This window comes from Neopsephotus bourkii, unplaced genomic scaffold, assembly GCF_033783945.1.
Source record: "Neopsephotus bourkii isolate Nb327-2 ecotype Australia unplaced genomic scaffold, CSIRO-AGI_Nbou_v1 NB_1279, whole genome shotgun sequence".
In the NCBI taxonomy this organism is placed as follows: Eukaryota; Metazoa; Chordata; class Aves; order Psittaciformes; family Psittacidae; genus Neopsephotus; species Neopsephotus bourkii.
The window spans coordinates 4611360-4672203 of NW_026901764.1; the positions used below are offsets into that span (position 1 = coordinate 4611360).

Here is a 60844-nt window from a genome sequence, read left to right on the forward strand (position 1 = left end):
AAATGACTACTTATGGAGGATTCAGCCAACTCACAAGAGAGAGAAATACTAACTGCATAAAGGTAATAAAGATAGTGAATAACCATGCTAATGGGAAGGAATGAGAAGCAGCAGAATGAAGACAAATTGCAAGCTGTTAAACATGCCCTGTGCAAGATTAATGAAAATGTATGATGAATATTACAGTATATCTTAGATAATGGAAAACAAAATTATGTAACTAAAGATTCAGTGTCAGGATTAAATGTGGAGCTTCACCTTTCTCTTTCATACTTTTGACTGGTTTTGTGTGTACGTGAATACTAAAGTTTCTTTTTTGAACAGGAAATATATATACCTTTAATATATTTTAAATTATTTAAACCAAAAAATAATTGACATGCAAACATGTGACACTCATCTTTGCAATATTACTGACAGAACAGGCTTAGATTGAGTAGATGCAAGTTAATGTCAAGCTTGCATCAACACCCACTAATCTTCAGAAAATGTATGTATTTTCCTTTTGAACTGGATTCCTACTTATTACTACTTTTACACTACTAACTTTCCACTAACATCACAAGTTCAGAGTACTACACTCAAAAGCAGGGGACGTCATCTCCAGTAATTGCTCAAGCTCTCAGGCTCTGGAAGAAGCAAGGACTCTATATCTGGATCCTCTCTCCAGTGCTGACTCACCACTCTGTGGCCCATCACACCTAGGAGAAATGCACTTTATCTGCCCTCAGCCTTCTTCCCACACAACACTGCCATTACAGTGCCAAGAACAAAGCATCACAGCAAGCAAAGAAGCCTAAGGGGCTCTTTGCAATTGTGAAATCCTTGAGAAACTGCAATGAAAACCACGGTAGCTGGTTTGTGAAGCCAGCCACATTTCCCCAGTGAGCAAGGTGGTGAAGACCCACTTGCAGCAACAGTGGCTGAATACAGCCCCTCTCAAGGGACTGTTTAAAGGCAGGGGAACCCAAATTCTTGTTGGGTCACTTGGAGAGGGACTAGGGGTTGGGTGGGGATTTTCTTTTCAGAAAGTCCTATTATATCATATGCACACACAATACGCAGAGCTCTTTGAAAACTGGACCAAACTTTAGTGGCTACAAAGATGCTGAGCTTTCTTGAAAGCATGACTCGAGCTATTTTAGGGACAAATGCAGGTGCTGTAATACAACTAAAGTTAGCAGCAAAACACCCAAGTTTGCTGTAGCATCGCTGTAGTGGAGCTATGGCTCTCTAACTTGCAGTTGAAATGGATCAGTGAAAACCATCTGATCTTGATGTAAAAAGTCCACGATGAATAATAATTTACATATACTTGGCTGACTGCTTCCAGTACCTGACTAGCTCAACTATAACATAAAATCATAGTTTAAAGGCACTTCCAATGGATAACTCCTAAATGCATTATAAATAGTAATGGGGTTTGCTTCACAGTGTTTCCAGTAGACATGCCACATGTAACTGTCTTTTGAAGACATAAAAAAAATAAAACAAAATTGTTAAAAAGGTAGTTTATTTTAGGTGTTGGAAGTGTTGGCAGTCTAACTTCAGCTTCCTCATGCATCCAGCACTTCAGTTGTCAATGGCTTCACTGGAGGTGTGGACACAAGCAACTTCTGCAGATCCCAGCACATAACTGTGCATGCCAAGGGAGGAAGAGAAAACCAGAGAAATTAAATGCTTAAAACACTAATCTAATTGCCAGGGTCACAAGTTCGCGTGAAGTCGTGACCAGCTCCTCTCTCAGACTCGGCTCTCCCGGAGGCCGTGTCCCAGGCCCGTTCAGACCTCTCTGGGAGACCCTTCGGTACTGCCCTGCCCCGGTGATACCCACCAGCGGAGCGGTGCCGCGTCCCCAGGGATAGCTCCAATAGGCTCACAGAGTAATTTTTCTCCCAGTAGTGCCAATGGAATAGGCAGCTTGCATCAGGCGCTCTATCTCTATTCCGTAAATGGTGACAGGATGCTACAGGAGCAGCCCCAAGGCAGAGGACGTTCTTCCCCCCACTACACAAGATAATAAATGTGGGAACGTTACGCGCTCCCCACTACTCAAGTCAAGCTCGTGTACGCAGAACGCTGCTCAGAAGGGGGTTTGGGGAGCAGCGCCTGTCGCCTAGAGGCTGTAGCGGGGGCCCGGGCTGGGCCGCGGCGGCCTCCCCGGCTCGCGGGGGCTGCGGCGGCGGCGGGGCCGGGCGGCGGGGCGGTGTTGGGAGGCCGGCGCGGCTGCAGGCGCCGCCCGCCGCAGCACAAAGGATGACCGGTAGTTACCCCGCGGCGGTGGCGCTCCCAGCACAGCGCGGCGCGCAGGGGCTGCCGCCGCTTTCCGCTGCCCCCGGGCAGACCTGCGGTCCCGCTGCACCGCACCGCACCGCGCCGGGCCAGCTCAGCCCGGGCCAGCCCAGCTCAGTCCAGCCCAGCCCAGCTCAGCCCAACCCGCCTCTGCCGCAGGCGGCGCGGCTGCTGCGGCTTCTCCCGCCCGCACCCGTGCCGATGCCGATGCCGGTGCCGTGCGGCGGGTCCCGGCTCCTCCCCAGGTACTCACCGAGCCGGACCCCGCCAGCACCGCAGCCCCGGCCCCCCACGGCTCTGAGCCCCCGCCGTCAGGCAAACCCGCGGCGCTGCTCTGCGCCCCGAGACCTGCTGCAGGCTCCGATGTCCACCTGCGCCCGGCTCCGCGCAGCCGGCCGCACCAACTCAGCCTCGCCCCTGCCCGCTGCCCCCGGCTTATTCTCTGCAGAAGTGTGGCACCGGCCGCGGGCCTCTTATCCCCCGGGCAGCTCGTCTGCTGCACCGCCTTGTCTCCATTCCCTGCAATTTCAAATCTCCACGCTCTTTCATTCCTGCGATACCGGCTAATTCTGGTTTGGCGGAGGAGATTGGCAATCATCTCACAGGCACACTCTTGTGGCTGAATGAAGTTTATTGCTGCACAGGTTATCACTGGAAATCTACATCTGAGAGAGAGGATATAGTCCAATACAATCAGCCAGTATCAAGATTTTAATGCCCTTTGGATTGTATTTACTTCAGAGAGGCTGGTTGAATTTATGTAGTCAAACCACCCTAAGAATGAAGCTTGAAAGCTTTATGGTATAGTACCTTATTTGTGCAATAAATAAGCTTCAAAAATATTCACCCCTTAGGAGCAGAGTTGCAGAAATATGCTCCTACTTTTTCCAAAGCAGCATTCGGACCGCAGTTGTATCTTTCTGAACAATCTGACATTAATGAGGTACACATTTTGCAATACATTCTTTCGACTATTTGCAGATAATTTACCAAGCCGAAGTGGTTGGATGTCACTGTACAAAACTTTCACCACCAGAGAATCTGTGTCCTACAGCAGTGCACTGAGTAGCATAAATAAAGGCTGTTGAAGGAGATATAAGAGGTAGTTTGAGAGAAGATAAAATGAGGAGAGACCAACTGGAATGTTATCATGGTATTATACATGCTGTCTATGTGCATAACTTGGTGCTTCACAATCTGTTAAATGAGAATTGTTTGGGGGGTTTTAAAAGGACTTGTTTGGGGGTCTTTATGTTTTTCTCTAGATTTCTGTTTGACCATACTCTTTGGCCCATCTGCCATTTACACAAGCAAATCTCATTTATGTTTTTCATAAATGTTTAATGTTCCATCGTATATGTTCTGTCATATATCTAGTCTATCACATTTATTGAAATACTTTTATCTGGGTTTGGTTCAAGTGTGTGGAAGACCATGGGCTATTGCTATGGCTTCAGTTTTTACTTAATCTTATACTATTTTGCATTGTAGTCTTAAAAAGATATTCATTTTCCAGAATAAATAACTAGTCTAGTGTCAGAGACCTGTGAGTGGGTCCGTTTACTTCTCTGTAAACAAAACCAGATTTCCCATTTGAAAAGATTATGGTGTTCTGAAGTATACATGTTCCTCAGCTACTTTGTGTTTTACAACACTTTGCCTAAGTGTATGAGCATTTTTATCCCAGATTTCAACTTTGGCATTAGCTTTTTGGCTGGGGTCATGTTTCTTAGAAGTTTTAATGCTAAGGACTTGTAATTTGCTGTTCACTAGCTAGCGGTATTGCCCAGGTTTGAAACACATGCATTTTGATTTGTGAATCATCTCACATGCTAACATACTTTCTTAAACCTACCACAGAAACAGATTTACTGTTGTGGATTGTGAGATGACTGGTCACAAAATTATTTGTTTAACTGGCTGTTAACCCCAGTTTCCTCTAGTACATGAGATGCCACCTGCATGCTTAAATCCCTGTGGTAACAGAGGTTCTGTTTCTACAGTTTGGTTTGATGGAGAATTCACTTAGCTGTGTCATACTGCGTCAGCAGTTCTGGTTCCTATGTCATTGTGGTTATGGGGTAAAATCTTGGCTTTATGTTGTCTCTTGGGAAGATGAGTATGTATGGACCTACTTGAATTTTAACCATTAAATTGTGCAGATACAGCAGCGAGGGTACAAATTATGTTCGATAAGTGTAAAAGTCTGTTTTGTAAGAATGGGAAGCACAATTCTGCGATACCAGAAACAGTCTGGAGTTTTTAGCAAGGATGCATAAAGTGCCTGATCCAATAAAATAAGATATAAACCAAGTCTGACAAGCCTCCCTTTATAAGACAGCCTTTCTGGGCAGTATGTTTCTGTGCAGCACCACCCATGCACAATCACATGTATCCAGTCACCACTTCAGTGGCTCAATTTGTGGCCTTTGCTCCTTGTTTTCCTATTTGCTATGAAGAAAAATTCAGGTCAATGATCTTTGCCTTCGGGTAGTTTTAGATTGTTATCAGATCTGCCCTTATATTCTTCACTGCCAGGCTTTACCAAGCCCAACTTCTTCAATATCTCTTTACAAGTAATATGCTTTATGCTGCTTATCGTCTCAACAGCCCTCTGCATGCCCCTGTCCTGTTTCTTAACATCCTTCTTGAACTGATTCTTGAACTGAACCCTGAACAGGATCATTATTTCAGGTGTGGACTCACTAGCACTGACTAAGGAGGGATAATAATTTCTATTCATCTGCTGTCCATGTTCCCTTCTTAATCTAGCTCACTCTATGGCTCACTTGATTCACAATGAAAATACCCTGTTGGCTCATATTCAACTTAGTGTCCACTGTGACAGCCACATGCTTTTCAGCTGGGCTGCTGCTCAAGCAGCCTGCACTGGTGCCTGGCACTATTCAACCCCATGTGCACAATTTTGTACTCTTTGTTAAACTTCATCAGGTTTCTGTTGAACCAATTTTTAAGTTTCTCAAAGTCCTCTCAACTGGAGAGTCCACTGTTTGGTTTGAGAACCACCCCTTCTAAGTCAGTATTGTCTGAAAATCTGCTGCAGGTTCATCTTGTGTCACCATCCAAGTTCCAGTGAAGTTAATGAACATTAACCGATTGATTACAACCATTAAACCCAGTAGTCCATCCAGTTTCAACCTATCTAGCAGTTCATTCATCCAAACCATACTTCTCAGCTTTTTCTCCACCTTGGGATTTAGTCACTTGCTTAATCTCCATTGCTCAAACTGACAGCTGTGCTGGAGATTTTACAGACTGTTCAGCCCTTTGAAAATGTGTATTGATGAAAATATAAAGTGCTGATTTAGCTTCCCAGCACCTTCTCCTCTACTAAAGCTGCAGTGCTGACTACTGTCCTCCCTAAAGTTCTCACTAAGTATCCAGCCTACTTCCCATTAAATGGTAATACTGCAGTGATTTGTAGGGAAATAAAAAATTGAAATAGCAGCTTGGTTCCTGCAGCATCAAGATACAGAACAGAAAAAGCATCTTGCCCCCAGTTTTGTTTGATCCCTGAGCTGTTAACCAGTGCAAAGTATAACCGAGTAATCTGGTTAGTTCTTGCTACACAGTTACTGTTGAAAAGAAACATAATTTATGGTACTTATAGATTTTATCTCCTCTTTCAGTAAACTCTTTGTGTTGCTGAAGGATTCTCTCTATTTAGAAGGGAATGTTACATTGGGCCTGGGTTAAAGGGGTATAAAGAAATAAAAAAAAGAAAACAAGCCAACTTAATGTTTTTAATTTGGCATAGAGATTGCACAGTAGTATAGCTTTCATATGACACCCTAAAAGCTTGTGATTCCTCTTCATTTTTGCAACTTCAGACTGCCGAACAGAAATAATGCTTATTTTCTTGGTTTTCCCACTGCTTTTCTGAAGAGAATCCTTGGTATCTTTGGTGGATTTACCCCAAAACAACATCCTCAAAGAATACCCTGAGCAAGTATGAACATTTTCAGCAATTCTCCTGTCTCCTCCAATGATAGCTGCAGAGTCTTACCCAAGTAAGAAACAGCTAACTTAATATCTTCAAATTCACCCAAGACTGAGGATAGACCATGGCAATGGAATTCAAAAGTGGAAGAAAAAGCAACATTTTTATCATTGCTGGCATGGAGATTTCCATTTGGACAATAAATACTTGTCTTTTCTCCTTCTTCCCTCTCAAAGACCTGATGCATTATAGCAGCCATAGACACAGGAGGGATTGAGAGGTCCTGTCCAATTTTCCCAGATCCAAATTCAATACCAGCAATGCCATGTCCAAAATAGTATTTTGTGTATCCTGTGAGAGATGTGAAAGTCTCCCGGAGTGCATTAGAAGGACGAAAGGATGATTCTCAGCATAAGGGGATGCTGAAGAGGTTAATAGTCTTGCCTCAGAGTGGAGTGGCTATTTCATCAGTGCCTTGTCAAGGTTCACGCTGGAGATTCCCCTAGAAAACCTGAATATTGCTACTCCACACACAAGGGGTTGGGGCCACTTTCTTACTGCCACAAGTGCAGCAAGAATGAAGGGGGAGAGTGAGTGGGAAAAGGACACTGAGTTGCAGAAGAGGCCTAGAGTGCTGGTAAGGGTACATTGGATAGGCAGGAGTATGCATAGTGGCTTCTGCTTCTGAACTGAACTGAATGGCTGCCACCCACTTTTAAGCTGTTTAGGAGCAGCAGTAGCAGCAGCAGACTTGGGCTTCCAGGTTGTAAATGAAGAGGCCAATGGTAAAAGGGTTTTACGGCTCCTTCTAGTTATTTCCCTGCCTTAGAAAGTCACAGGAGAAATGGCACTTCCTCACAAAACAAAGGAAGATGTGACAAAACAGGTAATTTCAGCCTTGTGCATTAGCAATCCAGGCTGCATATTGAGAAGGTAAAATAAACTACCTTATCAAAAAATCCTATTAGGCGTGAAGTGCTATTGTAACACTAACATGTTTTGCACATGGAGATATCTCGCTTTTCTGGTTTAAAACCTGTGAGCATAAGGGTGTGGTTGCAGCTGGTTAAACATCAGAAGTACAGTGCTGAGAGAAAGAACTCAGGGGCCCTCTGGTATGACTCACAGTTGCCCTGCAGCTTCCACTGGGTCAAACCTGTGCATGTAAGGGATCCCAGGGCAGTAGAGAGGGCTGCATGACTTGGTCATGGGTTGTACCTATTGCAAATATACCAAATTAATTGCAAATTCCAGTAACGTCAAATTAGCACCATCTAGTTAATACAATTTATTGATTATGATTTATTTCAGTGGCACCAGAGTTAAATCCTTCAGTCCATGGCATTTAAATCACAGTATTAATCTGTGTGCAGCAGCTTCCTAAATTTTCACTCTCGAAATATTTTACTCCAATAGGTACAAAGTAAAGGTATTGCATATGTCTTGTCTAAACCATTAAGTTTGTTTCTACTGCAGATAAAGCATAGTGTTTTAAATAAATTGCTAGCTTTGTTCTGTAATTTCCTTTATGTTCCTATGTTTCCTTATGTTCCTGTAATTTCCTTTATGCTTATCTTGACAGGCACTTAGGTCAAAAGAATCTCCTGATCTGTAAACATTTTGAAAGTATTAAAGTATTACATAAAACACATGCTTGTAAAGTACATATGCTTGTAAACTTTAAGTTCATCTGATATAGATTTGAAATGTGTGATTTTCTTTTCTGCTTCTCTTTTTATTCTCTGTAGTACCATTGCCAAAGTATTGCAATTTTTTTAAATTAAAAAAATGAAATATCATAGAAGAAACTTCTTCTCAGTGAGGGTGACAGAACACTGGAACAGGCTGCCCAGGGAGGTTGTGGAGTCTCCTTCTCTGGAGGCATTCAAAACCCTCCTGGACACGTTCCTGTGTAACCTTATCTAGGTGTTCCTGCTCCGGCAGGGGGATTGGACTAGATGATCTTTTGAGGTCCCTTCCAATCTCTAACATACTGTGATACTGTGATAGCTTTTGTGAAATACTAACATCAAAATTTTACCAACTTTATATATATGTAATTCCAAAGCAGTATCTTTTCAGAAAAGATTGGGTTTTTTTAACACAAGAACTGCAATAATATTATGATTCATTAGAACAGAGCAAGTAGACAATGATTAAAGACAGAAGGAGAGATATACACTGTCCCTGACTGGAGCAAGAGCTGTAAATATTTTAACCAAGTTACAGTAGATAACTGTGTTCACAGCTAAATTGCACTGTGTGATTAGTGGGTCAAATCTCATAAGGTTGTCTGGAACAGTACTCAAACCAGGTATTTTCTTGTTGCAGGAAGCTGCTGGGGTGTTCTCTCCCACTGTTCCTGGACTTTGCTGCTGTTACACTCTCCAAAGCTACACAGGCCAATTTGGAGCGTCAGAGTGTGACCGATCTGCGTTAGGCCATCAAAACCCTGAGATGCTGCAACAGAGATCTCTGTGTGAGTTCAGCCAGACCTATTTGTACAAAAGCTGACATGACGTGTCCAAGATACAGTCATTCCTTCCTTCTCAGTAACTGTTCCCATGTCTCTTGCTTGTTGTGTTGGGGGTTTTCCAATCTCTATGTAGCACTTATTTTAAACGGCCAGTTTTCCCTAAACAGATAGGGAAAAGGAATGTAATCCTTAGACCATAATTTTCCAATCTTTTATTGCCTTAAGTTCTTCAGGAAATTTAAATACATATAAACAGGAGTGCAGAATAGAAATATATTTTATGGTTCTTTTATTTGTGACCATTTTGTAAACTTCAAAAATAAATTAGAACATTTATATTAAGGCCTGGGTTATGTTTCCTCATTAAGATTTCATTCTTGAGCAGTAAACAAGAGAGCTTCCTTTGAAATCAATAAAAGCCCAAACTAACCAATTGTTGCCTTCTCCCTAGTTTGTCTGTGTCTCAGTATGTAACAAAATATTTGCAACCCTTCAAGCTGCATTAAACTTTCAGTGCTACACATGGACACCTCCCACAACACTTCTTTACCCTTTCTGCAGTACAGGTCTCCATGGAGTTCCAAGTCAACATTTCAACCATCCATGGCAGTCCTGTAGGTACTGGGCATCCTGTACCTGCTTTCCAAAAGACATTACATGCACCAGAAACTTGGTCTTGTTCAGTAGTCTCTAAAGCTAGACCACACGTCTCATGCTTTTGTGTGCTGGAGCAGTTCCCATGTGCTGCACGGGGCACACAGAACACTATTGCTTGTTTCCTTACTATATGACAAGCCACAAACCAACAGAGTCCATAGTACTAAAAGGGATAGATCATTTGTGTGGATATCATAGTCTGGATCTTGAGGAAATTTATATGAAAAGGAAGAATCCACAAGTTCTGAGCAGTTACTGTCAAATTGTCTTTGGGGAAGTAAGACCGAGCTTGTGAGACTGGTGTGTGGAAGAAATCATGCCGATTTCTAAACAAGCAGTGAAAACCATGCAGTACCTGTAAGAACGTTTTCCAGTCAATACAGAGTGGAAATTACAATATAGATCACAATACAGTTTCATTATCAAATTAGTAACTGTTTTTTTCAATGTTGCAATTTCTTCTATTTTTGCTGTTTCAGATTTTATATATATACATATGTAAATATGCTAACACCTGTGTCTAAAAAAAATCAACATGGTGTAGTAAATGGAAGTAAAAATATATAAGTAATAAATTCATTGATGTGTGGTCCACTGTTCACGTTAAATTCAATTATCTGTTCATCATGCACTCCTAATTACTGCCAAAAGTAACCTACCAGCAGTGAAATTTTATATTTCAGGGATTTAGCATTTTAGAAATTACTTCGTATTTCGTAATATAGTGGGCCAAATTGTTCTCCTTCTCTCCCTTCCCCCCTCCCAATTTGACGCTATTGCTTTTAATGATGTAGAATGAAACTGTTTTCAGAATCTGCCTAGCAACAAAAGATGCTCTTTCTCCCTCTAGTGGAGGAAACTAAAACAGTTTTCTTTCCTGGTTTGCATGAGTAAACCATCAAATGATGCTGAGAGGTTGGAAGCTTTTCTAAACAAGAATATATAATAATTTGTGCTTAATGTGCAACATAATTGTTATATGAATACCAGTGTAATAAGAGCTATTTTTATATTAATATTCTTCTGCAAGTGCACCTTTTTAAAGCGGTCCTTAATTATGTGAATTTTAAAACACTTACGTGTAAATATTTACAGATATCTAGACACATTTCAAAACAACAGTAAAGGCCCAGCAGTTAAGATTAAAAATAACACCTAATCTCAGAAATAAAACACAGCGTGCTTAGTGCTGAACACAGGAGCAGTTTGCATGTTGTTATTTGCCAGATCGATCCTCAGCATGTTCCTAAATGTTGAAGTTCATGTTTTAATCCAAATGTTTACAGCATCTGTGGGTTCCAGCTTGAGGAGACTGTCGCAACACTTGGATGCAATGTGTATCTTTCTCTTTTTCAAAATTAGACGTTACAACCTACTCCTTTACTTCAGTCTCCTAATAAAAAAGAAAATTTGAAGAACAGCATAATATCTTCCAAGCAGTTTTCATTGTTAAGTGCAAAATGCTTATGTAAGTAATGATTTACAGGACTAAGTCCATAACAAGGTTAACTAGAAAATATGTTCTATGTATTGCTGATTAAACAAGATGTTCCTATAATTACTCCACTTCTAATTTCCAAACTGTGTCTTGGTTAGATTCCTGTTACTGTTTTCAGTGGAAAGTTTGTTTTCTTATTCTGCTGCTGAGCTTCTTTTGAGCGTATTTTTCTATTTTATGTTTTTATTATCTCACTTTCTCTATTAGTATTTTTTCTTTCCCTTCCTTGTTGCCATGCAGAACTTCACACAGGTAGGTGGAGAAAGCTGCAAGGCCAAGAGAATCTAAAAGCCAATGTGTACAGGGGTAACTTCACAGTCTTCAGCTTTCAGAAGGGTATTTTTGCACATGCAAGTGGAGGAAGTTCTTTGCACTATGTGTGTCACTGTGAGCATTTTAGTAAAAATTGATTTGAGTTTGTGTATTTGTTGTTCTTTCCGAGTCACTAAAGTGTAACAAAGCTACTCAACAAGAAGCGCTGGGTGAGTTCTGGGTTGCTACTGTCTCGCTCAAGTACCAGTGGAAAGTGGATCTCTTAGCAAGGAGGAAAAGCTTTTCTCTTCCTGTATGGGGGAGTGACTCCACCGACTGCGGTGCAATGAGTCACTCGAGTTGTTAATTGCTATAAGTAGCATAGAAAAAGAGTGGGGTGAAGCAATGGGCTATGACATAACAGAGAGAAGATGGTGGAAAGCTCTTTAGAAATGCCAGTATGGCCTCCTGATTAATCTGTACTTCAAAATGTCCTCCAGCGTGGAGAGGTAATGATAGGCCAGAAGGATGTGAGATACTGCTTTTGTGGCTATCAGGGCAGGAGACAGGCTGGAGTAAATGCATCCCAGGCTCTGGAATTTTACAAACTATTTACAGCTCGTCTCGTTTAAGCGGTGTTAAGGGTGGGTGTCAGAGAACAAAAAGCAGAGGAGCAAAGTGTGAAAGGGACATTTGTCCACTCACTGTTCCTATAAATGAGGAGAGGGAAGTAGTAGATTGCTGGCCAGGATAACATAGTAACGCCGTGGCACACAGCCTGTATTTGTTGGTTGTTTTCCCAAATGCAGGCCTCTTTTCCCTTTAGTATATATAAGAATGTAATAAAGGTTATTATTTGAGAGAAAGAAGGAGAGTGCCGGCCCCCGGGGAATTCATGGTTAGTTGTGAACCTTTCCCTGGTTTCAAAATGAAGTCTGGAGCTGTGGTAGTTTCCAAGGATCTGGCCGATGTTTGGAGATGTTCTCTGATGCACGGAATCAGACTCTACAACTCAAGGAAAGTTGTAAAGCAGGTATGTAGACAAGAAGTTTTCGAAGCTAGCAGATGTTCGGGAGGCACTGTCTCCAAACTAACCGATAAGTAGAAAGAAGGGGAGAAATAATTCACTCATGTTAGTAGGGGCACTAAATTCTGTTATCTCACCATAGACTTACAACACAAACATTGTTCTCAGTTGGGTTAAAACTATTTTAACCCTACATTTTCCAGGCACTTGCTTTCCTTGTATCACCTCCACCGCTGAGACAGCTACAGCTGAAGTGGCACCAAACACACAAAATGGGAAAGGAAAAACCCCTATTAAATATACTGTAATATAAATCAGTTGATCATCTGTGGAGCTGCATTAATGGGGGATGCAAATATGATTTTAATACGACTTTTTTTGTGTGTTAAGGAAGGTAGTGATTGTTAACCTTTATAAGCTTCAATTCGGAAACACTTTGTGTTCATGTTCTGAAATGTTTTTTTCCCCACTACTATTTCACTACTGTTCCTAACTTCGAGATGATGATTATTTCAGCCTCTTAGTAGCAGCATTTTCAGGTGCACTGTCTTTGTTTCCAATATTAAATATTGCAAAATCTCAAGATTTTCTGCAAAATCGCACTTGCTTTATTCAGCTCATTTCATTACCTCCTGACAGCTCCCCCAGTTTGTATTTTTCTAATTTATTTCTTAACAGAAATGTAATGAGACTGTAATGAGAAGCTATAATTAGTATTAATGAGGCTTCCTGGAACGACCAGTCACCAAAACACTTTTCTGTCACTACAACATTTTACCGTCCCTAAAAATAACAAGGTTTCTGCTCCTCCGGCTGCCTCCTTCCCCCGATACCCATGCGGAAGGCTAGCTGCTGAAGGCAGCCGCTCCCCTTCACAGCGGCTGTGCCGAGCCAGGGCTTCCCTGGTGCTTCCAGCACCCTCCGGCCCCACAGGAGTTCCATGGGGAGAACGACGCGAGGCTTCGATGGCGGCCGCCCGCCCGCCACGCCAGGGGGCGCTGTTGGCGCAGGCGGCCCGGCCCGGCCCGGCTGGGCGCTGGCTCCTGAGCGGGGAGGCTGGTGCTGCGGAGCCCCGTGGTTAGAGGCTCTGGCCTCCGCAGCGCCTTGCTTTGGGTGTACAAACTAGGATTTGGCACATCTTAAACCTTGCTCCGTCACGAATAGGAGCAGCAGCTCGTCGTGTGCAGATGTGGCACACCAGGCTCTTCGTTCGGGGGTGAATCGGGAATAATGCCAGTTAAATCAGTGGAGTGACAGCGGGTCACGCTGGGATCAGACACGGTATGGTTTAATGTTGAATTATTTGGCAAGGACACACTTTTTTAGTACTTACTTTAACCAAAATCCATCTGAAAATGCTGCTACTTCGGATGTAGCAAATTAGATTAAAAATATTTTTTAATTCCTACATTATCTTACGCTATTGCCAATATATTGAAGTTTTGATAGGTGATTTAAGTAAGGCCATTATAGGAAAAGGGGGTGTATTGTTCAACAAATAATTAGTCTATATCTTTGGAATTTTATAAAAGCACTGAATAACAGTTGTTAATGCTTGTTGAGTATCTTTAGTATGCACAATTCATAGAGCTTTGCAAATCATTATAAGCATTATATTGTTTCACAAACAATGCCATTTACGTCACAGAGAATTCAAGAGACACATAGAGAAGACTGCTGAGAAGACTGGAAATAATGAGCTCATCCTCCAGCCCCATTTTGATGCATCTTTGACCCACAAAGCGGGTAGTGCTTGATAGGCAGGTAGGGCTGGTAATCCTGGCCTTCTGAGGAGGTTACAAATTGCATGCAGTAAACCTTAGAATCTGTGGTGTTCACATCAGGCTCAGAAAACTACCCCTGGTTTCAGTATTTATGGGAATACACCTGACATCTGCTGGAAAGGAGGGCTCCTTGCTGTCAGCTCAGTATTCTGAGGGTATAGAATATAGTAAGGAAAGTGTATGTCTGACCTCCATGTCAAAGTTAAATTACCCTGATGTTTCTCCCTGCAGTTCTTCTGGGGAGGTTGGGAAGCCTCTGGGTGTCAACACTGACCTTATCCTTACTCTCTGAGAACAGAATGTTGTGGACTAACTAGTAACACTACTGAATGATGAGGTCTTCATTTTCCATAGTTACCTGAGTTTTAGGGAACCAAATCTAACCTTACTCTGTCAATAGCCAACTGCAAACCTTCATTACCTTTTGTAGAGTTAGCATCAAGTCCCTTGGCCTGGTTCTTCCAGAGACCTCCAGGCAGTTTTAGATAACTGTTCTCATAATATCATTTGTCAGACCAAAGTTTTTACTTACACAAGACCAGAAGAGCAGTCATCATCCCATTGCCAAGTCATGCTTTCAATGGGAGCACAGGGAAAGAAAACTGTTACTAGACCTTTCAACCATTAAATTATTTGAACTAATTTCACCCCCGGTTTAATTCACCAATTATTAAAGTTCCTTTATAAACAGAAGAAGAAATAGTCCTATCCACTGATAAAAAAATGGTTTATGAAATACTTTATTTATAGTAAGTAGTGAAATAAATTGGAAAGAAGCCTTGATTCTGTAAATGTGCACTGTGACTACAAAAATTGCCAGTAAGTCTTTTATATATGGAGTCTCATGAAAGACATAGGGTTTCATTTCCTATTACAGAGGACCAAGTCCATAACAAGCTAAGACATAATGACACTCATCCTGCAGTGTGCACAACTGGGGCCTCAACAATACAGAATATTCTTCAGCATTTTTGTTTAACTTATGTTTAGAGAACTAGGTTTGCATTTCAAGTTGCTGCCTATTTTAATTCTCCTGTTTTGGGGAGTTACTAGTTGGGGGGGGGGGGGAGTTACATTTTAGAAGTCATCTGCTTTGTTCCTTCTGAACTGTGCTCTTCAAGATGTTTCAAGTTTGACACCAAAAAATTGAGATGCTTGTGACTTCTGATGCTTTGATAGCTGTACAGAGTGGATTACTGTTAAATGTATCTTGATTGAAGTCAGTGCAGTTCATAACTTCTTTGCCTAGAGTTAGCTGGAGTGGCCTGCAGCTGCTCCACTGGAATCTGTGGGTGTTTTTTTAGCTTCGACACTGAAATCTGTGGGTGTTTTTTAGCTTTGACACCCCACGAGCCTGGCTGTGCTCTCACCTCGAGGCTATGCAGCTGGTTTTGGTGGTACTTAGCTGGCTATGATAACATCATATTAGTCAGAACAATGAGGAGGCAAAAGCAGAGCTAAAATTGAAGCTTTAAGGATCTGACTCATTCGGTTTCTGGCACAAGGAGGTGCAAATTGCACTTCCTGGGTTTGCAGCACACCTAGCAAACCTCAATTATGGCACACCACAAATGCCCTATGCTGTGAGAAGGCCTGCTCCCTGGCCCAGCGGATATCTAACTCGCATGTTGTTGCTTCTCATTGCTAATTTGATGTTGGCAGGAGCTTCTTCTAGGGTGTTAGCTGAATGAAGGCTTTGTGTTGCTGCAAATCTCCTTACCCGTTTTGGAGTCTCTGCTCCCTGTCATCTAGAGAGGACAGCTTGTAGTAACAGTATCCTTATAAGCTTCAGTTGGACAGTATCATGACAGACGTAAGTCCCCCATCTTCTGTGCCTTTACCTTTTGATATTGATAGGTGGAGTACTAGTAATTGCGGTATCACTTATGGCGGTAATAACAAGCACATTGCCTAGTGTTTACTTTCTCAGAAATGGCAATAAACCTCCTTCCCATGTGTTCTATCTGCTCCATCAATCAGAATAATTTTGTTACCCCATTTCCATATAATTCTATCCAAAAAAAAGCTCAAAGCTGGCAAGTATTATGCCATCTTGCTGAAAGTATATTGCAGCCCCTTTCAAGTCACAAGCCCTGTCTGAGAAATATCAACAAAATGTACTGCACTGTAGTAATGCAAGTCAGACTCAGCATATACTGTGCATTGAAATAGCTATAAGGCATGCTGAGCATGAGGAACCAGCAAAAGAAAATTTGGTCTGCCAATCTGTGATGGCTATTACAAAGGAGGAGCTTTGGAGGGCAAATCGGACAAGATGGTAAACACATTTTACCCAAAGCCCTTGACATTACACAAAATACTCTGGTGCAGATACCCCTGCTTGCTCCTGTTTCCTACACAGGAGATACCAGCTTGAAAGTTAATAGATGTAGCAATCATGAGAGTATAAGATGAGTTACAGCAGTAATCTGATTTTCATTTCCTTTAAATCTTTCAGAATTTATTTATCAGTATAATACCAGTGTAATGTCAATTACTAGTGTCTGGAATAATACAACTGACATATATCATGGGTTTATTATTTTGCGTAAGTCCCCAAAATGGATGAGTTTTACTACTATAGATAGTCTAACTAAAAACTCCAAATGAAATCTTTGATGCTGTTGAAATGAAGCTTTAGTTTCACACATAAACATTGGTAATGCATAAATGTGTTTCATTTCCTATCAATCAAGTTCAGTACCAACATTTTTTAAAACTTTTGTAATATTGGAAAATCCACAAGGTAAGGACTTCTATACCAGGAAATTCCTTCAACTATGGCAGAGGGCTACGGAAAATTTCCTAGAAAACAGAAATATTCCTAGAAGAAAATTCCTAGAATATCCTAGAACGGTATCAGTGTGGCACTGAGTGACACACGATCTAGACTTTACAAGATGTCCTGGAATGTGATGAAGCCCATGAAATGTTTAACTGTTAAATTAAGGTATTCTGTCTCTCAGTGTCTGCTAAGATGATCCTAGCTCTGCTCTTGGTTACTTTGATAGTTGAACAATCTACCCAATTCAGACAGTTCAAAGGTGGCATAAAACTTTGGCATCTCAGAAATCCTGTTTCTTCAGCCAGATAAGTAAAACCTGTGGGGCTTTGTTTCAGTATTTCTTTCCCACATGTAATTACTATTAAGCTGATGTAGTCACAGTAGTGTAAAACCAGTCCAATATAAATAAGAGCAAAAGACTGATTTCCTTTGTGGCAGATAAAAACAAAATCTTGTTTCCATGCAAGCGCCTCAGTTCTCAAGTTTCCAGTGAAAATACTGAGGAAGCTCTGATATGCTGAGTCACAGAAGGCCAGTCTGCCATCCCAGACCATGCAATTAATCTTGTATTAAAAAAAATAAAATTAAGTCACTTTTTCAAAGAGTGACATGTATCATAGGTGAAAATACTCTCTGAATATCTAACCAGACAGGTAGTGTAAGGTTACATGGCAGGTGAGTTTTGTTGTAATATGATAATGCTGAGTGTCTGTATTCAATCAGTTTGTGTCATTCATAAAAGATTCACTGTGGTAAGACATACAGATATTCATCATCTCCTGTTTAAGATACTTCTGATTTTGAAGACTATCTCTTACTAGCCACCTTTACATCTAAGTGCAGAGCTGAGGTTCCTGTAAAATTACAACTAGCATGGAGCTGCTCCCCACGCTGGGTGTGAAGCCATGTTTGAGTCTGCGGTGGGTAAAGACTTGCATGAACAGGCCCATGACTTTGTTACAGGAGCTGTGAAAATTCATACACTGAAATCTTACGATATGCCTGCATACTGATCTAAATCAGCATGCAGATCTAAACTGCAGAGAAGACTTTAAGCTACTGTGTCCTTTTCCCCACACATAGGAAATGACCATCTGATAGATGATGACTAAGCAAAGCATTAGTTATGTATGCACATATAAAGCTGACTTTCTAGGGCCCCTGACAACCACAGGAGACAGTGGTTTAATTTTACTATGTCTATTCTGCATATTCTAGGAAAACCAATGGCAGTTTTCTGCTTATTTAATGTATGCTTTCAGTGCGGTCATACTTTTATACAATAAACAGAAGGTAGAGTGCCTACTGTATATATATACATATATATATATGGATGAAGTAGCTAAATGCTCCACTTGCTAAACAGGTTATCCTAGGAGACCAGAAGGCTGATTTGTGACAATGCAGTGCATTTTTAAAAACAGCTCCAAACACCAGTATTGACAGAGTTGAACCGAAGCTGTATGACTGCACAGAGCCCCAGTAATAGAAGCTGGCCTGTGTGAAGCAGTTTGAAGCTTTGGAGCCAGAACTCTGATGTGATGTGGTAGTGTGAGCAGGTTGACAGGAAGAGGCGACTCTATGTCCTGTCAGGGAAGCTGTAGTTGCTGGCCACTGCTTTCCCTTTTGCTTAAATAAAAGAAAAAATGTTAATGTTTCTTTTTATGTGAAAATCCAAGTACACTTTTTGCAGCACATGTAAATCATTTTAAGGCATGCTCATCTCTTCTCCGTGTGCTCAGAGGCCTCATGTATCTGTGGAGACTACACATCACTTTTTTGAATCACGCAGACTCGGTCAGGAGATGCTGGCGGTGCCCCATCCATATACTGTCTGCATTCAGAAGTATTCTTGAAGATTAACTATGGGTGAATTATGTAAACTCCAACTATGCACTTTGTTAAGTCAGAAACTGGATGTAGTACCTGTGTCTATGGCTTACTGTTAGATAAATCTAACACCCAACCACAGGCTGATCTTTGATGTAGTAAAATTTTGGCCACTGTGTTCTCAGAAGCAGCCATATTAGGCTGGAAATCTGCTCAGCTGTAGTAAGCCTATTGGTAAGAGTTGAGTGACAGCTAGCCATGAGCAAAATGAAAGCTTGCATCAGAGTTATTACACGACTTCTGAAAACAGAACTTACGCTCTGAAATTAGCTGCTTCGGAAATGGTTAAACTGGGGTGTTTGTGTGCATATGTACTTGCTTAACTGATGGTCACACGGTAAAATCTGAGACTCCTCGGGTCATTTACAGTATGCTCCTTGCCTCTGAAATGTCTCTTCAGAGTGCTTGTGTCTATACTCAAAAGTTAAAGTCAGTCTTCTCAGTAACGCATAACTTCAGTTAAACATGGGGAGCATCTATTAAAGATACCTGAAAATTTAACACAAAAGAAATTGCAACTTATCTCAAAGAAACCCAGCATTTAACTGCATTCTAAATATTCTGCATTTAAATAAAATTAAGAAAATATTAGAGGTTGGGGAGCATTGAGATACCAAAAATACAAGACCCTGAGATAGCTGAACTTCAGTGGAGGAGCAGTGCTTACAACTGAATAGTTTCAAGGATGTTGTGCACATAACATTTTTAGTTACATGTATTCTTACATGTGGGTTTGGTTGGGGTTTTTTTTAAGTTGGTAAGTAAAGCCAATTGCTAGTGACAGCTGGCAAAGCCAGTTTCTCTTTAAATGAAAAATCTTATCTTGCTGACTAAAATTTCATCTCAAATACTGCTCAGAACCCTCATCTATTTGGATATTAGAAAGCAAACATTCAGAGCAGATTATATTATACTAAGTGCCAGATAGATACTATAATAAATGTAACCTTATTTTTCTAGTAAATGTAGTACTTGTGAAAGATTCTAGAGGCATGGTTTTGGAGGCTGAAATATTTTAGCCATCAGGGTTATTGTACTGCAAGTTTATTTCCCTGTACTACCCATTTGTCAACTGAGGAACCATCAAGAAAGCTCAGAAAGCAGCTTAATCTCTTTGTTTATTCATTGCTTTGTCCTATAAAATAGCATCAAATGAGCCAATTTATCAAAAATGGTGTTTTTTATGATGAGGATACTTTTTATTTCCATTGTTTCTATATTAATCTTTCTGCTAAATGGCCATCAAAAGGTGACAGTTAAGGATATGCTTTGCAGGTTCTGGTATGATATTCTTTCAACCATGAAAACCAATATATCACATGTAGGGGTTACAGTAAAATCAGCTAAAAATGTATGAAGGCAAAGCGCTCTTATTGTGGATAGCTGCTAACCGTGCTTGCAGTTGTGGGGAAAAGTAGCACCAAGCTCATTGCACAAATCATGATACCTTTGGGGTTGTTTCTGGTTTTGTTTCATTTTTTACAGGACCTGGGAGTTGGCTTTAAAGATCACGAACATGTTCAGTAATTTATCAGATGGAAAATGCTCAGTGTCCCAGCATACAGAAAATGTACTAAAACCCATGTCTTTATACAGTTGATTTGTTTTTATTACTTCAGTCAGCTTGCTAATACCAAAAATAGTTTGAGAATGCATTCAAATGAAGAAAGAAGTTCAGTATTTTCTCCTGTGCCATCACCTCCTCTGTTGTTCTCTCTTCTGTAACCTCAGTGCCATCTGCTACACAGCACAAGTACTTGTTGTGAGAACTCCACAGTCTGTACTTTGGATAATCTTCGGAGTACAAGGAGCAAGTGGCAGAAGAATTTTTACTTTGATGGCATGTAACCAGTGTCTTGCTGTATATGCTGTCCTTTGAAATATTTACCACTGGTGCACTCAGTGAAATTCCAAGTCATCATTTATGTCTGGATTATAACAAAGCTTAAGGCTATCTGCCTATTACTAATAGAAGGCATAAAAGAAAGACCGGAAGATACATTAAAAACAGAACCTCCTTGGAGAACTGTGTTTGGAGCTACTTTGGAAGAACAGCTTTTTAATTGTATTCTTATAGTCATCATTGTAATTAGCTACTGCCTTTTCTTGCAGAGATGGAAAACATGCTGGCCATTTAAATAGCTCAAGTAAAAAGGCCACAAAAACTATAATTATTCATGGACTGCAAATGGGTTTGCATCTTCTGCTACTTCTGATAACAGCTGTTGGAAGACACCCTGATAACACTATTTTACATTTAGCAGCCTTTCTTCTTTATTTTTTTGCTCTGTACCTTAGCCCTGTGGTTTATGGTCAGCAAAACAAAGAGCTGCAAACCAAGATACTCAACAGGCAAAGCCTCGATGCACTTACTCACCACAGAGCCCACAGTAATGGCATTGCAGCTATTTAGTTTACTGTTAGGTGACTGATTGTAGATGTAAAACTCTAGCTCTGCCACCTTCTAAGAAAGTGCAGCCATCAGCGCTGTAAAATAGAACCACAGAATCATAGAATGTAGAAAAAGCCTCAGATACCCCTGCACAAAGTGTTTTTATGACACTGGCTGGAACTTAAAGGAATTTGAACTGTTTGACTTTAACAATTTTCATATCCATGTTATTACAACCATACTACTACTAAGCGTGTTATGAAACAAGGTCAAGGAGAAGACAAGTATGAAAATGCTATAGGTTAGCCAAGCGAGATCTACACCAGGATTATTTTTTAAAGAAATGAAAGCCTACTTTCACTGAGCTGTAGTAAAAATGATTATAAAGAATACAGTGGAATCCAGCTGTAGGTAACTATTGTCAGATACAAAAGTAAAACTAGTAAATTAATCTGGGATCATAGCCTTTCTAAATGCAAAATCAACTTGCAGAATCAAGTATCAGAATTGGGTTTAATACTTGGAAAGATGTATGCTGTTTACTCATTACCTTTAGAACAATTAAGATGTTCCTGAACTACCATTTTTTGGTGGATTTGTCCCTTTTACTTTTTAATTCTGAAGTACGTCAAAGTTAGGAAGACAAATCTTATTTATTTATTTAAAGCACTGAGTTCTTGGCCTAACAAGGCTGATACACTGTTGTTGTGGGAACTCTAAAAGTGTTGTGCTTGAGGGAAAGACAAGCATATCTTTTACCTCTTACTTCCCCACATTGACTGTATTCCCTGTATTCCCTGGAAAGCTTAGAGGCTGCCTTTTGCAGTAAGGTAAAGCTAATAAAATCTTTGGGTTTTTATTTGTAGAGAGGCTACCTAGACATAGACATTTGAAATAAATAGACTAATTTTTCTGGGAAATTTTTCTGATATTGTCAACCCCACGAGCCCTCTTCATGAGTATGTACCCCAGAAAATGAACTGTAGCTTTTAAATGATTATAAAACTGAGTCTGGTGTTCACTTGCCTTTTAGTATTTAGGCTTTTAGGGTATGCTTGATTTAGTTTTGATATACACCTGTGAAACGAAAAATTATTTTAAAATAAACAAACACAATTAAAAGCTAATATTCTTCCTAATAATAGGATGCCAGAATCCTATCCCATGATGATCTGAGGAGGAAAAATGTTACACTGTCCTTCAGCATAAAATTTCAATAACCACTGTGTTACTGTATGATTCACTACATACTTACATGCTCAACTTGTGACATTTAAATTTGAAAGCAGTGGCCTTGTGTATGTGACCTTACTTCTGCAGCTCTGACAAGCAGATGAAAAAAGAGAAGAAGAAAACTGCTTATTTAGCAGTGAGTTTACATGAACCAATGAGATTCTCCGCTGAAACCTAAAGTACGAAAAAAAAAAGAGGAAGCATGAGGCAAATCACTTGCCAAATTCTTCTGTGACTGGGCAGCAGATAAGCTGTTTTCAGCTTGGCATTTATTTTAGCTTAATATTATCGTAAGTGCAGCACAATTTGCACAGGATCTGAAAATTAAAGCCAGCTGACAATAAGCCCCACTTTGGAATGAGCCCCTAACTTTAGATATGATAATAGAATCATAGAATAGTTTGGGTTGGAAAGGACTTTAAAGCTCATCTAGTTCCAAACTCCCTGCCATGGGCAGGGACACCTTCCACTAGATCAGGTTGCTCAAAGCCGCATCCAGCCTGGCCTTGAACACTTCTCTGGGGCATCCACAAATTCTCTGGGCAACCTTTTGCCACTGCTTCACCACCCTCACTTTAAAGAATTTCCTTCTAATGTCTAATCTAGATCTACCCTCTTTCAATTTAAAATTGTTCTCCCACATGACATGGAGCTGTTGGAACAAGTCCAGAGGAAGGCCATGAGGATGACTGGGGGCTTGAGCACCTTCCATATGAAAACAGGCCTAGAAAATTGGGGTTGTTCAGCCTGGAGAAGAGAAGCCTGCATGGAGACATCACAGCAGCTTTCCAGTATCTGAAGGGGGCCTATAAGGATGTCAGAGATAGGCTCTTCAGCAGAAGCTGTGGCGATAGGACAAGGGGTAATGGGTTCAAACTTATCAGGGAAGATTTAGGTTAGATATGAGGAGGAAGTTCTTTACTGTAAGGGTGGTGAGGCTCTGGAAGAGGTTGCCCAAAGAAGTGGTTAAATGCTCCATCCCTGGCACTGTTCAAGGCGAAGTAGGACAGACCCTTGGGCAACATGGTCTAGTGTGAGGCGTCCCTTCCCATGGCAGGGGGGCTGGAACTAGATTATGTTAAGGTCCTTTCCAACCCTAACCATTCTATGATTTTGTGATGGGGAAAAAATGTTTCCTGCCTTGCAGTATAACGTAAACACAGAGAATGATATCCAAGTAATGACTTAGGACAAATATGGCCTCAGGTTTGGGTGAAGGCTGGGCCCCGGTTGGAGGCTAGCGCTGCCTGGTGCAAGGCAGGAAGCTGCCTGGAGCTGCCAGCTCTGTGCTGCTCACTGCTGCCCTTGTACAGCCACCACAGAGGGCTGTGGGCTGGGCTCCTCTGTGAGGCCTTTCAGGCTACTCTGGGACTGTGCTTTGCTGAGTGCTTGTTTAAGCCTAGAATTCAGTGAAGAAAATACCACAGCATGTCAGGAACAACACAAAAACTGTAAGGTGTATATTAACACCTACTGATACGTCTTCCAGAGATGTACGCATTTCATCATCATTGAAATGCTGTGTAAAAATATGAAAACAAACTATATAATGGTATCATAGGTCCATATTCACAATGGAAGTTAAAAATTATGTCAGACATACTAGAAAATAAAAGAACAAAGATGTGGGGTTTAATTATTAATATTTTTTTTTACCATAAGAAGATTGTCATTCTGCTGCTTTTCTTATTTCGTCCTGTTATGCAGTGTTGAATCATGGGAGGGGAAAGAAGACGAGGAGTCCTGCTACAGGGAGGTGGGGAAAGTCCGAGCTGATAGATGGAAAATAGTGCTGTCTGTTTGAAGAGTAACGCAGTATGAAGCTGTCCATTCTGAGTATCACTTAACAGCATTGCAAATACAGTACCAGATTTAGAATAACCGCAAATTGAAACCTCAATAGTGGTGGAAACTGTCATCTCTACAGAATTTTGGTAACATGAGTAGGATGAAAGAGAGGGGGTCTCTTCTGAGTGTCTTGTTCACAAGCACTTCTTGCCATGGCAAAGTCTTTTATGTCCTAGATATCAGGAAGCAGTTTTCAATTTTCCTTTTCTATGGCTTCTTTGGGGTTACAGCCTTAGGATCATATGGTCATAAGTTCAGTCACTACTGCAGGTTTATGGTGGCTGTTGTAACTGTAGTAATTTTGGTGTCTTTTAAAGGCAGAGTTTACAGTTACATTAAATTCCAGTTGAGAAACTTTTAGGTAATACCAGATTTTTGCTTGGTTTAATCATTACCAAGGTGATTACAGACCACAAGGTAGGTTAGCCACAGACTTTTTCAAACTTTTTCAAGTTATGCTGCGCAAGATGCTCAACATTCCAGAAGCATCAAATCCTTTTTTTTTCCAATAAAGCTCCTCCTACTGAAAGCAAGGGGTAACGCCAGTGGATTTTTTGTCAAGTAGGCAAAAGCTAATGAGAGGTGTAACTCATTTCTGACTGTTTTCCCTTACCCATATGAGAGTTTTATAACTGCTGCTCTTGCTTTGTTGTGTTTTTATGCTTCAGTTATTCTGCCCTTGCTCTTCCTCTGCATTTGTCCAGACATTGGTGCATTTTATAGCAGCAGAGAAGCTCAAACAGCAGAAGCAGACAACCTGCTTTCCCACAGCAAGGTAATCACAGGATTGAAACGAATGACAACTACATGCAGTGTAGAAAAAAGCAACATAGGGACAGGTTGTCTGCATTCTAATCCTTTTCCTTTTGGTGGATTATGATTGTTATTGCTGCTTATGATAGTCATATATTTTCCACTGTTAATGGAGAGGATACCCTGTGATGATTTATACAGAAGATTTCAGAGTGATGAGGGCTGTTGATGGGTTATCATTTCAAATAATACAAGTTCAAACACCTTGAAGTGTATCTTCAAGCTTGCCTTCACTACGGATGTTCCACTGTCCTCCAACAACACTAGTTCCAGGAAGCTCTCTCAGGCAGTGTGGTTTTGCCCACACATAAAGATAGGGTGGGAGATTTTACACATGCTGATAGGGTCTAAATAGGGTGGAAGCTAGACAGAATAGACCAGCAAGTATATTCTCTTCCACAGATTTTTGGGGGAATTAGTTTTGCTCATTTTATATATTTCAGGAAAAATACTGCTTTTATAGATACTTGTGCCTTTTAGTATTTCTACTCTGAAGTAAAACTGGCATGATGTATATCGTGACTGTACTCTCTAGTGTCTTCAAGTCAGAAGGTTATAGGTTTTGGTGATACGCCTTGTTTTCTATATTCACAAGCACAGCAAGTAGTGTGGTCTCTGACAGAGAAGCACTGTGCATTTTAGTATACTTCTCACTGACAAAGATCCTGGAAATCAGGTTAAGCCCTTACGGGTGTATGTTCAGCCTCGTTCCCTAGGCCTAGAGCTTCAGTAGCACTTACAGTAGGACTGTAGTGACCTCACTGAATGTGCAGTGAAGTAATAGACTGAAATTCAGCTTGAAAAAGAAGCAAATAGATTCTCAGCTGCGTAAAGAGAAGTTGAATTTACATGATTACTTTCCAAAACAGATTCACTCATAGCATTAGATGTTTCCAACAAAACTGGGTAGTGTATTGCTGGCAAAAGATTTTGTGAGCATGCTTTGCTTGGATTGTTCTGCTTTGTCAGTGTGGTTTGGAACACAAAGGCTATTGTTTAAAAAAACATGAATGCTAATTTGCATTCCATTGCTGGATTATTGCACAGGGTGTGGAAAGAAAAAGCAAGCTCTGATATTTAAAAATAAATACATTGTTTTCTTTTCCCTTTCTTCTTCCTCATGCCTGGTTCTCCTTTATTGTAGTATTTCTTCTGCAGACTAAGCTCTTTGAGCCACTTGGGTGTCCTCTAGTACTTTTAAGCAAATGTAAGTACATCCGCAGCTGTGTCTGTAGAATAGAACATAATAGAACATTTCAACTGGAAAGAGCCTACAGAAATAATCTAGTCCAGCTGCCTGTAGTTCATCTAGCAGAACTATATAAATTAAAAAGTGAACGTAACTTACAGAATAAATTCACTGTCTATGAGCAGCGACACCTGCTATATACCTACTCTGAAATTAAAAGGTAATTACAGTATGAAAATCCATATCCAAGCTATTCCAGAAAACTCTGGATGCAATCTATAACACATTACCACCATCTATTGATTGTCAGCCCCAAACCACATGTTCCAGCTGCTTCCATAGCCCTGGGTCTAGCTTTCAAACAGCAAGCAATGTGGTAAAATGGGTGAACTGACTAATATAACCAGAAAGAACCTTACCAAAAGAGGGTTTTCAGTTGAAATGGTGAGCTGGTCTGACTCAACATGCAACCTCATGTGCACTAAGACTACCACAAGGAGGGTGGAAGGAACAGGACACAAGAAAAGAGTGAGACTCTTAGGGACCTGAAGACATGAATAAGCCTCTATTGGACTCACCTGGGTCCTCCCCACCTCTGCCCATGAGCCCAGGGGCTCTATTTAAATTCAGGTGTACCTATTTCTATTGCAGTCATGTTTGTGTGTAAGTCCTGTTGGTCTGGGTCACTGTAGGTTGTACTGATCGCAGATCCGTTGACTGACTTTCCAGCCTGACTGGCTCGCTCTTGTTATTGTAGACCTGCCTGGTGATCATAAGGCTGGGTCTCATCCTGACTGGTAGATTGGCTTCTTGGTTTGATCTCAGCCCTGCACTCCTACTACAGACCTGCCTGGAAATCACAGGGCTGTGTCTGACTTTGTCCTGCAGCCATCAAGGTATCAATGTTGGGAGAAAGACTAAGGATTATTTTTGTCTTGAATAGAGTTCCTGATGTTTGGTAAAGATGAAACTGTTGTGTGTCTTGTTGGGGCCTATATTAAATCAGATGAAGATTAACGAGTGCTGGATTAAGTGTTTTCCAGGATGTTCAGTAATGAAAATACGCCAACACAGCTATTAAATGGTTTTGGGATTTTTGTTGTTGTTTTGAAAAAAAGCTGGAAGTGTTGAAGGACATTGAAATGGTACTTTGACAGGCAAAGTTTTTCCCTTCTACATCCAGCTTGATGTTTTGAAGAAAAGTAGGATACAGTCAAGCTGTCCTCTTATTTGAAGACATAATTATTGAGAGTAATACAGATGACTGGCTGAGGCCTAATGGTCATTACTTAAAATATTGTTTGCTTTTAGACCTGCACCTGAGTGAACTAACATAACCTAGTTATAGCAGATATATATCTACATAAGTATCAGTTCTTGGTGCTTATGAATGATTCTGTGAAGGTCAGTGAGAATTACAAAATAAAAGAACAAGTGAAAGAAACTTACTTGCTCTTAGTCCCCACCAACACTATTTTCTTGACTGGTGAGCACTTTCTCAGAGTAATTAGGAAAGACTTCCAAGACCATGATATGGTGGTTGTATCTGACATTCCACTTCCATTTTTCTGACAACTCCTCTTGTTTGGGATAACCCACTTGTGCATGTGGTTCTGGGTTCTGTTCCTGAGCAGATCACTTAACCTCTCCATCTTTTTCTCTTTCCATCAATGAAATTAGCATAATAATGCAAATTTATCACAGGCAATAGTTAGGCTCAATTAATGCTTGTAATGATCTCTGAGACTGTTGGATAGAACATGCTGTAAAAGTGTACTATTATTGTTAATAGAGCCTTTTGTACAATCGCACTCTAACAAAGCGCTACTACTGCTCACTTGCTTTATTCCAAAAATTTCATTTTAATTCATAAGGACTTAATGGGATACAACTTTGTGTTGGTGCATCCATTTCTCTTCCTGACTCATTCATACCGTCAGAAGAACAGTTTCAGTTCTGAAACATGGAAGAGCTGTGGAGTTTATATGAAGAGAAATGATGTAATTTTATAAGTGACTTAGAACTGAAAACTTTTTAAACAGGTCCTCATTTACACTGACCTCAGTCCTGGCTGAACTAGGTCAGACTTCAGGGACTGATTTGTAGAACAGGTCACTTAAAATGAGGTGCCTGGCTAGTTGGGAATATAAGTGGTCCTTAACCATGGAAACGATGGCAGTGTAAGAGTGGTAGTAGATGAATCTCATTGTATGCCATTGGAGGAAAAAGACTGGTAGGCTAGGATTCATAGCTGATGCTCTTGGGTTTTGGTTACATATGCCAGGTTAATGCTTGGAAGATGAAGGCTTTAGAACTCCCCTCCTATTTGTCAGGAGCAGATGAAAAATGAGGGAACAAGCTTCACAAGTGGACATCCTGGGAGAAATGGCTTGAGCAGGTCTACTGGCCTCAAAGAGCAGCCCACTTAGCATAATGGGTAGTGGAGCTTGAGCAAGTAAACTTGAAATGGTTTTTTTTTGTTGCATTGGTTGTGTATTTGTTAGACTGTTTGGAGCTATGAGACAGTAACCTATACATACGGGGTTTAGGAAGTGAGATTTCTCTGTTCTATTATGTGACATCTGATTTTATCAAATGCTGAGCAGTTTTCTTGAAATTTCCAGAATATTTTCTCTTCTCTTGACATACTTCAGCTTCATAACCCTGCTTGTTCTGGTACTCATATTATTCAAAACTGATTTCTTGGTATTTTTAATGAGAAATGTGCGTTGTTCTTATCTTGTCTGTTCTTCAAAATAGCTGAATCAAACTTTATGGTGTGGGGGGAAATCAATAATTGAGAGAGACCACATCCACAAAACTGATCCTGCTTCAAGTCATATGTTTGAAAAGTAGTTTTCATCAGGAATTGATAAAAGCAAATTTTCTGGTGATATGAGGATATGATGAAATTCCTTGTGCAAATAATATTTTTTTTGTTGTTGTCTGCTCTGAAAAATTTTTCTTCCTTTCTCCCCCGCCCCCAATTTTTATTGCCCTATTTGTCTACTGTCTAGTATTAATAATAACAATTCAGCAAAAATGTCTGAACCTCTCTCCAGGATTTCATGTGACAAAGTGAAGCTTCTTTCCATATGAAGTCTTTCAGTTTGTTGGTCTCTAAATGAAAAGTCTGGCCCTCAAAACTAGAGGAGGAGAAATAATAGGTGATGTGAACATGAAAGTGCTGATCAACACAAGGGAAGCACAGAGAAAGTGTAGGTATGAGTGTCAGGCAAGTTGTGCCATTTAGTACTAAGAAAAATAGAATTGATAAGAACAGAGTAAAAATAGAACACCTAAATTCACCTGTCGGGTAAATCAGCTAGGAGTGATAGGAGACAGAAATCTGAAACCTTTGGCATAGTGTCTGGCAGCAGCTTAGAAAGTAAATAGGGCCTTAGGAGGTATAATTAGAGGGAGCGACCAAGCTCATCAGTAACTGAAGCATTAATCAGGGAAAAAACAAGACAAAGCCACTTGTTATTGCTAACTATCTTGGCTTTCATGGTACACAAAAAATACAGAAATAGAACCTGTAAAGGTGAGTGCAAGTATCTATAAAGGCAACACTTTCTTCAGTTCCTATGGATGAATTTACAGTTTTTAAAGAAATTCTCTTTGCCAGTTTTTACAGTCAATCCCAGGTGTTCTAATTCTTAAAGATTTTATAGTTTATTATAGACTACTAGACTCTAAGCAGCTGCTAAAAGTGTTTCATGAAAAAGCACCTCAATGTATCTTAATACATGACTTCTCTGTGATCCTTCAGTTTAGGCAAGCCCGTGCTTTTTCATAATCTATATATCTATATATATATGATTGCAGATTTATAACACATTGGTACAATGCAGTATATCAGTATACATTTCATAACACGCAAGTATTTGCTACTATTGTAGAATCTCAGGACTTGCCTTTTATAAGAGGAACAATTAAGAATGAAGATCTGTAAATCACATACAGGAATAACTCGGAACAACTGTTTTCTGTCCCAGCAAATAATTGAAGAATTTGTCTAGCCATACAGAGACACAGAATGAATCCTGGAAAAGCCTGGGAAAGCACTTAGCACTTAACTGATTTAGTCTTATCCTTGGGGCAACTTGAGCTAGATGCGTACAGAAATGGAAGTCCAGGGCATGTTAGCTGGATCAGGTATAAAAGTGCTTTACTTTGGCTCTAGAAAGGCAAACTGTTGAGGTTCTATCACCAGTCCTTTTCCCCTTCTCTCTACACGTTTGTTTTCTACAGCCCAACAACAATTAGCTGAGGTTTCAGTACTGAAGGAAGTAGCTTCTAAGTCATGTGGTAAGCAGTAGGATTCCCAACTGAAACCAGGAAAGAAGTCATTTGACTAGCAAGTTCATTGCTAGCCTGAACGTCTGGGTGTACAGATGCTTTACTGAACACGAGTGTTAGGTCAGAGAATTTAGGTCATGATCAAGCGTTTGTGTTTTCTTTTCCAAAGTGACTCTGATTTCCAACTTGAATATTTGTGAGCAACATGGTTTTTAGGAATGGCACTAGTGGAATGAACAGACAAAATTGATGCAGCTAAATTCACGGGCTGAAACAGTTATTCCAGGAGCAGGTTTGTTGAAAGGCTGTAGCTGATTCTGGAATGCACTTTTGGAAACATCCACCCTGGATTCCCAGCTGTGTTTCATGTCCCCTTGTCATTGCTTTGCAGGGGTGGTCTCATAGAACAGTCAACTACAGTTCCTGTGGGCTGGGATTGACTCTATTCTTTGTTTTCTGTATATTGCTCATTTACTTGGCAAACAGTTAAAAAGTTTGGCTTTTTTTAAAATATGTAACTAAGCATAATTCGCACATCCTGGGTTTCTTCTATGGCTAGAGAGACAATTGATTCTCTTGGTCCAGCTTGGGCCTGTGTTGAATAAAGGCAAGTGAGCTGATCCATGTAAAACTGAATGTTTGTCACTTTTTTTCTGTCTGACAGTAGTCTTTCAGATATTTACTGCTGCGAGGTTGGTGACTGGCAGAGTTCCCAGTCTATCAGACTGCCCTCACACGTTTCCTCCTTAGAAGGACAAGGTGTAGCAATATTTTCAGACAAAAATTAGTACAGTTTTAGGGCCTTTATGTGAGTCTTTCTTTCCACAACCTGTCTCCTTTTGCTTCAGCTCTCCAAATGATTGATCTGGAGGTCTAGGACTTTTCCCCTAAGGAACCACATACTGCAAGGTGGAGACTGCAATGCCAAGTGACGCTGGGACTCCTCATTCCTCACTGATTTTGATAAGCTATATTATGTGAGGAGAGATTAGATGTTGAGCAGTGATAAACAGAGGAAGAAGCATCTTTGCAAATAGGAAGCTTGAAAGTGGGAAAGGCTACAGCACAAACGATCTGTGATATCCAGTGAGCATATCTGAAATAGCCTTGCTTCAGGCTGATTGAATGAAGAACTGACATAAGCTCACAGCATGTGCTGAAATAGTCCTGACCTAGCAGAGTCAGGGAATGTTGAAGTCAAGAATCAAGAGAGCCAGTGCCTTGGCACTTGACAGTTTTGGCATAAATCAGGTTAGAACTTAAATCCAAGTTTCTGACTAAGAAATAACATGAATATACCTCTACCTTGAAAATTTGAGCCTACATTGTGAAACCTGCAATTGCAATTTTTTTAATTTATTTATTTACCATGCTATATATTATGCACCTGTAGAAGGGCCTAAAATTTGATTTCTGAACTGAAATTGAGTCTGAAGGAAAGTCATTGCAAATCTAAGCTCAGAAAATTATGACTGATCACTGAAAATGGCCCATTAAAGCAAGGGCATAAAGATTTAACAAGCTCACTTCCCTGTTCACTGAGAGATGTTTATTCCTCTGCTGCATTCTCTGACAGAAGGCTTTTAATATTTCCTAAATCACACAACCCAAAACACCTTGCTGCATTTTCTCCTGGAACAGTATTTCTCTGGGATAATGCGAATGCTGACATCAGGAATGCAGAAAGAGATATATTTGTTGTGATCCTCTGCTGAAATCAGTCTCTTGCTGAAGATCATTGCCTTTAAACAAATGTATTACTTGTTTCCAAAATTGTACTATCATCCTTTCTCATAAACCCAAAAGTGCTATATAAGGCCCTTCCTGAAATCTACAGGACCTATGCCATGGCTTTAAACAGGGCATGACTAGCTTGATCGTATACATTTGATTAAGGGGTGAACACTAAAACCCCCCTCAAAATTCATCCACGTTCTTAATTTAAAGTTGATACATGGTGGCATGTAAATAATCAGACAGCTCTTGCTTTAAAAAGCTTGAAACAACAAAAAGCCAAACAAAGGGTTGCTAAAATCCTAACTTATTTTGTAATCACGTATTGGAATAGCAGTTGTTTTTCCTGGTCTGGTCTGCCTTTTTGCTGGCTGGGTTCCTTTCTGTGTGACAGATGTGCTATTTATGGAAGGGGATTCTGAATATTTTAAAGCACTGACTGTTAGGATCATCTAATTCCCAGCCTTTAAAATGAAGAGAACAAAATGCCAAATAACTTTCCAAAGAAAAACCTCAAAATGACATAGATACCTATTTAATCATTAAAATTATTGAAATCAGATTATTTTGTTACAAGTGAATACGTACGTACAGCAGTCTGGTTGCTGCTGTGCAGCATTTTCTCATTTAACGCAATACTTGTTTTTAAAAGTGAAAACTAATACCAAGTGCTCTTTTAGCTAAAAAAAAAAATAAAAATAAATCGTAGCGTATACAGATTCCTAGAGAGACTATGTGGGAGAAGAGTTGGCTGCTTTATTTCTCAGCTCTATCGGTAGGTCAAATGAAAGATAGTGCTTCTCTTTACAAAATCTGGCCTCTCAAATATCAATTTCAGCAGCTGGCCAGAAACCATTTATATTCAGTTACACATATAGTGAACAATGTTTACCTAAAGAAATCTTTCAGTGCAGTATTTTCAGATCTAACACATTAATCTTCACAATTCTGTTTGTGCATTGGGTATCAGCTTGCGGATTCTGCAGGTAGAGAGATGGGGAGCTGTGATAAGTCACTGAGATAGCGTTTGTGGGATTCTGCTCTCTAAACAGGTACATCTTGTGGTTTGTTTTACCTCACCTGATGGGTTAGCCTTCCAGGAAGGTAATTCAGGTTGTAGTCAACTGCAGCATGGTTGTCTTATTCTTCCCTTGGAGACACAGGGACAATGAAAATACAACCAGTTTTGCTTCTTAGGCATTAAAAATCCAGTTAATAGTTTTTAATGCCTTCTCCCCCCCATCCCCCCCCCTCCCCAGTATGTTTAAGTTTGCAAAATACTTTATTGTATTTTGAAGTTTTCCAGAAAAGCAGCTTTTTAAAAACATTTATAAAAATCTAATTCCCACAATTACTCTTGCAGTCTCTGCAGAGGGTGATACCAATTTAACATATGCGGCTGAACAATATGGATGCTATTAATCTTGGAAGGGAATAGAAAGAAGTTAACTAGGTGACGTGAAATTGTTAATTATGATTACTATTATTTTTTGCAGCTGTGGTTTAATATTTCAAGATTATATATTTTTTTAAAGACTACAGCCCTTTAGTATCTGCATTGACCTCCATGATGTCAGAATGTCATTGTGCAACCGTAGCTAAGAAAAGCCTCCGAGGAGAGAGAGAGAGGGGGAAAAAAAAAACAAAGGAGCTTTGCATCTTCCAATAACATGAGATGTGCATATACAGTACGCAGCATTTTGGAATTCATACTGTGGTACTGAGTTGTTGCTTTCAGTTTGATTAGACGATCATTGTTTCGTTTTCCTTGCTTTGACAGTGAGTATGCCTGTATGCTGCTTAAGTCTTCTTAGTGCTATGTAGGTCAGTATACTTAGGATAGCTTTTATGTTCTGTAAGTCTGACAGATACCATGCCTGACAGAGATCAGCACCAAATATTTTTGTTTTTAATTTGTTGTATCTGAGGCTGGAAAAACCCTTATAATTAATCAGAATTGTATACCAGATAGCACCTACTGTTTCTGCATTGCAGATATATTTAGCTCTAACACTGCTTGTGGTTAACAGGGTGTAGCGTAGACACAGACAGCTGATCATGCAGTCGGGAGACCCTGTGCTCGTGTGGTTTGTCAATACTCAGGATTTTGATGAACTGTAAAAGAGAGAAAACGGAAAGAAAAAAATATGTTTTCTTTGCATGAAAATTAGACTTTCAGTTATGTTATTTTTGCTATCATTGTCTTTTTATTTTAATTTTGAGACTTAAAAATTAGGAAAGCACAGCAAATGTATCCAGGATTTAATATGAGCGACGTGAAATCTTCCTGCATCGAGAGGATGTTGCTGTAGTCAATCCAGCGTTTCTCCAATAGGCAAGAAGATTGTTTTGTTTTCCTCGGCAGGCGGATTCAGCCATTGCACAGGCAGATTTTGATAAGAGTTTGAAATGCCTACTACCGTATCACTGTAGAATTTGGAGTTTGCTAACAGTATTAGAGACTGGAGCTCATCTTGCATCACCAGTTGATGACAATTTTCTTTGTTCCCTCCCACCCAGTTGAACCAAGACTCTGTAGCTGATACGCAATGTCACTTACAACATTAATCAGATACTGCATTTAAGGTGAGCTGTCCCTTGCCTCCTCCCTTACCAGAGCTGTACTGCAGTATGTATCTTACTTCTGCAAGCCTAAAATGGCAGGCAGGATTAACGTTGCTTGTGCTGTGTGCATGCTGTGTATTGAATTCATTATACTGTGCCTAGTATCTCAAATGTGAGTATGTAAATGGTCTGTGTGCCATGTCATGCAGTAGGGAAGACTGGTCTGTGCTTCATTACAGGCTTAGATATTTGAGCATCACCTTAAGAATTGTTTTTTCATTTGCAATGTGGTGAGCTGTTAGCTTGTCATCACATTCAAAACTACATTATTAGCCCTTCGAAAGGGGGGAAAAAAAAAAGCAAACTGTGCTTCCAGATGGTGTCACCCTTTTTCTTCTTGCGTTTACTGTAGTTTAAATAATGTATATTGTATTGTTAATTAATGTGAATATCAAATTAAAGCACTTGAAACTTACATATTTATTATGCAGGTAGGAGGCACGTCGAATCTATTTTTAACTCTTACGCAGTCCACGTTGTGCAATGGGCTTTGGTTGTTGAGTTTATATTTTCAGCTGTGATATCAATAGGCTGATTTTCAGGAAATGTGACAAGTGGCCTTTGCAGTGGTCAGCTCCAAGCTTTGAATCCTCTGAGGAGGAGGAAAAAAAACCAAACAACCTTGTGTTGCAGTTTCGGGAAACCTTGGATCGAGGACGTTGGTGTGGTGTTTTTTTTTTCCCCCCACTCCTGCTTTCCCTATTGATAAACTCGTCTCTCCTGATCATGGTCTATTCGAGCTGCTTCCCATCTGATTTTGCACAACTGCTTCAAAAAAATTACCAAGACGACCAAGAATAGAACTTATCTCCATTGCTTTACATAAAAATGGCTGGGTGCACTGCCATGCTAACACTGCTCTAAGTGATACATGCAGGTAGGTTGAGATTTGCATGTTTTACTGATTTCTTCGTCAGTGTTGCAAGAACATGAAATGGTCTTTGGAATGTAGCTTTTGGTGAAAAAAGATATTAAGCTGGTAATGAAAACAACCTAATATTGAATTGTTGGCTTTGCATATTGGCATGACAGTTGATCTTATCTGCTTTAAAAAAAAATCTATTGTGAAAGTAGAGCAGTCATGTCTGTTAAAATAATCATATGTACTAAGGGCGTGGCGACGCTTATGCAACAAAAGAATTTTTGAAAACCCTATTGATTCAGGTACATTTTCCATCTGGCTCTAAGCACTACTGAGCTAGCAGTTAAAATACACTAACAAAATCTGAGGCAGGTTAGAGAAATGAAAAATATTTAAATTCTGGCATAAGCGGTTTCGTGTTTTGTGCGAAATATTAAATAAAGCAGAATATGCTTTAATGCTTGTATTTTAACTATTGGCTACAAGCATAAGCCTGCACTATTTCTTTTTATTTTAAGGCAGAAGGACTTTAAAGAGAGAGATTGATATGGATGGCCCTGTCAGCTTAAACTGAGTATCAGTTCACTGAAGTGTGTTTTACTTCACACAAAAAAAGGTTATGAAGTAAAAAGTTAATATAATAGCCTTAGCTACAAAAACCTGATTTTGAGCATTAAGAATAAAACAGAGTATTGCATTACTTACACCAACTTTTGTAATATATTCATTTCAGATTAATACTGGGCCAGAACCAGTTTCCTTGGCAACCAAATCCTTTTAAAAGGTGCAAGAGTAGACATGTAGAAAGATGTTTTTCTCTTCAATAGCAATATCACAATGCAAATGGAAAATTTTGTTGTTGTTTCCTTTCAGTTCTAAGTGAGAATCTGATCTCATTTTATGTTCCCATGCGACTATCGTTTCTTAAACGATGCCATGTTTTTAAAGCTGTGCACAACAAAAACTGTTCTATTCCTGTTCTGCATTGGTTGTTTCCAGAAACGTACCCTGGTTTCCTTTTTAAATTTAGCCTAGTCTTGCATGCAGGTCAAGGTTTGTACTGTGTGCATATAAAGCGATAGTTTCACTATCAAAAGTATAAAAGTATCACTGAAATATTTAGCAGCTAAGAAATTTAGGGAATCAGCAGTATGTTTAAACCCTCTTTCACCTTTGTTGAATTCAGCCGTAGTATTGCTTAATAAAACTTTCTTTAAATAGTAGATCCATTCTGAAGTTCAGATAAAGAACTGTGTTTAAGCATATTGGAAAAGAACTTCTGTCAGATCTTAAACAAGCCTTTAGAGAATAAGCTCACTTGTGGTCTGCAGTATCTGCAGACCTTATAGATTTTGCTAAACTTGAGTATTATGATTCCTTATTTCTATTTTTAGCTAGTATTTTTAACAGTATTAGTAAAGTGAAATCTTATGTGTACCACAGGTAACTGTTTACACAGAATCAGATGTAACTAAATGTCCCCACTGAGCTTATAACATAGTGTGTCTCCTTGTGTATCTCCTTTGTACGTGACTTGAGAAATTCTCACTACTGCAATGAGACTTTTGCAGCAGGGTAGCCATTTTCCTTTCATGTCCTTGACTTTAAAATGACTAAGAATATTTTGCGTGGATGAGGACCCAGCACTGAAAATTAATGCAGAGGAGGTATTTACAAGCACAGCCAATTATCAGTAATAGCCTTGACAGTGTCGGTAATATCAAACTAATTCTCATTTATTTCTAAATATATCACTTCACTGCATTCCAAATACACACAGTGTAAGTGTTCAAGAATATGACTTGTCTATCTTGATAGGCTAATGTTTGATAATAAAACCATTGATTCATTATGATGAGATTCGTTTGACACAGTGCAATATTCCTGTTCCACCTAAAGAAGCAGAACTGAAAATGTAATAAACAGCATCTCTCAAGTGATATGTTAAAATCTGCATTTTTCTGTAATTTGATTTATCTCCAGTAGCTTGCTTCTGCTGATTATTTTTTTTGTCTGAAATGCTAATATGGAGTGTGCCATTACATGTAGCTATCAAAATTGCTTTTCTTGTTTATTTCTTGTGTGGTTATTTTTAAAGGAAGTTGATGAGCAAAGGCTATGCAGATGCAATCTATTTATTGCCACTGATATTTATCTTTAGAAAAGACAGGGCACTTAGTGATAAACTGTTTTTATTATGTCTTTGTGTTCAAACATACCCACTCAAGGCATTAAAAAAACCAATGTGCCGCTCAGTTACATGAGCATGCTTCGCTATGGTGGGTTTAAATCCATTTGCAAATTTGCTCTTTTGTTAGGGGGTACAAGTCCTCTTGCATTTAATATGACTGAAGTGCTTTTGTGAGTCTGGAAAAACTCATTGGCAGCCTGTGAACGGTAATTTCTTCTAGCTAAAGAAAGTGATGTATTTATTAAGGAAGAGTCCAGTAATTAACAAGCTGTGTTCAGTTTGCCTGTTATATGTAGGTTGTTATATGTATTTTAATGGTAGTTACGTCTAGCTAACGCAGAGTGTCAGAATGTTATAGCCAGAGATGCCATAAGAAATCCTCTGTAAACTTGATCTATTTTATTTTCTTTGGCTAAGGGGGCTAACTGGAGCACACAGGAGCAGGTGCAGTTTTTCACACCTCCAGCACAGGCTGCAAATGTTACTGTTAGAGGTCTCGGTGGTTGGTTGTGGGGTTTGGGTTTTGGGATTTTTGTTTTGGGGATTTTTTTTCTGTTTTATCATAGAAGCCTAATTGTTGAATCAGAGTCCTCCCTTTTTTAACTGAAATGTGTTTTTATCCATGCAAATACCATTTCTGCCTAACAGAAAATCTATACAGAGCATGACTGAAAATGAAATCAAACTAAAAATCAATTGTCAGATGCTATTCGACTTGCTTTTCGATTACCTTTCTGATTAAGATTACTTCTGCCTCTAAACTTCATTTTGATTTGAAACTGCAGGTGTCTCAGTGTGAAACTATCTGTGTTCAGATAATATTTGTCAGCCTTTTAGACTCTGGTAGTAATGAATAGGTACCAGTTAACCCTTTGGGGGTATCTAGTGTCTGATGTACTTTATCATGGGAATTGCTTTATTATGTTTTAAAAGGTGTGATTATGTTTAATATTACACTTGAATTCTATTATTACTAAATTTAGAAATTCTTTAGCTTTGGTAAAATATTTTACCTCCAAGTATTCCTCCAAATGCAATGCTTAAGCTTCTCACTCACAGTAACAGTTCACAGTCATTTGTGAATATGACATTGTTAGTATCTGAAGGAGTAATAATAGCTTAATGGAATTTTGTTTCATTCTGGCCTTTGTTATGGGCAGATGCAAGCTATAGAATACCTACTCAAATCAAGATATACTAAAAATGTACTTGGCTAAGCCACTAACAAAAAGAAAAAATGAGCTCGCCCTCTTAGATTTTAAAGCCAAAATAATGGATTTTGCATTTCCTGTATAATGTTATTTATAAAAGTATGTGGCAGATTTGCAAATGGAAGATGGATCTATGTGTTCTTAATTGCTGCTATATAAATGCCCATCAGCTGAGTCATAAGGCCTTATCCGTAAGATTCTTCAGCTGCTTTATGGAACAATTTAATTTTGTTTAATATCTTTGGAACAAGCCCTGTAATGAGTAATTTTTACACTATGACACGAAAACCTTTCTGTAATGTTTGATACATAATAACATAAAATCAGGATGTCTGACAATGGTGAATAATCATTTAAGCAGAGAGATACAGGAAGTGTATTCTAAAGAACACAAGTTGCCTAGAAATGTCATTATCACAGATACTGTGATGGTACCCGTGACAAAAAGAGACTAGAAGAGCAGTGGCAGAATGAGAAAAGGAGAAAGCACAGGCCTTTGAAAGAGTGATAAAACAACCCCATGGAGGCTTTGAAAATAAATTATAATTGGTTTCCGCAGTTTATGTGCAGTCAAGGGAGCTGGCTAGTAATGACAATTGTTTCTCTCTGTACCATGATTTGTTTTCTAAACTGGCAAACTGTGAAGCTACTCTTAGAACGCACTTGTTTTCCACTGATTTTACCTTGTGAAACTCAGGGCCAGACTAACTGAGGAACCTGTGAAGCCTCTGTTATTTGAGGTCTTCTTAGGTAAATGTATGAGGAATAATGTGGATACAGTTGAGATGGGGGAAGGGAAGCCAAGGATTGGTTTTAGTATAATTTTTCCAATGACCCCAATGAAGAATTATTTTAAAATTGAAAACATCTTTATACTCTTGTCTTGAATGTATTATGAAACATTATGCCCAGTTTGCACTATTATGGGTTAAAGTATAATAAAACAGTGCAGGCAGAAGCGGTATTCACAATAGTTTGGTCAACAGAACTGTTTTATTGCTGGTGTGTTGTAAGCCTCCCAGATACAGATTTGGAGTCCTACAGCGCTCCAAGGAAAATGATGGATTACACAGTGTATCTGGGAATTAGTACTTGTCTAATAATTTAGTCATTAAATTTGGATTTTCTCCGTTGCAGGCTGGTACACAGTAGCCACATGGTTCACAAAACCACGGAGATGGTTTTGCTGAAAATACCTGTCGGTACCACTTTTTAAAGACTATAACAGAAGAACAACCTGATTTTGGGTGAGTAAATTTATGGGTTGATTATAGCAAGCTGAAATATCTTTAAATTCACACAGAAATAATACTAAAATATTTAACATTTTAAAACTACTGTATTACATGATTGTTCTTGAAGTTCTACCTTTTGCGTAATCATTTAGGAGCTGTTCTCGCTATGGTACTGCATTACTCTATTCTCACATGAATGTTGTTGGGTTTTTCTGCTCCTACTGGATTTTTATTGCCATAGAAGTTGGAAAACCAGAATAAGTTAGAACAGATCTTTGCAACAGCTTGTAATAGGCTCCAGTGACCTGTAAAAATCAAAAGTACCGACAAGCAAGCAAACCTGAGTTCTGCCAGAATGCCAACTCTGAACCGCAGTCACTGGTGTTCATTATAAACCTGTGCCATACAGTAAAGGTAGAGGAGCTCCCTCAGTGCCAATGCCCGTTTCTAATATTGTTGTTCTAATTAAGCTGCATATAGTTAATTTAATCTCTAATGTTATAAATCATTGTAATCGGGTAGTAAAAAAAATTCTTGAACCATAATCTGCAATAGATTCAAGTATAGTATTTAAATAATCAGGATGTTTCAAAACAAGAATTTTCCATTTTTCATTGTTTTTCCAAATACTGGCAGTTTCCTTCTTATCGTGAATGTGCAATAATAATCTCTTTTAAAATAAGTATGTCCTGTACCTTCTTGGTTAAAATAAGCATCTGGTATCTGTGCTTTATATCTGAGATGAGTATGTATTGAATGAAAGAATTAGTGTTGTCTTGATTAACTTAATTAATTTTGAACCATTCTTTGTACTATAATTTGTGTTCTAGAAAGGGAGTGGCTTTATTCATTTCAGTAGCACTATTTCCACAAATTCTGTAGGAAAGTTTGCTGCATCAGTCATTAGTGTCGTGCTATCTCTAAGTAGAAATAATTCATGAAGGGTACCAGACAAAACATAAGCTAAGGAACCAAATTAAAACAAAACAAAAAAACCCATTCCAACACAAAACCCCAAAACTAAACAAAAACCTTCCTCAATTCTTAGAATATCTCAATGCTTTCTGTATCTAAGTTTCCTTTTAATACAGAGGGTTGTACAATGCAGAAAATTGTAATGAATTTTCAGAGACAGTAAGATGGCATTGGTGGCTTACACTAACCAGCGAAACATTATCAGTGATAAATTCAGGTTACCTGGACTTACAGAAGCAATGGGCTATAAAATCTGAGTGGTACCTATTTTAAGTAAATTAATATAGAATACTTGCTCAGTATATTTTAGGTAGAATACTGGGCCGTAACATGTTTCCTAGGCAACCACATAGGAATAAAAGGTACGTTAGCAAAGCTGCAGATGTGTGTCAATGAATGCTTATTAAGCAGCCCAATGCATTTACATACCATGTGCTCGCAATAATGCATGCATCTTGAAAATCACCATATAAAAAGATTTCTGGGCATGGCCCAATGTGGATCTTTAATACTCAAAGGTTTTGACCTAAACTCCCCCGTCTTTTCAATGGAAATATCTCTTGTGATTTTTTTTCTTTGAATTGGACTTGGAATAACTGGACAAAATCAGCATGGTAGACTAGGTCTGCAAACTGAAACCTTCCTCAAGAGTCTGAATACTTACAGCACTACTTTAAGAAAACGGAATATGGATTGAAATGAGGGGTAGGGCTTGGGCTGGGCTCCTTAGGTCAGCACAAAATGGAGCACAAGAATAGTTAAGAGCATACAGCTGAAGTTGTGTGTCCAGTCAGTTGCCAAAATAAATGGCCATACTAGAGTGATTCAGAGTAACAGCTATCACTTGTGGCATTGTTTTTGGCATGCTGAAGTTTACTGATCTTACAGCTATGGCATAAATATGTTTTGCAATATTTTAAGGAATACTGCAGATCAGTGACAGCCAGCTGAAGGCTTCAAGACCAATTCTTGCTTTCAAAATGGCTGTGTCCAGTCATCCAGCAGATAAACTAAACCAGGTGTTTCCACGGGAATGTACTTAGTTCTTCTTTCAGTCTAGCATGATTTGCTGCATCAGCTGTAGCAAAGGGCAAGAAGGGCTGCACTGGCCCGGCCCCCATGACACCACATGGAGAAAAACAGTGCCCCCTAAACATGCCACTTCACTGTTGCTCTTGTGGATGGTGGCTCAGATGTTCAAAGGATGTTTCCTCTGAAAACTGGAACGTGGGAGGCTGGGTTTGACTACTTTTGTTGGTTTTTTGTTTGGTTTTTTTTTTTCTTTCTGATAACAGAATGGGCAATAGAATACCACCTAGTAATTTGTCAAAAAAAAAAAAAGAACAAAAATTACACGTTTAATTTGCTAGTTTTGTCTAAAGCTATTTGAATATATACATTAGTACTTTTGACAAATCAGCAACAGAAAAATATCTGCTGTTGTCACTCTGTAAACATGGCTTCATGACTGCAATTGATCTGTGCTTGCAATGGATTCTGGTAAATCCTAGAAAGGTAGGAGGCTGGAAAGTGGCTTGTTGGCAGCACAGAAAAAAACCCAAAACAAACTTAAAGACTTAAATGGCAAATAATATTGAGATTGCTCAGAGATAACAAGATATAAAGTCAGCTACTTCTTAGTAGCAGTACAATGTAAGCTTTTATGTTTTGTGCAGAAGGTTTGGATTTACGTCAATCATTGCTGTTGCTTCATTTTCTGTTTTAGACTGGTGGAGAGACAATGGTATAGTTATACCTTAAAAAATTCCTTGTATGTGTTCTGTTTGGTTTTAATGGGACTCAGATTAGGCCACACCTTAACGGTAACAAGGCAACATACTTTGGTGAAAGACTTCTTGGTGCATATGCACAGCTTGTAGTTTGAGACAAATGGGTTCTGCTGGGCTCCTATTAAGCAAACCTGGAGGACTAGGCAAGTGCTGCAGGTCTCCGTAACTGTGCTCCTTTTCCCTTCCTCTCCCTCCACTTAATGCTTGAGAAAGAGGAGGAGGAGGATTACAGAAAGGAGCTTTGCCTTGCTCATGTAACAGAAAGGGGAGTGAAGACACTTTGGGCTGCTGGATGCTTCTTGTGCCTCACTTTGGAGTGTTGTTGGTATGCCTGATGGGTGAAGAGCTGATTTCCTCCTCAGCAGCATCACTGGTTGCTTTGACCTCAGCAATGAGAGCAGTGAAGAAGACAGTCCATCCAAATGTTTTTCTTGTGGATAGACTGGCCTGTTGTAGGCACTGAGAAGCAAACCAGTCAAGCCCTGGCCAAAATAGTGTCACTTGTTAGGAATTTGCAAAAGCAGGCAATGCTATATACATTGTCTCCTGCTGTTGTTCAAGAACTGAAATTACTTTACTAGAAAAGAAGTTTGGAACATCTTTTTTCCTACATAATGGGAAACACTCTGAAGGAAAGAATGCCTTGTGCCCTAAATTGCAGAAGTGAGATGAGACTTCAGCAAAGCATCCAAATACCACAACCTCAGTAACCCTGGAACTAGTTTATACATTTTAAAGAAGTAAATTTCCTGACAATTTTCTCTATGCTTTGCAATTTTACTGCGTAAGAAATAATCCATTGCTAAACTGCTTGTACTTCTGTTTAATAGGAACATATTTGTGTGATGTTATGTGCAATCATTTAAATGTTTAATGAGAAATGATACATATACACTAGCAAGATGGCTAAATTTAAAGTATGTAATGTGTATTGTGGCTTACACTCTTACATCAGCACTGCAGATGCAGATGTATCTTGTCTGATTTCTCAGAGACCACTGTAGTCCATTGACATAGCTCTGACTGCAGCACCAGTTCCTCCATTTTCTTTGTATGCAATTGGTTTCACATGAAACACTATGAGAACGTAAAATCTTGGGTGCAGCCATAATGGCTTTATAAAGAATTTCTTCTGATTAATGTTTTTAATACACAAGGAGCTGTGAATTCCAAATAGCTCATATTACATGTATATATATATATACACATATATGGAAATTAGTAACTTCAATTACAGTACTAGTCACAAAAAGGTGATTCTTTTATGAAAACACCCTGTAAATTAAAAGGAAAAAAAAAAAAGGAGTTTTCCCCAAATCTGTTATATTGTCTAGATACTAAGACTGCCAGAGCATCAAACGGTCAAGTAGAAGTAAATGTCTGTAGAGGGGATCTGCTATACAAATGATGGTTATGCATCTGTTTTTCAAAGCAATTTAAAGTAATTGATTTTAAGATTTAGTCAAAATTCATAACCTAATCTTCCTTAAATTTGTTTCCTGTGGTCTCAGAACATGGTTATATTTGTTGTTATTCAGTATAGTATTTCTTTCTTTTAAAGGATTACAACAGGCTTAATTTAATCCATATTATTGTTGCTGACAACACATTTATCAAAAATAGTACTTACGGTACTTGTCAGTAATCTTAATACATATTAATACCTATATGTGCACGTAAAACAATAGTAAAGAAGCAATAGTAAATAATGAATTGACAAAACTCTAAAATCAAAAGTAACCTATATATATGAAATTGTTATGTAGGTTGGAATAAAAAAGATGGTTGTGAAAATTTTGAGATGCATTTTGCTTCTGCAGTCAGTACCACTGTATTCAACTGTTTGTTCCACCTCCCATAGCTGTTGGTAAACGGCTACTGGTAAGAACAGCTCAGTTTGAAAACACAAACTTTATTTTGGTAGCAGAAAGTCCTAAGTTAAAAAGACACTCACTGCCCCTGTGGGTGAATGTATTTACAGGAATTTGAGTGATCCAGAAGCAGTAATTTATTTCTCCACAAAGATGTTCAGCATTTCCAAGGTGATCTTTTACTGCAGATTGTGTAAAATAAGAACAGGAATGTATAGGTCAGTCACTGAAATCATAATTCCTGACAAGAACAAATTTAGTTCTGTATCTTTTAAAGAACCAGGAAAGCATGACAGTTGCAAGGCAGAATGTTGGAGAAAAGACTTCCCCTCCTTATTCTAGATTGTATATTTTATGTTGGTATTAAATAGCTTCCTCAGATGGTAAGGAACTTTTATCATGAAGGGGCTTTAGCAAATGTCTAACTTACAGACCCATCAAGTGTAACACTGATGAAATGGTTCATGCTTATGGATTTTTTTTTTCTAAACTGAATCTGTTGCTACTAATCAGTGCTTTTAATACATAGGCCTAAGATTTGAAAACAAGTAACTGTCCAGTAAAATCTTACACACAATAGCTTGTAAAAATAGACACAGGTTAGCCTTGGGCAAAATTAAAATCTTCCATCAGGCTTTAAAACAAAAGCAAATTGTGCTTTTTTCAAACAAAATGTTTTCCACTTGTCTCAAAGGCCAGTTTTTCTTCTGCGTCATGACTCCAGATACTGGGAAAGCAGATTGTGCTGACCGCTTATGTGAGGGGCAGAGAATGAGAATGGATAGGAAGCCTGTACCAAATATATTGGAGCATATGGCTAAATGAAGTCACACTACTTTTTTATCTATGGAAGCATTTGTTAGTGCTTATGAAGCACTAATAACACTGTTGCACTTGTTTCCTGAGGCAGTAAATCCGTAAAAACCGAAATAAGAGACTTAAGACTGCTATGTAAAACAGACATCTTCATGATGCTGTGAAAGTATCTGTATATGCTTTAAAAAAAAATAACACTCGGGTAATGAAAATAAGGTAAATGTGACTATACTTCACTAACTAAATGGAATTAATTACAGATGTTATTTCTACAATATCTTTTTTTTTTTTTTTTTTTAGTGGGCAGTTGCAAGGGTTATGCTGAGAGTTATGTATCTCTGTAAATGTTTTCTTGTCCTTATGGTAAACGCTGTGAAGGAGTCTAAAACATTTCAACTCCTCTGGCTTAAGAGGATTTCTAAATGACGGCCGTGGAGCAAGAGTCTGAACGTAGGCAACGCTGCATTTCCTCATATTTCTAAATTTACGGCCCTTACGTGTAAACAACTTGGCTGATACGCCGAATATCCCAGCAGGCCGTGTTAAATAAGCACAGAACGTTTGCCGTGCGATAAACGCACGGGAAATAGCGTCGCTGTCAGTACGGAACGCGGGGAGGCCGGGGCACCGGGCCCGGGCCCCTGCGATCACCCGGGATTACCACAGCAAAATGGCGGCTGCGCCGTGCTGCCGCCCTCCGCGGGCCCCGCGCTGAGGCGCGCCTCCTGGGCGCCACGGGCCGCGCGCCGCCGTGAAGATGGCACCTGTCACGTCACAGCGCGCCCGGGCACCCAGCGCGCCGTCCCGCTGAGCCGCTGCTTCCTCCTCCTCCTCCTCCTCCGCCCGGCCAGAGGAAAGCCCAGGGGCATGCTTTTAGCCGCCAGGTAGCTCAGAAACAGTGAGTTGTGCCGCATTCGAGCGCGCAGTTGCGTAAGCGTGTTTGTTACTGCTGGGGAAAAACTGTGCTGCAGGTTAATACGCGTTGCTTCCTCGGCTAGAGATTTAATTTAGTCCAGAGTGCCGTTACTGCCCATAAACAGGAAGTGTCTTCACGTTATCTGCCGCTGACGCGTTGCCAAATGTCTCATGTCTCGAGGGGCTCCGTGTTAAAACAGACAAGTGTCCTGACGTTAACATGTCGCACCAGGAGCTTGTGTTTTATGTAACTCGAGCAGGGCTGCGGGACAGCGGCGTTTGAGCCCTGCAGGGGCAGTTCAGGTTTAATGTCGTTGTAAAAGCCTTCATGTCGTATCTTGATTTAATAAGAAAAGGGGACGGGGTTTCTGCTGCGCGCGTCCAGCTCCACCGTGTGGGCGAACGGTGCGAGGGAGCCCCTGCCTGCTTCTGACACCTCCTGCAGCTCCCGGCCTACTGCTGCCCGTTCCAGCCTCCCCCTTCCTACCTTCTGCCTGCCCTCGGACAGGGTCACTGCTAGACAGGGGTGGACAAAAGGACGAAACGTTTTGATACCGGAAAGAACCGGATGTGCAGTGGGAAATGTCGTGGGGGTTTGCAGTTATTTTTATAGCCGGATCAGTTATGGAGTGCCTTGTCTTTGGGCTGAGATGGGGCTTGCGTTGTTTTTTCGAAGTGGGAAACGCTGTGTAAGAAAAAGCACTAGCCTGCTCTGAGTGCCAGTAAGGTTTTAAAGGCTGTTCTTCATGTGATGAGGAATGATCACAGTGTAAAACTAGGAAGTGGGAGAAGGAGTTAGGGGTGCTAATAATAGGAAAGAATTACAACTCAGAAAGAGTGGTTCATCTGGTGGCTTCAGAGGTCTGCTAATATGAACATAGTATTTGTTAAATTTCACCACCAGCTGCCTCAATTAAAAGTTTGAGGAAACCATGTGAGGCTGTAAAAAATGCTTTAAAGTCTATAATGCTTATGAGGCTATAACAAATAGAAAAGGTAAGTGTCCTGCATTAACAGGGAAGAATGCGAGCAGTGAGAGTCTAGAAGAGAAAAAATGTAAGTGTACTTATAGAATCAACATGACGCTACTAAGGCTGGAGCACTAACCTACATGCCACTGCAAGCTATTAATCGTTAAAACTTAATAGACATAATTACAAGTTCCTTTCATGCCCAAGGTTATAAGGAGACTGATGGGAGGCTGGTCGAGGCGCTCCTCTTTAACCATAGTGCCCAGGTGGCACTGTGGAAGTGACTCCATAAAAAGTCTTGAGCTACCATCGTAAAAACGATGATTGGACACTAGGTTTCTGGGTGGGCAATAACTGGGATAGTAGAGCTGGGGGGGATGTGTGTGGAGTGTATGTACTTGGTTTTGTTTGGTTTCTGATGTCTAGCCCTTTTTCTGCTCTAGAACAAAATAGTGCTCTGCAAGAAGGGGCACTATAGGGCCAGAAACAAAAGAGATATATCCTTCAAAGTATGTTATTAGAGTGGAATGAAACTGAAAAGGTATGAAACTGGTATTATAAAAACTATGGAGTGAACATTTTTCCATAGTGTAATGCTTTAAGTACCAGAAAGTATTAGCATCTTTAAAATCCCAAAAGGATGGCTTACTAGACGGAAGAGTTTAATGTTTGACCGTTAACAGATCCAAATGGTATTTACATATGTTTTTGGCAACATTTATAAATAGTACTAAAATTTCTTCCATAAGTATATTATAAAAACATACAGAAGAACGGTAACATTCCAATGTACTTTCCAGTGTTTTAATTAAAAAGTATTTAATGATAATGCTAATAATAATACATCTGTCAAGTTTGATCTCTGTGTATCTTGTTCTTAGTAGAGCTCCCTTGGAAACTGAAGAGCAGGTTTTCCTTTTGCAGCATGGACTGCAAATGGAATGTAAAATATTCCTAAATTATTTCATTTATCTGTGTGCTAGGTAGAGCATTTTGATTTTACAGAATTTTAGAGGCACATTTTTCATGAATGCAAGAAACAAGTAAAATAAAAGGTAGTAGGGAATCATTAGACTTATGAATAAATGGACTATTTGGGGAATGCATAGGTTGAGATAGAGAAGCAAAAAGTGTTGGCTCTGAAAATCAATTTGGTCTGGAATTTTTCTGTATAACTTTCCAATTAGATGTATAGCAGATGTTTAGCACAAAGAAAAAAAAATCCAAATAGCAAATGATAGCTTTTGGTACTTTAACACAAGGAATCTAGTTTGATGTTTTACGGAGCATGCCCAAATAACCAGGACTACAAAAACTGGCAATCTATATACATGCAAGTAGAAATTTAAAATTCACTTTTCTTCTCAGGAGGATAAGTTTTGAAATAACTAGTTGAATAAGATGATTTCTACTAAAAAACACTTGGGTTTGTAGGCCTTGCTTATAAATGCCTGTTAGTATAGTAGTAGTCTGATACATTTAGCAAATAGCATGTCAGATGATGTGTCCTTGAACTAAAACCAGCTGTCTCCAATAAAGACACAGAAAAAACAGAGGGAAGTTCCTGTGGGGCAGTTCACTGGGAGGTAGAGTTGACATAATTTATTTCCTATACTCAGGAAATAACTCTATCAATAGCTCCTGTTGTGAAATGTTTTTGAAGTCTGACAGTTGGTTTCTAGTACATCACATGAGCAAGTCAGATGTAATCTCAGACATTGTCAATGAGAAAAAACAATCAATCATGGGATAGTGGCTGCTTGCCTGAAGAAAAGTGTTCTTTTCAGTATTCTTTCTGTGAAAGACTTGATGTGCTAGAAACTATCTACGATTACATATGTGTTTTCCGATAACAAACCTAAATGAGTAACTGTTCCTAATTTCTGTGAATTTCAGGTTATTATTCCAAATTAATATATCTTAATTTAAGCTAAATAAGTGTAATAAATGATAAACTGTGGTATTAAGATATAAAGGCACAAAACAATGCAGCTAGATTTACAGCTGCTGTGAGTGACCAGATCATCAAAATAATGCATGTCAGCATTTCTACTGCAGTTACACTGATGAATTAATTTCTTTACATCCATGACATATATAAGCATCAGGGGTGGTTTTGTTTTTTGCTTTTTTGTTGTTGTTTTTTGAAACATAGTTTTGATTTTTCTGAATTCTGTGCACTGGAAAATTTCAGCCATTAAACTGGGTTAGAAGTTTTGGCCATTTGGATAGACAAGACCTTCCCGATAGAACTGGTGGCCATGCTGCAAGATACAGATTTTACCTGCAAGATTAATCCATAATGTAACAAATTATAAGCTTTTTTGTAGTACATTGTGTTTGTTTACACAGTAAGGTTGTCAGTTTTTTGTATAATTTGTAGTGAAGTACTTGGTGGATTTGTGGTAAAATGTCCAATATGTAGCTAGAGCAGGGGTGCATGTCCCAGATTGTTTGCTTGGTGATTAAAAACTCTTTTCAAGAACAGATTAGTTCCAAATAGCTTGGAAGGGTGAGAGAGCCAGTGTGTTCCAAATGGCCGTTGCTGCTTGCTTAGTGAAACCTTTATTTCACCACCAAACCTATCTTAACAAATATGTTGGCATTTTTCAGTGGAAACTATTTGAGGATAAAGGTCATCATCAAAATTTTCAAGACTAACACTGAAGTTTGTAGCAGTAGGTGGAATGTTTAGAATGTATTTCTAATTTAGTAGAGCTACGCTGTGGTACTATTCTTAACCTGTCTTAAGAGTCTGTAGTTGGTAATTTTCTTTAAGGTGTGTTTTGTTTCCAGAGGTTGAGCGAAAAGGGTCTTTAATAAATATGCAGATTTTTTTTTTACTGTAGTGACTGAATTGTCAGTAGCACAACTATGTCTTCATTATTTGAAGTCAGAAATGGGCAGTAGTAGTTGAAAACATTACTCAGAGATGGGAAAAAAAGGAACAAACCTCATTATATGGATTACATGGTGCAGCTCTGAATTCGAACAGAACAAAAAAATCATCTGATTAAGTCAGAGATTTTCTCCAGATACATATTGTTAAATTCATCCTTTTCCAGTCTATTTTTCATTCATATTTTACATATTTTATTTCAATTTAAAAAGAAGCCATATATTCATACAGTAACAGCCTGGCTAATCTAAACTTTTTTTTTTTGTCAGCGTTAAACCTCATTATTATCAATTGGCAGGTTTTTTATGGTATCTACTATTGCAATTAAATCTTATTATTTGGTAGAAATTAGGAGCACACTATCAAATTACAAAGTAAGAGTGCTATCAATCTAAACTATTAACTAAGAAAAAACATTGTTACTTTCTACTTGTTTTACAGAATTTGTAAATTTAGTTACTTACAAATTTTCAAAGTGTAAACTATCTAATAAAATTTAACCACTATTTAAAAATAATATACTGTTTACATTAATTGTGTTATACTCCACTCTTTCTTACAAAATGGTGTTGCTTATACGTTGGTTTGTTTACAGAGCCTTATCCTGTATCAAACTTAATTGCATGGGATCTCTGATCCCTGTTTTAAATATCAGCTTAATAAGGAGATTAAATGCAATTGTGTTGTAAAATCATTGTCTGACAAACAGAGCCAGAAAACAAAGTCCTTGGTATCCACAGAACCACAGCAATTCAGCCTTCCCCATAATGTTTTCCAATACCTCAACTGCATGCTGGGGTAACTACCTCATGGGTTCGGTGAGTCATTCACTGTGAACCTGAGCAGATGCGCCTGCTGGCACAACAGGAAGAAAGCTGGTGGCAGCGGTCCCCAGTGAAAGGCACCAATGGGTGACAGACCCATGTGGGAACAGAGAAGATACTCTGCCACCTGCTGAGGAGATACTGGTGTTCCTATGTCCTTGATCTGTATATAATTAGTATTATTGGCATTAGTGAACCTAAGATGACTTCAAGCTGAAATGCTGTGGCAAAATTTTACTTAAAATTTATCAGTTGATAGATTAAATATATACACAAAATAACAATATAACTATAAACTTCATCTGTAACTGAAATGGTGACGTACTATGGCCTGAACAATAGGCCCTGAACCAAGGCTGACCTCTAGGTGAGTCTTACAACCCAACAATATATATATCTAATATGCATAGTATTGATCACCTATGCAATGCATTATCTACTTTAGTATGAATATATATATTTTGAAGGCAATGTATAAAACCTTTGTTGTAATGCTTATTCTGTAATAGTAACCCGCAGAGTGATCCTCCTTTATTTAGAGACACGTTGCAAGGCTGTGAAATCAGACGTGTGGCCTTGTTGAGAAATATGTGGTCAAAGCTAAAATAGATAGATACACTCCCTTGGCTCCTCCTTGAGCCGTGGCCTGGCTTGGGCGGAATCCAATGGGGAGGGTGACACCAGATGTTTCCGCACTTGATGTTTTGCAAGATGTTTATTCAACTATATAAAAGCTGGACCCTCTTGCAGTGACTTTGGAGACCTCACCTACGAGTGGATGCAGTGCATAGGACCTCCCACTTCCTGGGACAGGTTCTCCAAATCCTTGCTGCAACTGGGGCTCCCCAGTGATTGCAGATCTGGATGATGGTAGAATATAAGGGCAACTGGTGATGTATCTTTCTCAATGACTATAGTTAACCTTAATGATTAGGTGCATTACCCTGCTTATTTTCTTTGCTGCTTAAAACTATAGTATAATAAGCTTACTGTTTAAGCTGAATGCATTGCTTCATTCCTGTACTGTCTTGACAGAGACAGTGAAGTGGGCCTGCTCTTTTGTTGGCGTCTGTGTCCTTTCTGTTGACCCCGTCAACTGGTAAAACAAATGGATAAAAAATGCCTTTTAAATATATTTCTTGTTTTCTTTGTCTTGTAGATGACAGTCATGTCCCATTCTAAGGATCTCAAGGACGACTTCCACAGTGACACTGTGCTTTCCATTTTAAACGAACAGCGGATTCGGGGCATTTTATGTGATGTCACCATCATTGTGGAAGATACCAAATTTAAAGCTCATAGTAATGTGCTGGCAGCTTCAAGCCTTTACTTTAAAAACATTTTCTGGAGTCGTACTATCTGTATTTCAGGTCATGTTTTGGAGTTAGATGATCTCAAAGCTGAAGTGTTTACAGAAATACTGAATTACATCTACAGTTCCACAGTAGTTGTCAAGAGGCAGGAGACTGTAACAGATCTTGCAGCTGCAGGGAAAAAACTGGGAATATCATTCCTAGAAGATCTTACAGATGTTAATTTTTCAAGTTCCCCCTGCCCTTATGCATACTGTGTTAATGACAAAGGGACTGTCAAAGAGGAAAAACATGAAAAGAGACATGAAGACTCCTCTGTGACAAATGGACCACGTATTACAAATGCATTCTCAATCTTTGAAACAGAAAACAGTTTGTTTTCTCCGCTTGATTTGAGGGCAAGCTTTAAAAAGGTATCTGAGACAATACAAGCTCCGAGCATCAGCCTTGACAGAAGCGATGTCTGCAAAGATGCTGAGCCAGCCAGTACACTGGCTGAACACTCTTATGCAGTTTCTTCTGGGGGAGACACTTTTCAAGGACCACCCTTTCTTGAGCAGGACAGGAGCCCTTCATACAAGGTGGGTGAAGACCACTACGAAAATGTCCAAGCCACACCACTTGTTCAGCCAGGAAAACAAACGTGTAATACTCCTAAAACAGCTTTTAAGCCCCAAGGTACTGGTTTGGCTATAGCAAAAGTACCTGCCTCTACAGTAACCACTACAGAAGCCCAACAAGAAGCAGTTACTGAGCAGACAATTACTTCCCTTCCAAAACCTCAGAATAAAGCAGGAGATTTGAATTTATCCAGAGAAGAGGAAAACAATTCTGCTAACGCCTCTGGGTCTGTAGCGACTGTTGTTCCGCCCGTTTACAATTGTAACTCTTGTGCAGAATCATTCAATGACAGGGCGTTATTGACTACTCATCTTCAACTCCATTCAGAGCATCAGGAAACTTTCGTATGCAAATACTGCAGCAAACAATTTGCAAATCTAAATATACTGGAAAGCCATGAACAAGTCTGCATGAGATCAAGTGGCTTACCAGTTCATAATGGAAACGAACAAAATTTAGAGGATAACTATACTGCTGCGGATGGAAGGAATGGAAGTTCATATGCAAATGCAGAGCCTCTATTGTCTGAGAACAGCATCACTGATTATTCTAATGCAAACCGCACTTTACCAGAAACAGATCATTTGGTTAAAGTCGTTGATGGGCAGATATTATATACTTGCGTTGTCTGCAAGCGTAGCTATGTAACGTTGTCTAGCCTTCGAAGACATGCAAATGTGCATTCATGGAGAAGAACATATCCTTGTCACTACTGCAATAAAGTATTCGCATTAGCTGAGTATCGCACCAGACATGAGATCTGGCACACTGGGGAAAGACGGTATCAGTGCATTTTCTGTCTGGAGACTTTTATGACTTACTATATACTGAAAAATCATCAGAAGTCTTTCCATGCAATTGACCATCGCCTCTCAGTTAATAAAAAGACAGCCAACGGAGGCTTAAAACCAAGTATGTACCCATACAAACTTTATCGACTCTTACCTATGAAATGCAGGCGACTGCCTTATAAGTCTTACCGAAATTCTTCATATGAAAATGTTCAAACAAGTAGCCAAGTTAATGAAACTGCTTCTACTAACTGTTTCATTCAGAGTTCTCTTAGCTCTGAGCTACCACCACTGAACTTTCAACATAATATAATAGCAACAAACAGAACTCTTGCTTTGGATACATCTTCATGTAATGATGCAGCAGCTTCCACGAACACTCAGAATTCTTCCTCTTGGGGAGTAGGGATCTTAAATTCTGACCTGCAAAGAGACTTTTTCACAGCTGAAAAAAGAGTTTCCACTACTGCAAGTGACTCTGCTACTCAGGAGTGTGATTCCTCAGTTGTGTCTTTAACTAATGTGACTGAAAACTCAACCTCTGTCATCAGTTACAGCAGTTCTGCCCCCTCTGTTATAATGCACAGTAGCAGAGTTTCATCAGTTATAATGCACAGTAAAACAATTACTTCTGTAGAAAACAGTAAGACACAATCTTCAAATAATCTACCTAGTCAGTCTGTAAATGATGATTGTAAATATGGGTCAGATAATTCTGGGAAGTGCATTACAAAATCAAAAACTATTAAGGATAAAAAGAAAACACTGCTGTACAACAGAGCAGAAGCAACTGAGGATTCACAGCACATCACAGGATCTGGAGGGTCATCTAGCAAAACAACAAATACTGTCCAAGAATCGAGTAAAACTGAAACATATATTGCAAAGCCTGCCCTACCTGGAACATCTACTGACAGCAATGTTGCACCTCTTTGTCAAATAACGGTAAAAATTGGTAATGAGGCTATTGTAAAAAGACATATATTAGGATCTAAGCTGTTTTGTAAAAGGGGCCGAAAATCTAAACATGAGTCCAAACAGGACAATCTAAATGAGGAATCAGAAATGGAGGTGAAAGAAAGAAGCCCATCTAGGCTTTATAGCTCAGAATGCCTGGAGCCTACAGAAATGTGTGATGATGTAAGTGACCAGGACTCCAGCGATAAACCCTGGAGACCCTATTATAATTACAAACCAAAAAAGAAATCCAAACAGCTAAGAAAAATGAAAAAGACCAAATGGAGGAAAAAGCATGGAAGCAAGAACACAATTATGGAAAGCCACAACACGAGCAGTAAAGAGTACGCACTCAGGAATGCTCCTGAAGAAAAGGCAGTCAGTCAAGAAGAGAACACAGAAATGCCTAATCTTCCTTGTGAGCTCTGTGAAGGAGATCAGTCTTCCACTGCAGAAAGTCAAGAGCATGTACACTGGCATGGAGCTGCCTCAAAGCCTTACGTCTGTGAATTATGCCAAAAGCAATTTCAAAGTCCATCCACTTTAAAAATGCATATGAGGTGTCACACTGGGGAAAAGCCCTACACTTGCAAAACCTGTGGTAAATGTTTCTCAGTCCCTGGAAATCTACAGAAACACGAACGTATTCACCTGGGTGTCAAAGACTTTGTCTGCCAATACTGTAATAAGGCATTCACTTTAAATGAAACGCTCAAAATACATGAAAGAATTCATACTGGAGAAAAACGCTATCACTGTCAGTTCTGCTTTCAGAGCTTCTTGTACCTTTCTACCAAAAGGAACCATGAGCAAAGGCATGTACGTGAGCATAATGGCAAAGGATATGCTTGCTTTCAGTGCCCCAAAATTTGCAAGACAGCAGCTGCGCTGGGAATGCACCAGAAGAAGCACCTATTCAGAAGTCCAGGTCCACAGGACAGAAAGGAACAGTTTGGCAATGAAAGCACTAAACTTTTGGAAAATCCTCATTTCCTTGGTTCAGAAGGAAGTGAGGTAAAAAATACACAAAATGTAACTCCAGAAGTTATACTCTGAGTGACAGTTGTGAAGAAGAGAAATTCAAACTATATACTGGAGAAAATATGGATACATTGAAAGGGGAAACATTTCCAATCAGAACCATTTACTAAGGTCAAATACTTCTCTAAACATGTCAGTATATGCAAAAGAAAGAAGAATAACAGAAAAGAAAAACTAGTATTTGCAATAATACAAACTTAATATGAAAGGCCCCAAATTCTTTTGCCGCAATCAACTTCTAATATAGAGAGAGAGAGAGAGAAAGAAAAAGAATATGACCAACCACAGTCCTGCTGCTTAGCATTACAGAAAACTAGTCACTGAACTATTTTACAGTGCTGTTTTTGGGTCAGAATCGTTCTAGGCAAAATAAATATGTAGGTTCACAGTGTACTCTGTAGAAGGAGTTATTGCTGCAGAAACCATATATTGCATTTTTAAACAAAAAATATTATGTTTATAAACAAAGTAATTGTAATCTAGTGTATTCTAAAGTGAAGGTGGGAAGTGTTTCATGAAGTTGGGTATGCTGAAGTACAGTTGAGTTCTGGCGTGCTTTTCTGTAGCTCAACCTTTACAAAACATATGCAGGGGTTTAAACCTCTTTTCCTTTCATTTTTGTAGTTACCATAATAACCATTAAGTCTTGAGTGCTTGTGTAGAAAGTATTCTGGATTTATGATATCTCTCAGACATGTAATAAAGATTAAGTAAAATTCGCAATAGCCAGTCTTCCAAACTGCATAAATCCCCATATCAATGGCCTGGTAGAGCTATTCAGGTGCACCTAAGAAAATTGCTCTCATGAAACAACCTAGTGAAAAGAAATCCTATATGTAAGCATCCACCTCCTGGTGGGTCTGCAAATCCTTTTACGAATGTCATTATACTTGGCAGAGGAGGAGATTTAGACATTAGGCTTCCTCCTCATCCTGGAATAATGCCTGGATAACAAACAACAGAGCAACTCACCATAAATACTTTTATTTTTGGGAAGGGTATGTAAATACTCAGATACTTGCTTCCATATATATCCCTGAAGCAAATTCTGTGTATGAAAAGGGATAGGGCCAGCTTATGGGGCTTCCTGTCATTCCCATGCCTTAATTACAACATCTCACTTTCACACGTCCCTTCTTGGTTAAATCCCAAACCACGCCTGCACCTGGCTGCAGGCAGGCTCCCTGTCACAGCATCCCTTTGCTCAACAGAGTGGGCGAATAGCACAGAGGTGCCTGGCATGGGTTGATGGAGGAAGAGATGTTGGTTCTTCATCCTTCCTCATCCTGCCACACACCAAAGGGTTAGCTTCAGAGTTTGCTAAGAGTTGGGAGAGTAGGTTTCTGAAAGACATCACTGAAATACTGCAAGTAGTATTATTTTGTGCAGATGTGATTAACTGTGATTAAAACAAACAAAAAACAACAAAGGGTGTATGTCTAGAAATTGCATTTTATATGATAGGGCTCTGTTGTAATGTACCTGCATTTCCAGTTAGTCATGTATGTTCATCTCTGTGAAGTGTTAAAAAATTAAGTCAGAACAAAGGTTAGTGATCCTCGACTTCATTCTACATGCAGATATGGTACACAGTTTGTTTACTTACTTTGTCTTCTTGAATACTTTAAAAGAAACTATAGGGGTACAATAAAACTACAATTGAAATGGTAATACAGTATTGATTGAAGTAATAATGTAGTCCACTTATTTATTCTGTCATTGGTGAATGCTGTGAACCCCTTGAGAAATTGTGGGTTCGTGGCAGCTTTGGTTCCATTTAAATAAGGATAATAGAAGAATAAACACAGGAAAGTATGACGATGTTTTAAAGGAAGTACACAGAGATATCTGCAAAGTGGACTTGTATGATGATAATTATAGACCAAAGCAAATAAGGTAGAATATTTATAAATATAAAGAGAATTTTACAAATATTTTATATAACTGTATAGTTCATAAGAAAAATATTGATAGCTTGTGTTAGGTTTGGGGGGTTTGTATATTTTGATAAAAACACAATGACTTTGTAACTCTGTATATTCTCTACAGTTTATAGCAAAGCAGTTTTAAGATGGCAATGTCATGTTTATAGTTCAATTGTGGCACTTTTATTACAAGTAACATGTTGCAGTAATGAGTCAAGTATTAATGACCAAATTAGAATTAAAGTAAGTGTAAGAGAAGGTAAACTATATGTTGTCAAAGACTGTCATTTGCTACATAATCGCATCTGTATTTTTGTTTAGAAGAAAATATTAAATGCAGATGTTAAGGATTGATAAAGAGTCTAATTTTATTTTTAGAAAGAGTGATTATAACTCTGTTTTTGCTTAATTAAAATAACATCTTCCTCTTTTTCTGCAAGTCTCTCAATTTTTTAAATTGTTAATACTTACATAATCTGTAAGACCCAGAGATATGTATCTTCTAATAGTTATTTCGTTATAAGATTAAGCAACACAGTTACAAAACGCTCCCTTTATTAAGGTTCAAAACAGTGAATTGAGAACATGCCAAAGCTCAAGGGAAGTGATGGTATCTCTTGGCATTGTACCATTAAAGGTGAATGCAATGCTGAGGTGAACAGAATCTACTGCTGACTTAGAAGACACGTGAACTGTGTTTAATACTGTACAACATCTTAAACATGTTTTCATTAGGAATTGAAACTTGCAAAATTCTTCTTAATTCTGATAGTAACCTTGCAGTAGATAGTGTATGTTACACACTGTACTTCAGATCTTTTGGGGCTACTGTCAAGAAACAGAGTTCAAAATGCAATCATCTAATTGTAGATGGAAATAGGGAGATAATGTATAAAATAAGAGCTTATACGTATTCACGGTACTTCCCCGTTCAGCTAGGTGTCACTAGTCTGTAACTTGCATTAAAAAAGAAATGTAAGCTAAATTACTTAGGTCATTTTGAGGTGGTCTTCAGGAGATATGTAGAGCTAACAAAAAAATTCAGAAATTTGCTACATATAACAAATACATTTTTCTCTATTTAAATGATAATTAAAAAGACAGGTGGATCATCTCAGTGTTTGTTCACCTAAACAAAATGTTAGCCAACTGAATGAAAGAACACAACACAACTAACTACAGGCAGAAGCATCTGAAGTAACCCACTAAGTGTCATCATCTCTTTTATTTGTTCTTAACTTCCTTAATACAGCAGTTATTACTAATAGTCCAAGACTCTAGCTGACATAAATGGTTATCTCACAAGAACAAAGACCCCTCTACTTACGTCCTTGTTACATAAATCCACTAAGTTCCCAAGTTAGCACACCAGTGTTTGTCATACCTATGTCCTTACCTGAACAGACATACCTGTCAAGCAGATGCTCTTAAAATTAAGAAAGCCTGAAAATGAGTATTATGCAATTGGAATGGTACTCTGGATATAGTATGTTAGATTAACACAAGGCACTTATAAAATAGAAAAAAATGGAGTTTCAGGAACTGGACAACAACTAAACTGAAAGTTGCATTGGTAACATTTACAGGAGGTCTGTGCTTCGGAGGAAGCTGATGCTAAGTTAAATGGTAAACTCCAACAGTAATTGTAGCTTTTGAGAGAGTATGGAAGGATTAGAGTCACACCATACAGCTTTTAAAATGTTGAAGCCTGCAGTTTAAGCACTCCATTCTCAAGAGTGCTGCTCTGCTACGTTTCCTCAGATCAAAGCTTTGACTTGGTCTGGTCAGATGGGGCAGCCAGCCTAGACAGCCAGCTGTAGATAATTAAATCCTCAATTTGTCCTGCACAGGAACCTCATTTCCAACAGGTTAAAATTCAGCTAATGCAAACTCATGTCTTTGCGCAGATTTGGGTTTGCATGTATACAAATACACCTATTACTGGTGTTGCAAAGCACCTTATTCCCCATCAACCTTACTGCCTGCTATCTTCAAACATCCCCCAGCCACTTTGTGAAGCATGAGGATGAGGAAGGAGCCTCACCCTTGCTGAAGGAGCACTAGGGGAGAAGTTGAATGCAGGGAGATGCAGCAGTGTCTGACTGTCAGATTATATGGCTTGATGCCGTATCATAGTAGCAATGGCAAGATTTGTGCAGAGAAATACAAAACAGTCAGAGCAGAGGACTTCAGTTAGAGACCAGTGACAGGTTCTGGCCTGAAATTTTTCAAGCTTCCCTTCAACAGAAGGACAGACTGAAGAGGGCTTTCTAAGTATAAAGAATCCAATTCCTCTGCTGCTTTCTAAAACAGCTTTAGCACTACCAATGGTTTAGGATATGTCAATCATTAAAGGCTTTCACCAGACTGCCTGCAGGGACTGGTGGCTGATGTACCCTCAGCATGCACCTAAGTGTAAGTAAGATGGATGTGCCACCTGCAGGTGATGGCTAGAGGGATTATGCAGAGCTAAGAAAGACCCACCACCGATGTGGGACTGGGGCAAACTCCACATGTAGGCAAGATCCCCGAGAGTTTGACGTTAGGATCTTCAGGAAATGTTGATATGAAACATGATGCAAAAGCCCTTTAATGAAGGCCGTCGGCTGCTGCTTTATCTATGTCACCTTTGGGTGTCTCTGCACTTCCTACTGGGGTGCAGAGGCAGCTCTGGAAGCTGAACTGCTTACTTGTTTTATGGAATTTCTTGTGTGGCTGAGCAGACAACCCGAATGAGGGACAGCAGGGGAAGTTCATCAGAAGCCATGCCGTGCCTTTTCCAGTGACAGACACTCAGCATGTCAGAAATCAAAACAACCGGCCCTGTCAATCGTTTCAGCCGTTTAATGCAATGAATAGCGTAAATACAAACTTTTGT

At 39.2% G+C, this 60844-nt stretch overlaps 2 protein-coding genes across 8 annotated transcripts in view; one reads left to right on the forward strand and one right to left on the reverse strand.

Moving 5' to 3' along the window:
* Positions 1 to 2911, reverse strand: part of SLC16A14 (solute carrier family 16 member 14) — a 14592-nt gene extending 11681 nt beyond the window's left edge. Inside the window, exon 1 of one of the 2 annotated variants that reach the window (XM_061365216.1) lies at positions 2546 to 2911. In XM_061365216.1, the coding sequence (XP_061221200.1) occupies positions 2546 to 2890 (345 nt within the window). In that variant the 5' untranslated portion in view covers positions 2891 to 2911. The remainder of the gene's footprint in view (positions 1 to 2545) is intronic. The other variant, XM_061365217.1, reaches the window with a different exon arrangement.
* Positions 2912 to 13211: 10300 nt separating this feature from the next.
* ZBTB38 (zinc finger and BTB domain containing 38) lies at positions 13212 to 58396 on the forward strand. Of its 6 annotated transcripts, XM_061365221.1 has the most exons (4): positions 33860 to 33912; positions 34654 to 34719; positions 40160 to 40269; positions 52478 to 58396. In XM_061365221.1, the coding sequence occupies exon 4, from the start codon at positions 52478 to 52480 to the stop codon at positions 56054 to 56056; it is 3579 nt and encodes a 1192-aa protein (XP_061221205.1). In that variant the 5' UTR covers positions 33860 to 33912; positions 34654 to 34719; positions 40160 to 40269; the 3' UTR covers positions 56057 to 58396. The 6 variants fall into 6 exon arrangements, with proteins under 6 accessions (XP_061221207.1, XP_061221205.1, XP_061221204.1 ...); XM_061365223.1 differs by lacking the exons at positions 33860 to 33912; positions 34654 to 34719 and adding an exon at positions 13212 to 13444; XM_061365220.1 differs by lacking the exons at positions 33860 to 33912; positions 34654 to 34719 and adding an exon at positions 35480 to 35635.
* The last annotated feature ends 2448 nt before the right edge of the window (positions 58397 to 60844 follow it).